This window comes from Rana temporaria, chromosome 4 (assembly GCF_905171775.1).
Source record: "Rana temporaria chromosome 4, aRanTem1.1, whole genome shotgun sequence".
Classification (NCBI taxonomy): domain Eukaryota; kingdom Metazoa; phylum Chordata; class Amphibia; order Anura; family Ranidae; genus Rana; species Rana temporaria.
In genome coordinates this window covers 152,115,574-152,176,521 of record NC_053492.1, presented here as the reverse complement: position 1 = coordinate 152,176,521, position 60,948 = coordinate 152,115,574, and the positions used below count along the sequence as shown (strand labels likewise).

The window sequence follows — 60,948 nt, the reverse complement described above, 5'->3', positions numbered from 1 at the left end:
CGGCGCCCCGGCGTTATGGCCTACCGTGCCGAAGCGTGCGTGCCACATGGAATTCCTGGTTCCGGGACCATGTTGGTCCAGAACATTAGAGCTGTGGTAGGGAGCCCACTGGTTGACTGGATTCCCAATCCTGAAGATCCCAAGCGGTATAGCTGTTTGGTGGGGAGTCCATCTGAGGAGAGCCAATGAGAGGCTGGCGATCCAATAGGGTCTCAACAATCCACCAGGGATGGAGGTATCCGGACACTGAGGCCCCGTACACACGACAGAGGAACTCGACGTGCTTGGCACGTCGAGTTCCTCGTCTCGTTTTGGGATGAAGCCGCCGAGGAGCTCGGCGGGCCGCCTTCTCCTATAGAACAACGCGGCCAACGAGAAAATAGAGAACATGTTCTCTATTTTCTCGTCGAGCTCCTCGGCGGCTCCATCGAGCCAAAACTGTACAGACGACAGAGATTCTCGGCAGAATCCGGGTTTTGACCGAGTTTCTCGGCGAATTCTGCCAGGTCAGTGAGAGAGGCCTGTCCGGGTACTCTATTCCCACTCAAGCAGGAGTGGCGCAAGAAGTGTTACACGTGGGAGCAGGACTGTTTCCCTATTGCTACGCCTGAATTTGCTATTCTCCTTCTTCTTTCAACTCTACCTTCTTCACCACAAGTTTTATTGTTTTTACCCGGCTGGGTAATAAAGAGCACAGCAAAAGATACCTGTTACGGACTTTCCTTTACTTCTGCTATATGCACCATACACCCCTAGGAATTCGGAGAGCCATGAGGTAAATGTGCCACCCAAAACAAACCAGCAGCTCCTCCGGGGTAGTGCTACACTTAGGTAAAAAGAAATTGCTTTAGTTTCTCAGTACATATCCATGTCCAGGCAGCTTCATTCTCATCAGCCCACTGACCCTTCAAAAATTCCACCCAAACCTCATTTAGGATCCTGCCAGAAAGGAGATTAAGTCACCTTACTTCCTGGCAGGATTAGGGAGACTCCTACCTGAAAGGGGGGAAATAAACCTTGCCTACTGGGTAGGGGTGTAACGGATCAAAAAACTCACGGATCGGATTGATCCTCGGATCAGGAGTCACGGATCGGATCATTTTCGGATCAGCAAAAAAAAAAAAAAAAATGATTTATGAAAAAAAGTCGGATTCAAGTCTGGGCTCTAGCTGGACCAATGGCTCTATATGGAAATGTCCACCATTGCCCCCCACTCGTCACTGTAATGTGCACCATTGTCCCCCACTCGTCATCACCATCACTGTTCCAGTCCAACATTGCCCCAGAACCCACACATTTTTTAAGTCCTCCCAATCCTAACAGGTTTCCATTAAATGTGAAATTTATCTAAAAAAGGTTTTTATTTTCCCCTACAGCTTTAGTGACCTAGCTTACATATAATGAATGATGTCCCACGTCATTCAGGCTGCTGGATCCTGTAGAAATCTTCTGTGCAGGGGGTCTGGTCCTCTTTTTGGCACTGAACTTCCAGCTCTGCAGAGGTTAATAGGTTCAGGTCTCTGTGCTGAACACAATAGAAGAAGCTCCCAAGGGGGACAATCCCCACTCTTTAACCCTAAAGCTCTGGGTCAAAAACTCGTCGATCGGACGATCGTGACAGTCTGACCGCTAGACCATGTCCGCAAGGACAGCCGCGACCTCACTGCCACATCTCAGTTCATGTGAGCATTCCATATTACAGTCAAAGTAAGTACTAGGTAAGGGGCGGGCCAGGCGGTAACAGGAGAGCCAGCACCAATCAGTGAGCAGAGACTGGACATCCTATCCAACCAATCACAGCCGATCTGTGATTGGTTGGGGTGGAGCAATATGGCCGCCGCTCCGGAGCAAGGCCGAAGCCGGGGACTTTCCTACGGTCGGGGCTCCGGAGCGCTCTGTGTATCGCGTGGTGTGCCAAACCGACCGGTTCAGATCACGGATCGGTGACGATCCGTTGCACCCCTACTACTGGGTATAGTCTCAATCAAGTGCACAGGAGACAGGGTGATAATGCAGGAGTACAATCAGTAGATAGTTGTCACCCTATAACAGAAAGTACCAAAACCTTGATGGCAGATACCAGGTATTATCTTAATGAAAACTGCAGATTTAAAAAGGTTAAAAACAACTTTTGAAATTATATTAAATCTGTGTTAAAGTGGAGAGAGTGGAGTGGGATTAGAAAACCTGTCATGTGAAGGGAAATTTCCCCAATGGGTGGAGAATGGAGAGGTCCTAGAATCTTTGTCAGCTGAAGGGAAATGTCCCCAATGGGTGGAGAGTAGAGAGTTATTGTCAGTTGAAGGTTAATCTCCCCAATAGGACACAGGTGGCAAAAAAAAAAAAAAACTGACGGGGGTTATAACTCACTCTATCCAAAAAAGTTTTGCCTACAGTTACACATTAACTTTTCCCTACATGTAAGCCTATAATAAATCTTACCTGTAGGTACTGTGAATATCCCCTAAACGTTTCTTTCCCACTGGCTCAAGTGGATGGCATCACTGGCGCATGTGCCGTATGGTGACCCCCATGTGCATGCTTAGGAATGACATGATCGCGGTCCAGCCATTCAAAAGCCCACAGAGCGTGAACCTGGAAGGAAGATCAGGTGAACATGGAAGTACCGGGAGGAGTAACAGTTCAGTGCTGGAGGGCACTGTTTGAACAGTAAGTCTGTCATATTGTTCTAGTATGTGGTGCATGATAGCACATTATGTTATAAACCCGCAGGGCCCCTTTTAAAAGGATGTCTTTTTATCATGTTTTTTACCACTTCAACATGTTAACTTTTATATATGTATTTATTGTTTGGGTTTATCAACTTTATTATGCTTATGAAAAATAAAATAAATTATACTAGTTTAAAAAAGCATCCTTTGTGATCAATTGTTTCTCATACTAAGGCCTCGTACACACAACTGTTTTCTCAGCAAAAAACAGCAAAAAAACTGCTTCTTGCCGAGATTTCCGTTTGTGTGTACGAGGTTTTCAGGTTTCTCGTCAGGAAATCTGGCCAGAATCTCGACGAGAAAAAAAAGAGAACCTGCGCTCTTTTTTCTCATGGAGATTCTTGTCGGCCTGTTTCCCGACGAGAGACCCGAGAGTGTGTATACTTACCTGTCACCGTGGAAACCTGCGCATGCTTGAAATTACTTTGACGCATGCGCGGTAGCTTCCATGGCATAGGTAGGGTAAAGCAAGATGGAGGCGACTGCATAGAATGTGACAAGTGCATGCTCGTCATACGCGATGACGTCACTGTATTCTTTCCTTTCAAGAGAACTGCGGTTCTTTTGAAACAAGAGTCTGTACACTCGGGCGGCAAGAGATTCTTGCCAAGAATCTCGTCAGGGAAAACAACATTTTTTTCCTGACGAGATCCTTGCCCGTGTGTACAGGGCCTTATGCCGCGTACACGTGATTATTTTTCGACATGAAAAAAACATTGTTTTTCAAAAATGACATTTAAATGATTGTGTGTGGGCTTCACATAATTTTTCAGGTTCTGAAAAACGACGTAAAAAAAATCGAACATTATCGTGTGTGGGCTAAAACGACGTAAAAAACCTGCGCATCCTCAGAAGCAAGTTATGAGACGGGAACGCTCGTTCTGGTAAAACTACCGTTCATAATGGAGTAAGCACATTCATCACGCTGTAACAGACAAAAAAGCGCAAATCGTCTTTTACTAACACGGAATCAGCTAAAGCAGCCCAAAGGCGAATGGAACTTCCCCTTTATAGTGCCGTTGTACGTGTTGTACGTCACCGCGCTTTGCTAGATCATTTTTAAAAAATGATGGTGTGTAGGTAACATCGTTTTAATGATGAAGTTGGGAAAACTTCGTTTTTTCTTTCATGCTGAAAAACAACGTTTTCTTTCATGCTGAAAAATAATCGTGTGTAAACCGCATTAGTCCCTGTAGATTTGGTTACCACGTTACGCATTGTGGATCCCTGTCCACTCTAACCATCTATCTAGGGGCTCAGTATACCCTTTTGCCTCTAAACTACTACTACAGCAGATGTGTACATTATATTACCTGTGAACAGCACTATTCTTCCTTTTTTTTATCTATAACACTCGATGGACAGCAGAAAGTGATGACATAACATTTAACCAGCAATCAATACAGTTTGATTAAGGGGAGTAAAATAGGTACCCTTTGTCCCGAAAATGCCTTACCGATCAAGGAAGTCTGATAACTTAAATGTAAGCAAAAGGCTTCCCTAAGCCGGCTGATTATCAGAAATTCTCTGATCGTCTCAAGCTCCTTGTTATAGATCCTCAAGGTCACCTCTAAATTTCCTCCTAGGCAAAGCTCGCCATCTGTTCTGGAAATTTTATAGATAGGCAACTTCTATCCTTCTATTGATTAGTGGTTCCAAATTATTGATAACTACTACGGTAGGGAACAGACACAAAGGATACACTCAGCATCTTTCCATAATACCTGTTCTGTTTATTTTGATGTTTTTTTATACACATGATTACATAGGTATCACATTAATATTACTATTGTACTTGGATAGCAAGGGGCGTAACATAGGCAGGCTAATTCTAATCAGGACTCGAAAGAATACAAATATGTACTACAAACATTATTAGTGCCATGTGCACAATGAGTGCAGTGTGCAATACATACAACATAGAATACAATAATATACAGAATTTACACATTTCCTTTACAATGGTGAAGTGGGTTTGCTGTGAAAATATCACTTTTCACATATCATTTTGGGCAATTTCTAATACAAATGTATATCAGGCCAATCTATAAGACATCTCCAATATGCAAAGGCAGGATCCTGCTGGATGCTTGTCACAGGACATTAGAAAGGAAGATCGGCAGGATCAGGTGAAAGAGGTGAATGATATGAAAAGTCAGTTCACACAGAATTTTTTTATCCATGTTTAGCAGACAATGTCAAGTTCTACTACCCTTAAGAATAATTTACATCACAGGGACTTGGGACACCAGTGGAAAGTTCCCTGTGCTAAATTTCCCAGGTGTGCAATTATAGCTTTAGGCGAATGCTGGATAAACAACATCGTTTAATAAACATTTACAATATAAGGTATTGTCTTTGTAAGCCACACAAATACATAAAACAATATTATTTACTGAAAACAATGATTTACCCAAAGATTTGTCACAGTTTGCTCTGGGAAAGAATATACAAAAATATACACAGAAGAAAAAAAAAGTATGTCCACATAAAGATAATACATTAAATTTGTATTTTCTACAAACAATCATACAATTTTTTTTTAACTTTATGATCAAATAAAAACAAACAAGAAAATTGCAAGATAAATTATAGTTCTAAAAAAGATAAAGTAAAAAAATATGTAGGTGTAAAACTTCAGATTATGAAAAAAAAAAATACTACTTTCTAATAAAAACAAATAAGATACAACATGCTTGAATATCTAGACTACACATTTCTTTTGACTAGGATAACACAACTGACATATGGAATGTAAGTACATTTTGTAAAAGCCCTTAAAGTGGTATTAAACCCAAAAGCAAACAGTTGTTATATTTCAGATTATCAATTTTTAGATGTATGCTGCATTTGTTTTATTTTTTAGTCTTTTGTTTTTATTCCCCTGGTGATCCTGCCAGAAAGTCTGTTGTTTTCCAACAGAACAAGCTGTCCTGCAGATGTAGCAGTTAGAAGGTTGAGACAAACCACCAACGGCAGGGGTGCTTAGAATGATCAGCTTTTATTTATTTATGTAGAACCTTTATCTAAAAAAAAAATTCAATTAATGTGAAGTGGACACATTTTCTGTGTTAGCAGCAGCGAGGTGGCGGGGTATTTTGCAAATGTGCAAATGTGCTGTTATTTTGCACATTTCTTTACAGGTTTATAAATTGATGTTGTCGCCAAGCTTAATTTATTATTTGCGCTGATAGACACTCAGTTTATTACCCAGTATACGAAGGATTAATCAGAGTAAACTTGAATCGAACAAATAATAACTTATAAAGATTAAGGGGCAGATCCACATACACTGGCGCATTATTGCGCCGGGCGTAGCGTATCTAAGATACACTACGCCGATGTAACTTACTTTTTTGGGGTTTGAATCCTCAACGAATTTGCGCCGTAAGTTACGGTGGTGTAGTGTATCTGTTGCGGCGTAAGGGCGCGGAATTCAAATGGAAGTGATGGGGGCGTGTTTTATGTAAATACGTCATGACCCGACGTAAACAACATTTTTTTGAAACTGCGCATGCGCCGTCCGTGGGGGTATCCCAGTGCGCATGCGCTAAATTAACCCGGAACAAGCCAATGCTTACGACGGTGACGTCATTCTATGCAAATTCCTATTCGCGAACGACTTACGCAAACAACGTAAAAAAATTCAAAATTGTACGCGGGAACGACGGCCATACTTAACATTGAGTATTCCTCATAACAACAGCTTTAACTATACGCCGGAAAAAGCCGAACGCAAACAACGGAAAAAAATGCGCCGGGCCGACGTACGTTCATGGATCGCCGTAACTAGCTAGTTTGCATACTCGACGCGGATTTCGACGGGAACGCCACCTAGCGGCCGCCGAAAAATTGCAGCTTAGATCCGACTGGGGAAATAAGACGTACGCCTGTCGGATCGATCCCAGATGCCGTTGTATCTTGTTTTGTGGATACAAAACAAAGATACGACGTGGGAAATTTTAAATTATGCCGGCGTATCAGTAGATACGCCGGCATAATCCTTTTGTGGATCTGCCCCTATACCTTTATTACCAGTAGGTAACCTAGTATTTAATTTAAAGATCCAGAACATCTTACACTTTGAGAACTGCAAGATTTATTAGATTTGCTTTCCTAAATTTAGAAACAGCTACAGTAGTTCTCTTGTCTACATACAAAAGCCCACATTCTCCAAAACATGATGAAACAAATCATATAACTAGTACAGTAAAACCTTTGTTTGAGAGTAACTTGGTTTGAGAGCATTTTGCAAGACAAGCAAAATGTTTTAATACATTTTGCCCTGATATACAAGTGACGTCTTGATGTAAGAGTAGCGTCATGTCACAACTGAGTATAAAAAAGAAGAGAGGAGCCTCTAAGAGTCGGTTCACACTAGGACGACTTCCAGCGCAACTTTCAGAGGCGACTCTGACACGACTTGAACATGAACCACAGGGCGATCTGGGGCGATTTACAACACAACTTGAAGTCGTCTCCAGGACAGGAGACTTTCCAGTGGCCAATCAAACAACAATCAGCTCTGGGAGAGGGAGGGGGAGGGAGAGGTTTGCCTGAGAAATGTATGTTATCTTCCTGGAAAGTCGCTTCAGTTAAGACAGTGATCAGACTTGGATCAGACTTGGAGGCGACTTCCATTGAAATCAATGGGTACAAATCGCCTACAAGTCGGATTGAAGTAGTACAGGAACCTTTTCTGAAGTCGGATCGCCTTGAGTCGTGTGTATTAACACCGCTCCCATTCACTTCCATTGTTTTTCTCTACAGCGCGACTTGGGACGACTTGAGGCGACATGAAGTCGGATCGCAAGTCGCCCCAGTGTAAACCGGCTCTAAGTGTAGCAATATGGTTACATTTAATGAAGGTACAACATTTAGCAACTTATTGCTACACTTAGAGGCGCCTCTCTTCTCTTTTATACCCTGTAAATAAAATGCTTTGATATACAAGTGCTTTGGATTACAAGCATGTTACAAGCATAAACAAATTATGCTCGCAAACCAAGGTTTTACTGTATTATTGTTTCTATAACTCCTAATGGAAACAGTTAGGTTTAATAACATGGACTTAAGCAAACATTATTCTGCATGAAGAATATTCCAGTTTGTATTTGGGACAATCATCATGGCATATCAAAAAAGGACATATGTGATGAGAACATTTTGTGTAATTTCATGATTCTCCTAAGTTAGGAAGTACTGCAACCACCTTAAAATAAAAGTAAAGCAATATTTGATTCAAATTTTTACTACTTAAAAGAGTCCCTCTGAGAGTGTTAAAAACAGTTAAGGCTACAGTTCTCCCCTTCAATCTGAAGCTGTCCCTTGCAGAACCTCTTCGTCGCCACAAAATTCCTTCAGTCTTTTGGGTTGAATGACTTCCAGAATTACTCAACTCTGAAAATTGAGTGCAAGGCGTCATGCCTCAGTCTGGTGTGATGGTTTGGGGGTTTCCGCTTCTCCATGAGGTTCAGTCCACTTCAGAAGTTCTGTCTAACCAATTAAGCGCCGGAAGGTTTTATCACCCCCCCATACCTTCATGATCAGGCCATTTTTGGTACTTAGCACTGCACTATTTTAACTAGTAATTGTTTACTCATGCAACGCTGTACCCAAATTAAATTGACATAATTTTTTTAACACAAATAGAGCTTTGCTTTGGTGCTATTTGATCACCACTGTTTTGTTTATATATATATATATATATATATATATATATATATATATATATATATATATATATATATATATATATAAATAATATAAATAAATAATATATATTTTACTTTCTGGTATAAAACATATCCAACAAAAAAATCGAATTTCTTCATAATGTCTTTAGTAAAAACAAAAACAAAAAAACAAAAGCGCATAAAAAATTAGTTTGTGTGAAAGTTCTACAAACTATGGTATATATACTGGAATTTGTTTTAATACTTGTACTGGCGGTGATCAGCGACTTATAGCAGGACTGTAATATTATGGTGGGAAATCTGACACTAACTGACACAGGGTGGGGACTGACTAAATGACACTGACATCACCAGTGACACTAATACAGTGATCAGTGCTAATACTATACACTGTCACTGTACTAATGACACTGGCTGGGAAAAGGTTACCATCTGAGGGCAATCCAAAGGTTTAAGTGTTACTAAACCCAGAACCTGCATTCATTATATCTGGTCTCCCATAGTACACAGAACATGGAAATGCAATTGTTTTAGTAAATATAAAGTGCTAAATACCCTTTCTCATCAGCAATATTTAGCAGTCTTATGACTTCTATCAGTGTCCAAACGAGCACTGGTTAAAGCTTGTGAAAAGGAGTTTTCATTCCTCTCCGACTATCCTATGAGGCTGTATGACTCATTACCCTCTGTCTGGGCAGTGCTGATTTGCCTATTGCTGATCACTTGCACCCCCCCCCTTCCCTTCCCCTCCCCCAAAAAAGGAAAACTCTCTAGCAATACACATCAAACTGAACATGTGCAGAGTGCCCCCAAGGCTCTGTACTATCAGAAGATGGATTGGAGACTGTGGAAGAAGGGGAGGATCAGAGAAGACAGGATCAAACAGCCTTTTTACACAATGCGCAGAATTAACCCCACAGGTTCCACAGTGAGTATAACAAGCATGCTTTACTGCATATACAGACTAATTTTACTGTTGTGGGTTTAGTAACACTTTAATTATGTGCCTAACAAGAGTAGTATGCTGCTTTTACTAAGCGGTGTGACTGTTTTTACTTTGCGGGGAGAAAAAAACAGCCACATTGCTGTTCTTTGTAGAGAGTCCTGTGTTATTTACCAACCCAGGGCTCTCTTCTGTCATTCGCTTAGCGGACCAGTAATTCCCGGCCATAATTCACTGATCGGCCTGTGCTGTAGCGAATGACAGCACAGCCAGCGGGTGAATGCTCCCTAACGTTGAATCACAAATATATATATGATCCCCTGCAGCGGGCCTGCACTGTAGTAGCAGTAAAGCTACAGGAGGTGGCCCGGGAACCGGTTAAGGGCTTGCTGACCCACTTTTAATAATAAAAAAGAAAACGGTGCAGACAGAAAATCGGTTCCCTATGCAGGGGTTTCCACCATCAACACAAATATAAACAACTTCAGCCTTGTGGCTCTCTCTAGCAGCGCCACTTCTCAGACCTGTTACCTTGGTCCTCCAGACCATCAAACACAGCACCTCAGTGCTCCTGTAGATGCTCTGTACCTTGGTTCTCTTCCAGCTTTTTGCTGCTCTGTAACTGTCTGCTCCTGCACTGTGCAAACATACAAGCTCTGGCTGCCCCATCCAGCCTCTTTGAGTTCCGTGGATGGATTGGGGTCCTCCTTACCCCAATGCAGAGAACTACTTTCTCCCGGTTGGCACCCTGAACTGTTGTCAGGTCCTAGATTATAAAAGCTGTGAACACCTGCACACTCAGCTTCCTACTTACTGGCAAGACCCGGCAGTGGCGTATCTAGGGTATGGCAGCCATGGCAAATGCCATGGGCGCCATGGGGGCAGCAAAAAGCTACCCCCCGCACGAAAAAAAAACACCGGTCCTACTGTGGCAGCCTCCCGCACCAATGTAGCTCCCTGCATGGCGGCCGGCCTGCTGAAGTGTGGCGCCGACACAGCAATTGCTAATATTGCTACTTGGCCTGGGAAGGGGGGTGTCAGGTGCCCCCATGACGGCCAATGACTGGCCATTAATGGCACAGTGGCTGCGTTTGATTGGCACAGTGGCTGCAATTGTTTTTTTTTTTCAGTTTGTTTGCCCCCCCCCCCCCTAAAACTTTCAGCACCAGCTGCCAATGGTCCCCAGTGTGCCTCTCTGTCCTCGTCGCACTGTGTCCCTCTCTGTCCCTGGTTATCTGAAAGGTTTCAAATGTTTTGACAGGGGCGCAGTTTCAGTGCTTGCCATAGGTGCCATTTTCACTACATACGCCTCTGAGACCCGGACACTAGGTTAGTGACTCCTTACCTTCCAAAGCACTTCTCCGAGCTCAAGCACCGATTTGGAAATTAGTAAACCAGGAGAAAGATAAAAAAAAAAAACACTTTGCTCAGAACTGACATTCTGGAGCCCCACACTCTGCATTTGGACAAACCCTGTGTCACTTTCTTCTATGTTTTCACAGTGACAATTTTGTTTAAAGAGTTTTTTATATCTAGTAAGAAATGTCCACACTGGGCTTGTTGCTTTGTTATTAAAATAAACACAATCCTCAATGCTTACCATTCTTAGTAAGAAATGTATAATGTAAAGGGTATGGAGGACAAGAGTAGGTTAGTGGTTTGCAAAGTGTTGGACTTTTGCCACTGATTGTACTCATTTTGTATACACTGAATGCATGGATTCAATTATTGAACACTGATTGTATTGCAAAGTTAAATATTCTCTGTCAAAAAAAAAAGGGGTGTGCAACAGAGAACCCTCATAGCATGATTTTGAGGGTCATGAATTTGAAGTGACAAGCATTTCAGCCTATGGAACATTTATTCGTTTTTATTTCATGGGTCTCACTTAGATACTGTTATGGTGGGACTGTTAGTTGGTTTCACTTTTGGAAACTTGCAAATATTCATTCATTTGAACTTCGCCTGCATCTTCTTGACTAAAACCACTAGAATCTGTTGAGAGTTGTTTTACATTCTGAGGATTTTTTCGCTTGCAAAGCCTAAGTAGCCATGATTTGTAACCATGTCCTATAAACACATACAACAGAGGATCCAGGCAGGTGTTCAGTACGGCTAAACATAACGATGCCACAACAGTCGTTTGGAGGACCTTGTGTAAGCTGCATTCATCTGAGTGGTGGACTAAATAATGGAGATGGACAGTTCTCTGGATGTGGTATGGGAGAAAACAGACACAGCAAACAAGCAGAACTAAGATAATCCTAGTGACCTGTTTTCTGATACTTCTTTTCTCCATAGGCAAAGACTTGATGTGTCTGATCAGTAACACATTACTAATTACAATTATCAGCAAAGGAAGAATAAATCCAACAATTAGAGCATAATAGTTCATGTACATTATTCTTTTCCATGCCTGTACTAGAGCAGGCTCAAAGCACCTTGTTAATCCGTCACGGTGAACAGTACCTAAAAGCAGGAAGGGAGAAGTGCTAGCACAGGTAAAAACCCATACGCAAGCACAGGTGATGGTTATTTTTTTCTTAGTAACTGTTCCAGGATATGCTACTGAGATGTACCGAAACACACTCAGGCAGGCCAAGAAGAAGATGCTGGAGTACATGCTGAAATAGAAGGAGAATGATACAACCCGGCAGAGGAAGTCCCCAAATATCCAGACTGCCCCCTTCAGATAGTAGATTATTTTAAGAGGCAGGAAGATTAGGAATATTAAGTCAGCTATGGCGAGATTTAGTAAACAGATAGTAGAGGTGCCTTTCTTTTTTCTGATCGTGTAAAAGACATATACAGCTGCTCCGTTAAACAGAAGTCCAACAAGAAAAACTATGATATAAATGGAGATGTACACCGGGTGCTTGAAATCATCTTCAGGAGGGCAAGGATGATTGGTATTGCTCTGGTTGCCATCATCGATGTCCATCTAAAATAGGATAAATTATAATGAAGTTTTGTTCAATATGCAAATACCATGAAAATGCTACATAATTACAGTTCATACAGTGTTGTGCTATCCAGATAAAGTACTAGTGCATCAATACTTCAATCAAATGAAAACAGATTAAGTGTTTAAAACAAACATACAAACATGATTCATGCAAATAAAATAGATTCATTAATATCCAAGGAAAATTCATATAGAAAAAGTGCACAGTGTAAAGCAATCCATCAATATCTATGCAGTGCAGATAGTCCACTCTCAAGCCCCTTACCGACAGGTAAAACCTCAAAGACGGAGGTCTGGCTGCACTCTTAGGCCTCGTACACACCATCGAACATGTCCGATGAAAACGGTCCGCGGACCGTTTTCATCGGACATGTCCGCTCAGAGATTTCGGTCTGATGGCTGTACACACCATCAAACCGAAATCCCCGCGGACAGACAGCGCGGTGACGTGGTGGTGACGCCGCCACATCACCAAACAGGAAGTAAAATACTTCCACGCATGCGTCGAATCCATTCGACCCATGCGGGAGATATCTGTCCGCTGGTTAGGTGTACTAACCAGCGGACATGTCGGACGGACGGGTTTCCAGCCGACAAGTTTTAAAGCATGCTTTAAAACTTGTCTGCTGGAAAAACCTGTCTGCTAGCCTGTACACACGGTCAGATCAGTCCGCTGAAATGGGAGTTTCCAAAATAACCAAGGCAGTCCACAGATGGAGCTCAGAAAGGGATAAATGCAAAGGAGGACTCATAGTGTAGCAGTATAACATACCAGCATTTATTAAGAGAAAAAAACTACTCACAAAAGGTAAAAAATAGCATGCACAATCAGCACCCTGGCGGCGTGACTACGTCACTGCTGTAGCTCCACCCAGGGGCGCAACACATTTTTATTTATATTTGTTAACCATATGTACAGTATGTGGATATATAGTGAGTGCAGCTATCACTGTTTTAGTTTTTTAGCTCCTGAGATTATAGTAGTTCTGACACTTAGGGCAACTATTTTAGTTTTTTGGGTTAATACAGTGTAACTAGCACTACAGAATGACAGGTCACAGCAATAAGCTGGACCAATGTGGGCGAGCTCAAAGGGAGGAAGAGGACAGTCTCCCTGCTGTTTTTTGTCTTGCAGGTCTGCGAGCCATCCGCGGGCAGCAACAGCCGCGTGATTGGCCGTCGGGAGGAGCCGCTGATTGGTCGAATTACCGCCGAGCCTCCCGTGCTGGGAGGCTATATAAGGAACCAAGCGCGGCGGCTTTTCAGTCAGCTCCAGTCAGAGGAGCAGCGCTGCACGGCTTCTGTCATGAAGCGGCGTGCAACAGGAGACCGTGAGGCACTCTTATGCCGGCTGCTAGAGAAAGCAGAAGGCATGGGAGGTGAGGAGTGGCTGCGCCAGTGTTTGGAAGAGGAGAATGTTCCAGCTTCCCCTGCGCCCACTCCCTCACTGCCAATGACGGACTCCGCTGCCTCCGGGAGCGGGACTAGAAAGCAGCCTATGAGGAAGAAAAAAGGCAAGAGTGCAGCTGCCTCCCCTCAGCCAGCAGGTCCGAGGAAGGCTGGCAGGCCTGTAGCAAAGGGTGCACCTCGGAAGAGGGGGTGCAGCGCTTCTTCCCCATCAGCTGTGGAGGCGAGTGAGCAGTCAATGGAAGATGGGAAAGGTATGTTACCTGCAGTGTCACAGTTTGCTGTGTTAGTGGACTCCTTATCCAATGTTTTAAATCAGTTCAAAGGGGCACATGCTAGTGGTGCTGGGGAATCTACACAGAGGGCACAGGTGTCTGGTGCAGGTAATTCTATACAATATGTGATTGGTGAATCCTCAGGGGCACAAATGAATATTGGTGCTGAGCAGAGCCCGCAGCTGCGGGGTAACACAGCTAAAAGTTATCAGTGTGCACAGGTGTCTGGTGCTGATTATGGTTTGCAGCCTGACAGAGAGGTTATGGATAATTATGAGATGCATTGTACAGATGACATTAGTGCCGTGTGGCAGGATTGGTGTATGCCTGCCAGTCAGGATACCAAAAAATTGGTGTCAGTTAAAGGTGTCAACCATCCTAACCTGGTTTATCCCGCGGTCCCTCTCAGGTTGTCAGCTGCAACGGTTGGCGAGTCCTCATTTAAGGAACCTCTTCCGTGCGTTCTGTCCCCGCTAGGTTTCCATCTGCCTAAAGCGGTTAAAGACAAGATCTGGAAGGGTGAGTTTCTGGATTTATTGTCACTACTACCCGCTTCCAAAGAATTCTTAGCTAAATCAGATAAGCAATCTGGTGACAGGTCGGAGGAGGATAGGAGCAGGGCTATTCCAAAAACATTTCAGAACTGGCTGCAAGCATTTTGCATCTATGCTGCAGTGATGGGTGAACGGTTTCCGGAAAAATGTTCCGGTCTTTTCCAGCATGTCGACATAATAGACGAAGCTTTTCGTCATTTTGGCGGATCAGCTTGGTTCACGTACGATGAGAACTTCCGTCAGAAGCTGGCAGTCCACCCTTCACTTCATTGGGGGTCAAAGGATGTGGGCTTGTGGCTCAACCTGATGTTGACCACTAAACCACAGTTCGCGGCTAGGCCGTTATCCAACCCGGCGCAGACTACCCTGCGTAAAGGTTTTTGCTTCGCCTTTAATGAAGGCCAGTGCAAATATCTGGCGAATTGCAGGTATAGACATGAGTGCTCTTACTGCAACGGTACACACCCAGCATGTAGGTGTTTTCGCAAGTCGACACCAGTGAGCCTAATAAGAATGCGCCCGTGGTTAGAGCTTTACCCAGACCACAGGAGGGCGGCTCTCTTAATTAACGGTTTCAGGGATGGGTTTTTAGTGCCTTCCTTCCAAGGGTCAGGCTGTAAAATGTTTTCTAATTTACTTTCGGTTCGCACGCATGAGAGTGTGGTGCAAGAGAAAATTGCCAAGGAATTGGCAGATGGCAGGATTGCCGGCCCCTTCTCGGTCCCCCCATTTTCTAATTTCCGTTTGTCCCCGCTAGGGATAGTCCCTAAGAAGGAAGCTGGTACTTACAGAATGATTCACCATCTATCGTACCCTCCAAAATCCTTGTTGAATGACGAGGTGGCGGATGTTGTTGCCCCAGTTTGCTACTCATCTTTTGACGAAGCCCTGGTCATGCTACGACAAATGGGACAGGGTTCCTTGATGGCGAAAGCGGATATCAAGTCGGCTTTTCGCCTTCTCCCGGTACATCCGCAAGGGTTTAATTCACTAGGTTTTCATTTCCAAGGCGAATATTTCTTTGACAAGTGCATGCCCATGGGGTTCTCCCTATCCTGTTTCTATTTCAAGGTTTTCTCCACCTTCCTACACTGGGTCTTGTCCAAGAAATTCCCCCATGGGGCTTCCCTCCACTATTTGGATGATTACCTTTTCATCGGGACTAAGGGAACTGACGAATGCTTGGAGGCCTTGCAGGCGTTCTGTGAAATTTGCAAGGATTTTGGTGTGCCCCTGGCACACGAGAAGACTTGTTTTCCGGCCACGTCAATAGAATTCCTGGGCATAATGATAGATTCCGTGAACATGGAGTTTAGGCTACCTGATCAGAAATTACAAAAGATGAGGTTATTGATTGATTCTTCCCTGTCTAGGAAGAAAGTTCTTCTGAAAGAAGCCCAGTCTCTCCTGGGGCTGTTTGCCTTTGCAGCCAGAGTCATTCCTATGGCCAGAGTGTTCTCCCGCAGATTTTCCTTGTCCATTCGAGGGTTGAGTAATCCACATGCGCATATCCGTTTGTCCAAAAGCATTAAAGAGCATCTTAGGATTTGGGATGCCTTTTTAAGCAATTTCAATGGTGCCACAGTGTGGCAACAGGATTTTGAAACAAGCAGTCAGTTAGAATTTTTTTCCGACGGAGACTCTTTACCAAAATCGGTGTTGCGGGGTGTCAGACTGACACCCCACAACAACGATTGGCGCGATGCGCGCCCCCAATATGACGTCCACTCAGGATATTGAAACCACTTTGCTGCCGTCATTTTGAAATAGGGCGGGCAGCAAGTGGTTAAGGATTCTCCACAGAAATGTATACAGATAGAGGAAGAGCTTTGGTGGTTGCTAAAGCAGAAAGTGACTCAAAGTCTGACCAAAGAACATAGACACAGTAACTAAAAACTTAACAAACAATACAAGTCTTCCCCACATAATTCAGAATTAAAAAGGCAGTTCCTCTTTAAAGCGGTTGTATAGTCCCAGAAATGTTTTTTTTTGTGTCACCTGTAAGGCAAAAGGCATAATGAGCTAATATGCTAGTACGCATACTAGCTCATTATGAAATACTTACCTTAGAACGAGGCATCGGTAACTTAGCTGGTCCACGCCGAGATACAGTAGCTGACATGTTGTCTCGGCGTGTCTTCCAGGTATCACGGCTCCAGCGCTGTAAGTGGCTGGAGCCGCAATGTCATATGCGTGAGGGAGACTTCTTTCCGGCAAGGTCTGGCGTCTGCATGCACCGCTGCAGTCAGCGGCTCATTGCAAGGGGAATATCTCCTAAACCATAAAGGTTTAGGAGATATTTTTTTACCTACAGGTAAGCCTTATTCTAGGCTTATCTGTAGGTAAAAGTACAAAAAAAGACTATACAACCACTTTAAAATAATCAATTAATAAAAGTCAAGCAGAGTTGTTTCACAGTAGGTAATATCAAATTAGTGCCTGTTCCAGAACAGGCAAGGTTTGGGTGGTTTGGGCATTAGGGAAGGGAAGGGGGGTTGCAGGTGCGGTTGTGATCGTATTGGGGGGAGGGGGGGTAGGTTTATGGGCATTGGGTGTAAAGGGAGGTGTTCTTCTAGCAGGAATAAGGTAACAGCAGGAGGGCATGGTGTTAACATTGGGAAAGGCATGCACAGGCATGGATCAATCACTGATCCAGAACAAGCTTGCAGCTAATAAAGTTGGAACTCTTGCTATATAGATTCAGCGGTGCAGCAGACGCTCTCATCTTAGTCTGCTCACCCCAGGGATAGTGAGAGCAGGACGCTCTCAAACGAGTCGGCTCTCCCCAGGGATAGTGCAGCCAGGCAGGGTCCTCCCAGCTTTCAGGTGCTGCAGACACAGATCAAAAAAACAGGACTAAGACCCCCCCCCCACACCCCCCTAGCCAATTGATCTAGGGTTGCACCGATCGCCGTTAAGGGGTCAGGAAGGAATTTTTTACCCCGATCGCTGCAGATTGGCACAGCACGCCTGGGGTTTTTCGCCTTCCTCTGGACCAATCGGGGAGAGAAGACTCAACGAGTGACGGCTCACTTGGACAGTCTTCCACCCATCACGTCCGGCGTCTCGCGGCTCTTCTCGCATCCGCGCCAGACCAGGCCTCATTCACGGCCGCCGCAATTAGGAAAGACTGACGACAATGTGACTGGCGACAATGGCTAATCTGCGATACTCTGCGGACTCTATTCGGGGTCTGAGACAATTCGCAACAGCATTACCAGCCGTCACCAAAAAGGCCTTAAAAATAGAGCAATTTTTGAGATTCGATCGACGATCGACCATCAAAAATGTAAACTATTTAACCCAGCTCAAGCACATATCATGTGCTTTGATCAACACAAGATCGGCAGTAAAACACCGATTAGAAATCCACGATTTCTTACTACAAAACGATCTAGACTGCCTCTTTATTACAGAAAGCTGGCTCTCAGACGACTGCAACACCATTCTCGGAGAATTGGTGCCAGAAAACTATCGCATTATAACGGAAAACAGAATAGGGCAAAGAGGAGGAGGCCTGGCGGTGATCCACAAGAATCACATTACAATCACTAAGCCAGCCCTTCAAAATCCTCTTCCATTCATGGAAACCCTTACTCTTCAACTTCAAACTTCCCCCCAGGAGACTGTTCACATTCTCCTCTGCTATAGGCCACCTGGGCCAAAATCACAGTTTTTGCCATCTTTAACAGAGTTTATATCCACTTATACCCTTAACAGCAAACACCTTTTGCTGCTCGGGGACTTCAATCTGTGGGCCAACTCCGCACAGGATCCCATTGCGGACGCCTGCATCGATCACCTGGAGGGATTAGGGCTACAGCAACTTATATGCGGGCCAACACATGCTTCAGGTCAAACACTCGACCTAATTTTCAGACAAAATCTGAAAATAAGCATTTTAGAAAATGAACCATTGCCATGGACAGACCACCATGCAATCAATTTCATAATCTCCAAAATTCCCCCAGTGATAAAAGCACCCAAGCCGGTGACAATACACTGGGCTAGATCTCAGAAGAAGCTCCATTCGGAACTCTTTAAATCTACCTTGGGAAACAGAATCAAAACAATCCATCCACATCAAACAGCCGCAGATACACTGGATGCCATAAACGCAGCCCTGCTACAGTCAGCCGATTTATTAGCACCGAAACGCAAAGCCTGCATCCGAAAAAGAAAGTCTGGCTGGTTCAACAACCAGCTGTCGCTTCTGAAGCAAGAGCGCAGAAGGGCGGAAGCCGCCTGGAAAAGAAGCCCTGCAGAGGATAACCTCATCATCTACAAGGCAATAACAACACGATATCATAAAGAAATCTTCAAAGCCAAGAAACATCATTTTTCTATGGCGATTAACAGCGCCCTAAACCGCCCCCGCGAACTCTTCAAGATGGTCACCCAGACCATGAATCCAGGATGTCTTGAAGTCCCCAACTCAGACACCCAAGAGTTCTGTAATGAACTATCGGATTTCTTCATCAACAAAATTGAAAGAATCCGGGAAAGCATCTTGCAAAACAATACCCCCCTCAACCCCACCGTCAATCAACCACAAAACACCCACAGAAACGCTCTACAATCAACAAAGTTCACTCTGGAACCGATCTCCATCGATACCACAAAAAATATCATTGGTGCTTTGCGGAACAGCACATCGCCCAATGATATCATTCCCACCAAACTGCTGAAGGAATGTGCCGACATCCTGGCACCACCCATCACACAGCTTATAAACCAGTCATTTAAGGAAGGCACAGTGCCATCCCTGTTGAAAGAGGGCACAATCCAGCCCATCTTGAAAAAACCTAACCTGGATCCCAAGGACCCAACTCACCGCCGTACCATAACAGGCCTAAATGTTCTCTCCAAGATAATGGAGAAAGTAGTGGTACAACAGCTGCAACAGCATCTAGATACCCACAATCTACTGGATCCATTACAATCAGGCTTCCGTCCCGGACACGGGACAGAAACGGCCTTACTCAAAATATGGGACGATGCCCTCGAGGCCGCAGACGAAGGAGAATCTTGTCTCCTGGTTCTGCTGGACCTAAGCGCAGCCTTTGACACGGTAGACCACAAACTGTTACTGATGCGACTAGCCAAGGTAGCAGAAGTCGCAGAAGGTGATTTACCATGGTTTTCTTCCTTTCTTGAAAACCGATCACAAACAGTTAAATTGGGTTCTTTCACGTCGGAAAAGCGCACGGTGTCATGTGGAGTCCCCCAAGGATCCCCCCTGTCACCGGTGCTTTTCAACATCTATCTTCGCCCTCTCTTTGATATTATCAGTAGCCAAGAACTACTCTATCACTCTTATGCAGACGATACGCAACTGTATTTTCGCATCTGCAACAAAAAGGATCATCATCCCAGTTTAGAGAAATGTCTCTCTTTGATAGAAAACTGGATGACAAAGAGTTATCTTAAACTCAACAGTTCAAAAACAGAACTCCTTATGTTTCACGCCAGCCGAAAGAGTCAACTGGCAACAACCTGGACACCCCCGCCCATTCTGGGCCAAATCATCACCCCTAGCTCCAAAGTCAAAAGTCTCGGGGTCATCTTCGACACCTTCATGACAATGGACGCACAAATAGGGTCAGTAGTCAGCGGAGCGCACCATCTGTTGCGCCTACTACGCAGACTTATTCCATTTATCCCCAAAGAAGACGTAGCAGTCGTGGTGGGAACAATCGTGAATTCCAGACTGGACTATGCTAACGCCCTGTACCTCGGACTCCCAAAGTACCAAATCTCCCGTCTGCAAGTCGTTCAGAATACGGCCGCCAGACTGGTGACTGGGAAAAAAAAATGGGAATCAATCTCACCTTCGTTGAGAACCCTTCACTGGCTGCTAGTAAAAGACAGAATTGCATTTAAAGCACTCTGCCTGACACATAAGTGCATCCATGGGAAGGCTCCGCAATATCTTTGCGACAAGATAGAACCTCACAATTCGAATCGCGTTCTGCGATCCACCGACCAAAATCTGGTCAGGGTACCAAAAACCAAATACAAGTCCAAAGGAGAAAGAAGGTTTGCTTTTCAGGGTCCTAGACTATGGAACGCTTTACCAACCAGCATTCGGTTGGAGGAAAACCACCTGACTTTCAGAAGACGGATCAAAACTCTGCTCTTTTGATGTCATGAGACACGAACAACTAGCGCCCAGAAGCGATTCAGTTCGCATGCGCCGCGCTTTATAAGTTTTTCATTCATTCATTCACAGGCTTGGTAAGAGAGGGAGTACTGGTGCAGTTGAGAAGAGTGGCATACAGCTGTTATATTGAGGGGTGTATGTGCAGACAATGTTTTGGTGCTTTGTGATGAGATGAAGGTGCTATGAGATGAAGGTGGTACTGGAAGAGCACCAGTGAGAGCAAACATAAAGGTGCAGTGGGGTGGGGAGTTGAGAGCAGGAATAGTTAGAGAGTAGAGATGCAGTTTAGATGAGGGGGCACGGCGCCATGGAGGGAGAACAGGCATGGAGGGGGGACAGTGAGAAAAATACAGGGGTGCAGTTGTCAGAGGAGGGTTCAGGCACCGTAGTGAGAGCAAGGGGGGATAGGCGTGTAGGGAAAATGTAAGGTGTGCAGGTGTGGTGTTGAGGGTTGGGGTAGTTTACATGGATAGGATGGTGTTGGGAGCTAGTGGTGGGGGTGCTGTCAGGAGTGGGGTGGAGGGAATGGAGTGTGCATGAAGGTACTGGGTGAGAGTTGGTAGGTAGTTGTACATGTGCACTGGTGAAAACTGTAGGGGTGTGCACAGGCACGATGGTTATATAGGGGTACCCCTCAGGTGAGCTGGAAGCATGCACAGATGCAGTGCTGGAAGACAAAGTGAAGGTGTGGTGGGTAGTGAGAGAATAGGGGTATAAGCAAAGACTAATAAATTGGATATAACCGTGATCATATATATATAATAACAATAGAGTGAACTAATACACAATTATTATATTAAATAGTGTCTCTGTGTCATAGGTAGACTCTATGACGTGAAGTCCCAATATAAAGTGGATAATAGGTAGGTAATTGAATCTTCTTTTTTGCTGTGATCTTGCTTAAGTGAAAATAAAGTGCCACCACCACACTTGAATCTTCTTTACACCAAAAATGTGCTGAAGAAAATGGATGCGTTTACCAGCACATTTTGGGTGTAAAAAAGATTCAAGTGTGGTGGTGGCACTTTATTTTCACTTAAGCAAGATCACAGCAAAAAAGAAGATTCAATTACCTACTTATTATCCACTTTATATTGGGTTGGGACTTCATGTCATAGAGTCTACCTATGACACAGAGACACTATTTAATATAATAATTGTGTATTAGTTCACTCTATTGTTATTATATATATATATGATCACGGTTATATCCAATTTATTAGTTTATCACTTGTGGTCTAGCGCCCTCTACCTATCTTTTCAACGATTGCAATCAGTATTGTATATGAGGAGCAGCTTTTTGTAATTTTAAGTTTTGTATTTTGTTTGGCGCTGAATTGCTGAATTTCACTTTTTTCTTATAAGCAAAGATGATTGTAAAAGAATCCAGGATGCAGGTGTACATGGTGGCGAGGAAAGTGGAAAGCAGGAATGTAGTATGATGATAGAAGGGGATATACAGGCACAATAAGTGGTGAGAGGAAGGAGACTACAGGTACAGCAGGTGCTTAGAGAATGGGGTGTAGGTGTGGTGAGTAGTGAGAGAAGCTGCAGGTACGGTTCTGTCTTGACAGTGCAGGCACGGTGGGTTATGAGAAAATGGGGTGCGGACACAGTGGCTGCTGGCCCATTGCATGCTGAAAGAAGAAGGTCTGGACTCTTGGTGGATTTAAAAACAAGTGGGGATCTAATGCAGTCAGTGCTGACAGGGGGTGCAGGATCCGTGTGTGGTGAGAGAAGAGGGGCAGCAGAGAAGTGTTGGGTGATAGTAGGGGGTAGGCTGACATTGCAGGAGGGTGGCTGGGTGATATAGCAGGGGGACACCACCAGCTACCCTGAATATTGATAGGAAGCTGTCTCCCCACACAGGACCTGCCCTTTTCTCTGCTCACACTGCAGGATATTCTGAATGAAAGGATGACATACTGTCCAAGCTTCTCTGCTGCCGTTTCAGCCCTATATTATACTATACTATACTGTGTAACCTGTCAGGACTTCACAGACGGCTCAAAATTTGTCCGGTTCAGCAGGAACAGCCAAATTTCAATTACTCTATGGCCTGGCTGGTTGTACTAAAATCGATCTATTGATCGACTTCAGAACAACCAGTATGTTGGGTATTTTTCTTACCACCACTGCCCGCGACTATAGCTGGCAGCAATAATCATTGTATTCTGACGGCAAGGAAACCTCTCGCTGTTAGAATACACCTGACTGTGTTGATGGGGAAATCAAGCAAATTTCTTTCCCTCAACCCACCTTGGGGGTAAGAAGGTAAAAAAATTGCATAATGTATGACCGGCTTTAGACAGCAGGCTGAGGAGGAGACAATTCACAGCAAATGGGTTTAGAGGAAAGCTGACATTGGGCTCAGGAGTAAACTTCTGCCTCTGTGCTCTTCTCAGCCTCCCACATCATCTCCTCATGCAAGCAAGTGGCTGGGGAAGTACAGGATCTCTTGGGGCTGGTAGGGGAGAGCGAGGTGGCTACAAGCAGGGGTTTTACTGGAATTTTCTTACTACTGAATTGGCAAATAGAGAGGAGGGGCGAGGGGGGAAGCGGCAGGCTGATAAACTCAACTCTCTGTCACTCTGCACTATCCTCCTGTTAGCATGCTTCTCTTTACAGCATGAACACTGTAGCTCATGTAGTTTGTAACACCAGTTTTTTTTTTGTTATCCAGCAGTAATAGGCTCGAACTGAACAGCCGTAGTTGCAGCCTAAAAGCTATAGGTAAGTTTACTTAAGACTGTCCACCTGCCAGCACTGCCCAAAATCTGGGTCAGACAACTACAACTTATATGCTACATGGTTTTGCAATCACTTATGTCAGGACATTTTTTCAAGGTCTTCTCTTTGCTTTGTTACGTCAACACGTTTCACAGAATATACCACTTTTCAGGACAAGATGGTGGTGGAATCATATAATGTAATGGTGCCATTGTGAACAGACAGATGCACTTACTAGGCCAGAGGCACAGGCTATTCCAGCCATTGAGGATATATAGGGGAACCCAGCTAAATTTTTTATGTTTAATTGTTGGGCTATGCTCCTATATTGGGCTATGCTGTATAGAGCCTTGGCATCACTGGAAATGGTCCTAATAGCTGACCTCTGGGGAATATAAGGTGCGTCTTGAGGTGCTCAACATTAAGGCCATATGGGGTTACCTCTACCATCCCTCCTAGTTTTAAACACTCCTGTCTGTGGTCCACCTTTATGTGTTGGTCCACGATGTGGTTTCTGCAACCCATGTCCGCCTGAGACACTTTGTACATGGTCGGTATACCTAACATTATATGATCCCACCACCGTTTTGTCCTGAAGAAGCTGTATATTGCATGAAACACATGAAAGCAACAATATGGGGAGGGAGCCTTGATAGAATTTCGTCACATAAGCGATTGCAAAACAATGCAACATATCAGGGGGTTGAACCTGATTTTTGGCAGTGCTGATAAGTCGACTCCCTTTTTCAGCTTGTATGTATTTTTGTATAATTATTTTAAAGATAGTTAACAAAATTGTATGATTTTATATCATAACATGTGTGCCCAATGAATTACCATTTAGGTAATTTTTGTCCGTGGAATAACACCTATTGGTGGTTACTGCGGTATTTGTTCATATACTGTACATGTTTAACAACTTGCCGAGCATGCTATAGCCGAATGATGGCTATAGCGCAGCCGGCTAATTCTGGGATGCTGTCACATGCGGAATGCAGGCGGCGCGCTCTGCCGTCACTGCTGATCACAGATTAAGGTAAAGAGTCAATCAGCGACTCTTTATCACATGATCAGCTGTGTCCAATCACAGCTGATCATGGATGTAAACAGAAGCCAGTTATCGACACACCTTCCCTCATGCTGACAGCTTGAGGAGAGGAGAAGAGAGCCAATAACCAGCTTGTGTAAAAGGGACATGTACAGTGATAATAAGGGCACTGATTATCAGTGCAGTCCCAACAGTACCCACCAGTGCTGCCAATCAGTGCCCATCAGTGTCTCCTCATCAGTGTCGCCTACCAGTGCCACCTACCAGTGGTCATCAGTGCCATCTATCAGTGCCAATCATTGCGGCCCATCAGTGCAGCCTTATCAGTGCCCATCAGTGCAGACTATCAGTGCCCATCAGTGCAGCCTCATCAGCGCATATCAGTGTTTTTACATTTTTATAACAAACCATGAAAACATTTTATTTATTTTTTCCAAATTTTCAGGATATTTTTAGGTTTTAAATTTTTTGAGGAAAGGCAAAGCATGTAGCTGCTGACTTTTAATTGAACCCATTCACATAGCTCCCAACTGTCTTGGATTTTGAGGGACTGTCCCTGATTTGGCACAAAGTCCCTCTGTCCCTCTTTCATCCTCATTTGTCCCTCATTTTGCACTATTCATCTATCAAAACGTGTTTCCCGGTGCTAAGCCTTTCATCCAATTTCTAAATCACTGCATTTGTAAATCTCAATAGTAGGGATGAGCTTTGTGTCGATGATGTTCGATCGTTCGTCGAATTACAAACGTTATGGGCCATTCACGCCAAATTCGAGTGGCGTGTCTCGGGCCATAATTCACTGCGGCAATCGCAGAGCATTGCTGGCTGATGATTGGCCAAGCACTATGACCCGCATGCTTTGGCCAATCACAGCGCGCAAAAAGCAGAGAGCCATAATTGGCCAAAGCCAGGGTGGCTTTGGCCAATTATGGCTCAGGGGGTTTAGTATACGCCCCACACTATAAAAGGCCACCTGGAAGTCGGCCTTGTGTAGTGTGTTGCGGTGGGTAAGAGAGAGACAGAGAGAGAGAGTGTCATTTTTTTGAGTTAAATAGAGCAGGCAGGCTAGTCAGTTAGGCCGCGTACACACGGTCGGTCAAAACCGATGAGAATGGACCGAAGTTCAGTTTCATCGGTCCAAACCGACCGTGTGTACGGCCCATCGGTCTTTGGTCCTTCGGACCAAAATTTTAAAACTTGCTTTAAAATCGAACCGATGGACCGCTGACCGATCGGTCCAAACCGATGGTTAGTACACAAAAGCATCGGTTCAAAACCCGCGCATGCTCAGAATCAAGTTGACGCATGCTTGGAAGCATTGAACTTCGTTTTTTTCAGCACGTTGTGTGTTTTACGTCACCGCGTTCTGACCCGATCGGATTTTGAACTGATGGTGTGTACACACATCAGACCATCAGGCCATTTCAGCGGTGAACCGATGAAAACGGTCCATCGAACCATTCTCATCGGATGAACCGGTCGTGTGTACGCGGCCTTAGAGTTACAGGGCCAGATTCACGTAGGGTGGCGTAAATGTAAGCGGGCGTAGCGTATCGTATTTACGCTACGCCGCCGCAACTTAGAGAGGCAAGTGCAGTATTCACAAAGCACTTGCGTCTAAAGTTACAGCGGCGTAGCGTAAATGTGCCGGTGTAAGTGCGCCTAAATCAAATGCGGAAGAGGTCGGCGTGTTTTATGCAAACTAATCATGACCCCACGTAAATGACGTTTCGAACGAACGGCACATGCGCGCGCATGCTCAGTATCACGTAGAATTTTCAAATTAAATTACGCCCGCTCAATGCTTAGTCGATGTGAACGTAACCTACGCACAGCCCCATTCACGGACGACTTACGCAAACGACGTAAAATACGACGCTGTTCGTACATTTCCGACATACATACCTAACATGACTTACCCCTGCTTTATGAGGGGTAACTTTACGCCGGCGTATGTCTTACGTAAACGACGTATCTTGATACGCAGGGCGCACGTACGTTCGGGAATCGGCGTATCTAGCTAATTAGCATATTTGACGCGGAAATATACGGAAGCGCCACCTAGCGGCCAGCGTAAATATGCACCCTAAGATACAACGGCGTAGGAGACTTACGCCGCTCGTATCTAGGCAACTGTGAGGTGTATCTGATTCTATGAATCAGGCGCCGAGTTGCGACGGGCCGCACTCAGAGTTACGACGGCGTATCTGGAGATACGCCATCGTAACTCCTATGTGAATCTGGACCACAGTGTGTAGAGGATATATATGCATCCCAGGTGTTGTATATATATTTATAAACTGTATTGAGTTTAGATAGACCCGCTCTTCCTAATATACTGACAGGCAGGCAGATGATTGTGCTAGCTGCAATATTTTCACTTGGTGTACTGTGTCCTCTGCACAGTGTGCACCTAAAGCCATGTGAATACAATTGCTGTTGTTCTCATATTAATACCACAGGCAGTGGCTGATCAGCAAGTATTTTCACTTGGTGTACTGTGTCCTCTGCACAGTGTGCACCTAAAGCTATGTTAATACATTTGCTGGTGTTTTCATATTAATACCACAGGCAGGGATCTGCAAGTATTTTCACTTGGTGTACTGTGTCCTCTGCACAGTGTGCACCTAAAGCCACGTGAATACAATTGCTGTTGTTGTCTTATTAATATCACAGGCAGTGACTGATCAGCAAGTATTGTCAGTATTTGTGCAGCTACATCTCCCTGCAGGCCATTAGTATGTCTGGAAAAACAACAAGGAGAGGCAGAGAGTCACGAGCCGATAAAAGAGGGCAAGTAGGCTCTGCGTCTACAGGCAACAGTGCTGCTGGTCGTGGACACGGTGCATCCTCATCAGCACGTGGCCGTGGGACACACTCGTCCTTTTTTTAGGCAGCTGGCCGTGTTGAGCCACAACATGCCGAACACTTGGTTCAGTGGTTGACCAAGCCGTCCTCATCCTCCTCAACCTCTCTCACCGAGGCTCAGGGTACTAAGGCCCAATTTTTCTGCCCCTGTTTAACAGGGGTGTGTAATTAAAATTTTTGATGCAATACTTTGCAGCAGGGCTCATTAGTGCGCTCCAACTAGAGTATCTGTGAGGGGTTGCTGTGTTGTGGAACCAGTGCCTAAGGCCCAATTTGTCTGCCCCTGTTCAACAGGAGCATGCAATTACAATTCTAGATCTAATATTTCACAGCAGGGCCCATTCCTGCGCCCACCAAGAGTAACTGTTAGGACTTACAGTGTTGTGGCACCAGCGCCAGCACCAAAGGCCCAATTTTTCTACCGCTGTTCAACAATGGCATGTAATTACAATTCTTGATATAATAGTTCACAGCAGGGCGTTCCAGCACCCACCAAGACCAACTGTGAGGGCTTACAGTGTTGTGGCAACACCAACACCTAGGGCCCAAATTTCTGCAGAGTATATACGGCAGGCCCCTTCTTTCAAACATCCAACTTACAAACGACTCCTACTTGCAAACGGAAGGAGACAACAGGAAGTGAGAGGAAATCTACCCCTAGGAAGGGAAATTCTCTTCTGTAATGCCGCGTACACACAATTTTTCATTTTTCGGGTTGTAAAAAACAACGTTTTTCAGCCTCTAGAAAAAACAACGTTTTTTTCAACTTCATCATTAAAACGGCGTTGCCTACACACGATAGTGAAAAAAAATGCTCTAGCAAAGCACGGTGACATACAACACGTACAACAACACTATAAAGGGGAAGTTCCATGCGGATGACGCCACCCTTGGGGCTGCTTTTGCTGATTTTGTGTTTGAAAAAGACGATCCGCGCTTTTCTGTCTAGTACAGCGTGATGAATGTGCTTACTCCATTACGAATGGTAGTTTTAGCAGAACGAGCGCTCCCGAGCGCTCCCGTCTCATAACTTGCTTCTGAGCATGCGCGGGTTTTTCACTTCGTTAAAGCCCACACACGATCATTTTTTACAACCCGAAAAACGACATTGTTTAAAACGTTGTTAAAAAATACAACATGTTCGAAAACATTTTTGTCGTTTTTCAGAACCCGAAAAATGCTCTGAAGCACACACACGATCATTTTAAATGACATTTTTAAAAAAAATACGTTTTTTACAACCCGAAAAATGATCGTGTGTACGCGGCATAAGAGGTGTCTCCTGTCCACTGATGCTTTATCACCAATCCTTGTTTCACTAAAAAAACACATTTTCAAAAAAAAATTAGTCATTGGGACAGAAAGTGAATTTCAATCTTCTGAACAAATGCACACAGACAGCAAAACAAATGTTACAGGGGTCATAACCCTTCTCTATGTTTTCCAAAAAGCTTAAAAATAGATTTTTTTGGCTGGAGCTACACTTTAAAAAAGTACCAGTTCAAAATTACAAACAGATTCTACTTAACAACAAACCTACAGTCCCTGTCTTGTTTGCACCACCTGTCTACTGCTGTTCAAAGTATATAGGGCCAAAGGGGCTGGTCATGACCTGGGGGGAGGGGGGGAAACCCATGCTATTTTTCCTCAATGATTTTCATCTATATTGCAGGGACCAGACATTACATTAAAGCCGCAAGCAGTTTTAAATTACTTTTTTCCTTTAGTAATTTCATTTTGTGCAGGGACAGTTCTAAACACGTGCCACTTCACAGGTATACTATAGACACCCAGCAGGTACGATATTTAACCTTTAACTTCCCGCCCGGTCAATAGGAAATTGACGTTCGGGAAGTGGTTGTAAAATCCTGACTGGACGTCTATTGACGTCCTGCAGGATTTCATGCCAGTGCGCGCCCGTGGGGGCACGCAGCGCGGCGATCGGTGATGCAGGGTGTCAGTCTGACACCCTGCATCTCCGATCTCGGTAAAGAGCCTCCGGCGGAGGCTCTTTACCACGTGATCAGCCGTGTCCAATCACGGCTGATCACAATGTAAACAGGAAGAGCCGTTGACCGGCTCTTCCTCACTCGCGTCTGACAGACGCGAGTAGAGGAGAGCCAATCGGCGGCTCTCCTGACAGAGGGGGGTTCACGCTGATTGTTTTATCAGCACAGCCCCCCCCTCGGATCCCCACACTGGACCACCAGGGAGTGCCCCCCAGTGCTCAATAGAGCACAAATAGATATAAAAAAATATATATATATATTTTTTTTTAATGCAATCGATGCCAATCAGTGCCCACAAATGGGCACTGACTGGCAACATGGGCACTGACTGTGCCCAGCAATGCCATCAGTACCACCCCTCAGTGTCACCCAGTTTCCATCAGTGCCACCCAGTGTCCATCAGTGCCACCTCTTAGTGCCCATCTATGCCCAGTGCCCACCTATCAGTGCCCATCTTTGCCACCCAAAAGTGCCCATCAGTGCCACCCATCAGTGCCGCCAAAGAGTGCCCAGTGCGCCTATGAGTGCCCATCAGTGCCGCCTATGAGTTTCCATCAGTGCCGCCTATGAGTGCCCATAAGTGCCGCCTATGAGTGCCCATCAATGCCGCCTATAAGTGCCCATTAGTGCAGCATACCAGCGCCGCCTATCAGTGCCCACCAGTGCCACCTCATCGGTGCCCACCAGTGCCACCTCATCGGTGCCCATAATTGAAGAAGAAAACTTACTTATTTACAAAAAAAATAACAGAAAACAAATAAAAACATAATTTTTTTCAAAAATTTCGGTATTTTTTTAGTTGTTGCGCATAAAAAAAAATCGCAGAGGTGATCATATACCACCAAAAGAAAGCTCTATTTGTGGGAACAAAATGATAAAAATTTCATTTGGGTACAGTGTAGCACGACCGCGCAATTGTCATTCAAATTGCGACAGTGCTGAAAGCTGAAAATTGGCTTGGGCGGGAAGGTGCGTAAGTGCATGGTATGGAAGTGGTTAAAGGAATTTTTACATTTATTTTTTTCACTTTAAGCATCATTAAAAATCACTGCTCCCGAAAAAACATCTTTTTCTATTGATACATGTTCCCTGGGGCAAGACCCGGGTCCTCCAACCCGTTTTACGACAATAACTTGCATATTAGCCTTTAAAATTAGCACTTTTGATTTAGAACGTTCGAATCCCATAGACTTCACAGGGTTCTAAAGTTTGCGCAAACGATCGGTCTGTTCGAAGGTTCTGGTGCGAACCGAAGGGGGGGGGGGGTTGCTCGGCTCATTCCTAATCTGGAGAGAGTGCATACTCTCGCTGGAATTTTACACAGTGGGTCCCATGGACCCGATGTCTGACAGCACCCGCTGATTGTTCCGCACACTGACAGAATGGCAGTCTGCCTATGTAAACAAGGCAGATTGCCATCCTGTCAGTACATAAGACATGGACCCTGTGTTTCTGCAAAGTAGGAACATGGATTAATGCCTTTCACTAGTAAAAGAACCTCCCACACTACACTGAAACATCAGCTAGGCACACAATTAACCCTTTGATCGCCCCCTGATGTTAACCCCTTCCCAGCCAGTGTCATTGGTATAGTGACAGTGCATATTTTTAGCACTGGTCCCCAAAAAAGTGTATAGAGTAGGGATGAGCCGAGCAGTGGCGTAACCAGAGTTATGGGCGCCCGGGGCGGAATTTTTTTTTTCGCCCCCCCCCCTTATATAAACATCCACGTTTATATGTGCGTAAACGTGGGGGACTTAAACATTTTGGAGCTTTTTTTAAATGTATTTATTTGTTTTTCACTCTTTTTTTACACTTGATGTCATTGTTATTACATAGGGGGATAGAAATACCCCTATATAATAGCACAGGTACACTGACAGGTCCTCTTAATGGAGACATTAGGGGTCTCTAGGACCCCTAATGTCACCTGGGGACCCCAAAAGAAGCTGAAGAAGCACAGATCTGCTTCTTCTCTCTGGCTATAGCAGCCAGATGACTGACAGGTGAATGCGGATGTAATACACATCACTTCTGCATTCACAGCCTGGAGGGAGATCAGCAAGGAGGAAGATGCTGGTCTCCCTCCCATCTTACCTCCTGACACCCTCCCGAGCCGGTCCCGGGCCGCAGATGGGGCAGCGGATCCCGGGATTGAAGGTGAGGGGTCAGGAGGGGGGGCGGGGGCAGTACTGGAGGGGGGTAGGGGGGCACGCAGCCAGCACATATACACAATTGGCAGGCTATAGAGCCGCTGATCGTGTATATGTGAAAGTTCAACCGGTAATGGCACTGACCCCCGACACCTACACTGACCCCGACACCGACCTACACACCTACACTGACCCTGACACCTACACTGACCTACACACCTACACTGACCTACACATCTACACTGACCCTGACACCTACACTGACCCTGACACCGACCTACACTGACCCTGATACCTACACTGACCCTGACACCTACACTGACCCTGACACCGACCTACACTGACCCTGACACCTACACTGACCCTGACACCTACACTGACCCTGACCCTGACACCGACCTACACTGACCCTGACACCGACCTACACTGACCCTGACACCGACCTACACTGACCCTGACACCTACACTGACACCGACCTACACACCTACACTGACCCTGACACCTACACTGACCTACACACCTACACTGACCTACACATCTACACTGACCCTGACACCTACACTGACCCTGACACCTACACTGACCTACACACCTACACTGACCTACACATCTACACTGACCCTGACACCTACACTGACCCTGACACCGACCTACACTGACCTACACTGACCCTGATACCTACACTGACCCTGACACCGACCTACACTGACCCTGACACCTACACTGACCTACACACCTACACTGACCCTGACACCTACACTGACCCTGACACCGACCTACACACCTACACTGACCCTGACACCTACACTGACCTACACACCTACACTGACCCTGACACCTACACTGACCCTGACACCGACCTACACTGACCCTGACACCTACACTGACCCTGACACCTACACTGACCCTGACACCGACCTACACACCTACACTGACCCTGACACCTACACTGACCTACACAGACCTACACACCTACACTGTATAAATGGTATTCAGGTCCACCATCAAGATTCAAGGTAACGTGACACAAAGAAACATCCAACCAGCATTAGTTCAATAGGTAAAGAGGGATACCTGCTGCAACAACTGTTGAATCAACATGAATAGCCTGCGATACCCAATGTAATGGGGGTAAATACGTTACCACCTCATTGGTTGTTGTTTAGGAAGCAGGTCCCTCCATGTAGTGGGATGGGGTGAAAGCAGGTCGGATGTGCACGTCACGGACTGGCATCTCAGTGCAGACGTCCCAATGGCAGTCTCAGTATGACTGCATCGCCATGATGTCGCTCGTTCTGAGCACAGGACAGTTTTCTGGCTAGAGGATCGGGCCGGCTTAGTCTGCTTGGTATCCTGTCGGTGCAGAAAGTTGGATCTCTATCCTCAGTATCTGCGGGGATAGAATCTGACACGATCCAGCATGGACAGACCGTTCCGTCCTCCGCCTCCACACCAGCTTCCGGGGTCACGTGGTCACGCTAGTTGGTGACATCAAAGCGTTTCGCTGCCTCACACACAGACTCACCTGCAAGACTCTCCACTGCACTGCGTGCTCGCTCGCATTAGTGACTTTGATATGACTTTGTATTGATTATAAAAAAAGTGACACGGACGCCGGGATTTCGCCCCCCCCGATTTTTCGCCCGGTGCTACAGCCCCCCCTGCCCCCCCCCGCTACGCCAGTGGAGCCGAGCACCCCCCGTTCGGTTCGCACCAGAACCTTCGAATGGACCGACCGTTCGCGTAAACATTTAGAACCCCATTGATGTCTATGGGACTTTCGAATTCAAAACGAACGTTCGAATTCAAAAGCGCAAATTTTAAAGCCTAATATGCAAGTTATTGTCGTAAAACGTGTTTGAGAACCCGGGTCTTGCCCCAGGGAACATGTATCATTAGAAAAAAAAGTTTTATATGTTTGAATATGTTTTATAGCAGAAATTTGTAGGGTTGTTTGTTTATGGCGCAAAAAATAAAAACCGCAGAAGTGATCAAATACCACCGAAAAAAAGCTTTATTTGTTGAAAAAAAAAGGACAAAAATGTTATTTGGGTACAATGTTGCACGACCGCCGAATTGTCAGTTAAAATAATGCAGTGCTGTATCGCAAAAAATTACCTAGTCAGGAAATCTTCAGGAGGTGAAGTGGTTAAAAATAATAATTTTACATTATGTTTTAAAAAAAAAATGTACTTGAGTTCCTATGCCAACTCATACAGCTATCATTTTGAGAAAATAGCTTCTATGAAATGTTAGTTGCAGTTAAGATTTGTTAATTATAGCCTCTCTAAGTAAGCCCTTGGGATTTTTTTCTCAGGAAGTTTTTCTTCAAACAAAATAGCATTTAATTGCAGGAGTGACCTGTTAAAATTGTGCACATATTTTGTACCTGTTATGCTTTTATAAGATACACAGTATAATATCTTGTGACTAATAAGTAATTAAATTGCCCATTTTATCTGCAAACTACGAGGAACAATACTGCACCTCCAGTATGACAAAAAAGTAAACATTGGAATAATATACCATGGTTGCAATAGATCAGTATACACAAAGTAAATACTTTATTTTATGCAGATTTTAGGAGTTGAATCCCTCACTTCATCATTTCTCTTTGTAAGCAGCAGTAGGGAGATTAGCATTGTCCTCTTTATGGTCATTATGAAGTCATCCAAAACTAAATTCTCTACATGCAAAACGAGGGTAAGAGCCCCTGTAATGACTTTGCAAGTAGGTGGAAATAAAAATCAGAACTCCCAAAATGTAACTCTCAGTAGCTGGAGCAACATGCTTTGAAAACACGATTCTAACTTGAGTCACAAAAATGCTAAAATGACCATCTAACGTAAATTGCATAAATATAACATAATAATAAAAGATGCAGTGATGAAGGAAAAAAAAAAAAAAATCAGCAGGTAAACATTATTAATTGAAAAACTGCATTACAAGAACAGTATTATATAGAAGCAGTTTCGCAGTAATGCTTTTAATAAATTACAGACTTACTTGTGCCCTCTTGTGGAAGTAATGCTCTGTCTTCTATCGTTCACTAGAAAGACCTGTTTAAAAATTAAAAAACATTTTTTTTGGTCAATGATACATTAAAAAAATACCTAAAGAAGTTCTTAAAAGAAATGCTGAAATAGAACCTCCTAAACTGTGTGGTTCCTTGGAAAGTATTCCACAAGCGGCAGTGCTTTAGCTGAAATGTTCCTTAAAATGTTTGGAGGAAGAGCAAAACAAGTATGAGGAAATCGCTTATTAATATATTTATATATCTATCTATCATAAGAGTCCACATATGGCAACTTCCTCTTTGGGGAGGAAATTACTTAAATTCCTTGTATACGATACCACAATTTTTTTTATCTTATTTTAAAGTCTGTATCTATAAAGGGTTATGGGAAAAAAATAGTGAGGGCACATCATGTTCTTTAACAGGAAAAAAAAAGTTAAAGACAAAACCCAGAAGTGAACATTTCTTTGGAACTTCAAGAAATAAATAAAATCATTCAGAGAACCGCAACATAAAAAATGTGCTCTCAAATGACTTAAATCAAGTTAAATATAATTTCCCCAGATGTCTTTTATTATTCTCATTCCATTTGTTGTAATAGGGACTTAACCCTTCCTGAGACCTCAATGTTTATCCTGAATATAACAAAGGCAATCTTTCCAGACAATCTCAGATAGCTGAACTCACCAAACACTTGGCATCCATATATATCTTTCCTGGTGCCTCCATGGCAGCATACTAGTGATAGAACTCCGCCTCGACTCCTCCTTCAGGACTAGTGAATAGAATAAATTAAAGGCATAGTCCCTCCCCCAACATTCTCCTTTTTTTCCTCATACCTTCTTGTGCTGGTGAAGAGTAGATGTATGTCCATACCTCTGCAGTCGGCAGCGTCCGCCGGGTTTAGCCTTTCCCGTGCGCAGTCCCTGTTCTTGGGCCGCTCTTAGCACTAATAAGTCTGGGAACCCCTCTGTGGATCTGTTGGGGTCATTTCGCAGAGTTTCCGCACTGAAACGCAAACTGCCAGAAGCATTTGATGAATGACATGTGAGTCGCAGAAGGATCAGCGCAGCTACCCCAGGCCAGTAATTTTTTTCTTATCCATCATTATACTTAGCCATTGTGTTTGTTTCTCTCACTCTCTCTCTCTCTCTCTCTCCATTACTTTTGCTGCAAATACCTGTACTGTGTACCCCTGCAGATTTGTAATCTGCTATGCTCCCTGTTGCGATGAGCGTCCCTGTCAGACTGGGGGTCTGGTCTGCGTCAGGGGGGGGGGGGCCGCGGGTCCCCCGCATGCTCAGGTGTCCCTTAGGTCTATGTGGCGGGGATGTGCGGTGCGGATCGCCACCCCCGTCGCCGCCGCAGCTGTCAGGTCCGGTCGGATGGAGTCCCGGCGCTCTGATACAGGACTTCCTGTGTCACGGGCGTCGGGGCTTCTGCGCATGCATGGCACATGCGCGGTGGCTGGGGAGGACGCGGCGGCCATCTTGGATACTGGAAGGAGGGTTAGTCTGCCCTTCCTCTCCAGTTTATGGCTGGGGGAGGTACCTATATGAAAACCTCCCCCTCTGGTCGCTATTTAGGGAGCCTATGAGCAGGGCTATGGCTGCCAGAGACAGTCAGAAGCTAAGCCCTGCTAGGTGCTCCAGCCCACGCCCTGTGGTAGGTGTTTTACAAAAAAAAAAAAAGGTGTCAGTTTGCCTGCATCTATCCGTAAGTTACGGACAGGTGCCTTTTCTGTTTTCTTCAATCCTTAGTCTCTATATCCTTTTTATTTCGCAGCTGATCCTCCTGCAAAAGCTCTTCAATGAGTCATTAGCCGCGTAACAAAGATCCTCACACTTCCATTAGGTATGGACCAACAATGCGTGAGTATAAAAAATAAAAAAAAAAAGTGCGCTCACTGTTTCTAATGTGAGTTCCTTGCATCGTAGCCCTGCCCACTCCAAGAGGACCAGAAAATCATTGAGAAGCCGTGACAATGACAGCCCACCCCGCAGATCTCATTCTTCACGACACCGGTCCCGCTCATCAAGCCGAAGGTCCCGGTCTCCTCGCCAAAGGTCACAAAGATCAAGATCTAGGGGACATGAGCGTTCCCCATCTTCTAGAAGCCATAGAAAGAAGAGGTGCTGGACATGCGGGGCTACGCCACTACCGGACAGGGTAGTTTGTAAGGACTGTTTTTCGGACTATGCGTCCAACCGCGAGAGAGAAAATCAGCGTGCGGTAGATCTGCTGGATAAAGCTATGAGGGACTCCTTCTCCAAGCTCTTGGCTTCGGCCCCTGCTCAGCCAGCCTCGCAGATATCACAGGTTCAGGATGTGGAACCTAATCTCCCGGGTCCCTCAGCAGTCAATATGCCTCTACCACCGCCTGATCGGTCAGAGACTCATCACCTGGAGGCGACTCAGAGTACTCGGCAGAGGAGTCAGAGCCTTCGGGTTTTAGCCTTTCCTTGGTAAGCCCGTTTATCCAGGCAGTCAAGTCGGCAATCGCCTGGAAAGAGGTAGAAGATCCTCCCCAAGAGGCTACAAGCTACTTTCCTTTTCTCAAAAGGAAGCAGATTCTCTTCCCGCTGATGGGGGAAATTAGCTAAGTCATCCTGAATGAATGGGCAAAGCCTGATAAGAAGCTCTCATTGAGTCGATTCAGCAAATTGTATCCCTTGCCCGAGTCTAGAACACAGTCTCTAAACTCCATGCCAGTAGTGGATGCATCGGTGGTGCAACTCGCCAAAAATGTAACCTTACCAATGGAGGATTCCGCTTCCTTCAAGGACCCCCTAGACAGGCGAATTGACTTGGAACTGAAGAGGAACTACTTAGCCGCAGGCGCAGCATGTAAGCCAGCTATCGCCCTCACGTCAGTCTCTAATGCCATAAGGTCATGGACAGATAACATTGAAACTGCTCTGCATCAGAACGTTCCCACGGAAGACATAATTAAAGCCTTGGAAAAACTCAGGCTGTCGGCAGATTTTGTTGGAGTGGCAGCCATTTACACAATTAGGTGCTCGGCAAGATCCATGCTGCACTCAGTAATGGCGAAAAGAGCCTTATGGCTGAAACCTTGGACGGCTGAACTTTCTTTCAAACAGAACTGGTGCAAAATCCCATTTGATGGAAAGGCTGTATTCGGAGACAAGATGGATAGGGCAATCTCCAGGCTGTCAGGAGGGAAGTCTGGTATGCTTCCACAGGACAGGAGAACACGAAGATTCAGAGGCGGTCCCTCTAGGTTCTGCCGCTCGGATCCAAGGGACTTTAGACATTCGGGACAATTCAGAGACAACAAAAGACCTTGGAGAGGCACTCAGCAATCCTTCTTGAACAGGAAGATGAAAGCCCTTCCGGCTCCTCAGGAGCAAAAACAGTCTTTTTGATGCCAAATTATCCCAGGCACTCCCGGTGGGAGCCAGGCTAAAACATTTTGCCTCGGTCTGGGCCACCCACTGCCAGGACCCCTGGGTTCTGTCCACAATTTAATGGGGGCACTCCTGGAATTTTTCTCAAACTCCACCTCGAAGCTCGTTCAAGAGAACAGAAATTCCATCCTCTCCACTGAAGGCTCAAGCTCTGGAAGATTTTCTAGTGTCACTCCAGCTTCAGGGAGCAGCAATTCCAGTTCCCTTGGCGGAGCGATTCACAGGTTTTTACTCCACCTTATTCCTTGTGCCCAAAAGGACGGGCGGGTGGAGGCCTGTGATAGACCTGAAGAAGCTCAATCAGTATATTCACACCGAAAGCTTCAAGATGGAGTCCCTGCAGACGATAATTCAGGCAGTCCAGCCGTTAGATTGGATGATCTCAGTCGATCTCAAAGATGCATACCTACATGTTCCAATCCAGCCTGCATTGCAGAAATACCTAAGATTTGCGGTGGGTCAGACTCACCTGTGCACCTCTCCCAGGGTATTCATCAAGATTCTATTATCTGCCCTGGCTCCCCTGAGAGAGAAGGGCTTGAGGATATATCACTATCTGGACGACATTCTACTCCTTGCATGCAGTCCGGATCAGTTGGTATGTCATCGGGACATTCTTCTGCAGACACTAAGAGAGCTAGGGTGGTTAGTCAACCTAAGCAAAAGCCAACTTATACCAATGCAACAAATGGTCTACATGGGTGCAGCATTCAACACCCAGGAGGGGACAGTGTCATTACCACCGCCAAAGATGGAGATTGTCATCCAGAAAATGACCAGAGTCATCCAGGGCCCGTTTCTGACGGCCTCACAATGCCTGAGCCTCATTGGCACTATGTCTTCCTGCATCCCCATGGTCCCGTGGGCCCATTGGCACTTGAGGTTCTTCCAGACTGGTTTCTTGGCGCAGTGGAGGAAACATCGACTGTCCCAGACGATCCTGCTAACGGGAGTGATGTGCAGGAGTCTTCAATGGTGGACAGCTCCAGAGAACCTTTCCAAGCCTCGTCACTTGGGATCCCTTCGCTGGATCACAATTACGTCCGATGCAAGCGGACAGGGCTGGGGAGCCCATTGCGGGGAATCCAGAGTACAGGGGAGATGGTCATGCTCCACCCAGGGCATAGTATCCAACATCTTAGAGATGAGGGCAGCCTTTCTGGCGCTGACTTCCTTGGCATCCCAAATCAAGGGCCAGAGGATCCTGCTACGCCTAGACAACAGGGCAGCTGTTGCTTATCTACAGAGGCAGGGAGGCACACGCAGCAGGTCACTCCTCAAGGAGGTAGAGCCAATCATGCTTTGGGCAGAGAAGAACCTCCTGGACCTCCGAGCGGTATATCTGCCAGGCAGGTTGAATACGGAAGCAGACACATTGTCCAGGAACTTCTCGGACAACAACGAGTGGACTCTCCACCCCCGGGTGTTCCATCATATTGCCAGCTCCTGGGATCCCCCACAGGTAGACCTGTTCGCCTCCCCGGAGAACGCCAAGCTGGACAGATTCTTCTCCCGGTTTCCGCATCCGCAAGCCGAAGCAGTGGATGCTCTGACATGCCCCTGGAGGTTCACCACGGCATATGCCTTCCCTCCTCGGTCATTGATATTCAAGTTCCTCCTGAAGCTCCTCAGGGAATCGGTTCAGGTGGTGGTGATACTTCCGTACTGGCCAAGGAGGCCTTGGTTTCCGCTTGCCATGCGTCTCAGTGTGAGCCCGCCAGTCAAGATTCCTCCGTTCCCTCAACTTCTGCTGCAGGGCAAACTGCTTCATCCAAACCCTCAGAGATTGGACCTTCGAGTCTGGAAGTTGAAAGGCGAAGGTTTGAGTCCCTAGGGTGTTCTTCAGGAGTCATCTCAACCCTCCTAAAAGCCAGGAAGCCTACAACGAATGTTGTGTATTCGAAGATCTGGGACAAGTTCCTGTCTTATGCAGCCGATAACGGCTTTGATCCAAACCTTCCCTCTACAAACCATGTGTTAGGTTTCCTACAGACGGGACTTGAGCTGGGTCTTAGTCTGAGCTCCCTCAAAGTTCAGGTAGCAGCGATCTCAGCCGCAACAAGTAGAAGATGGGCAGAGGATCCTTTACTAATCACCTTTTTTAAAGGCGTCTTGAAGATCCGCCAACCTGCTGGACGATCCTTTCCTAAGTGGGATCTGTCTCTGGTCCTCAAAGCTCTGTCGATTCGTCCGTTTGCTCCAGTGGAACAAATAACATTGTGGAACCTGACATTGAAAACAACTTTTCTGCTAGCCATTACTTCTGGAAGAAGGATCTCAGAACTCCACTCCTTAGGAATTGGGGACGACCACATCTCCTTTTTCCCTGACAGAGTGGAACTTCGCCCACTTAGGGGGTTCACGCCGAAAGTCGCTACTCCAAGCCACCTGTTGGAACCCTGGGCTCTACCGATATTTGCAGATACAGATGCAGAATCCTGCCACGAACTGGATGTATCCAGAACGCTTAGGGCCTACCTAGAGGCCACCAGTTCCTTCAGGAACTCGGAGAGGCTTTTCATCATACCTTTTGGTAAACACAGGGGCAAAGAAGCTTCCATCAGGACTCTGGCATCTTGGGTTGTAAAGTTGATACAGAAATCCTACAGGGTGAAGAATATGGAGCCTCCATCCCGAGTGAATGCTCATTCTACTAGAGCAGTCTCAACTTCCTGAGCAGCAAGGGCTAATGTATCGCTGGAGACAGTGTGCAGGGCAGCCACCTGGTCGTCTCATAACACGTTCCTTAGGCACTACCATATTGACCCAGGAGCTCTTACAACGGTGGAGTTCGGAAGAAGGGCAGTTCAGGCTGCTATGTCCTCTTCTAATTAAAACATTCATTATTAAGCATTATCCCACCCGTGTCAGCTAATTATTTATCACTAGTATGCTGCCATGGAGGCACCAGGAAAATGGAAAATTGTATCATACTTACCAGTAATTTTCCTTTCCTGGTGCCTATCCATGGCAGCATACGCTCCCACCCTCGGTATTCTATATTACGGAGAATGTTGGGGGAGGGACTATGCCTTTAATTTATTCTATTCACTAGTCCTGAAGGAGGAGTCGAGGCGGAGCTCTATCACTAGTATGCTGCCATGGATAGGCACCAGGAATACTGGTAAGTATGATACAATTTTCCGTTTTATGTACACTAGACTGTACTCCCTCCGGAATAATGGAAGCCCTTATTGGATCAGTAGCAAAAATCCTATGTGTTTTCAGGAGCTCTATGTCCCCTTGGTAGTAATAGCAAACTCTCAACTGTATGAAGAAGCTCTATGCCCCCTAAGTGAAAATAGCAAGGTCTCAACTGTTTGTAGCAGCTCCGTGTCCCCTTAGTGAAAACAGCAAAGTCCCAACTGTATGCAGGAACAGTGTGTCCCCTTGGTAGAAATAGCAAAGTCCCAGACTGTATTCAGAAAATACCAGCCCACCTGGCTGCCTTAACAAGTGTCACAGACCAATAATTTAGGTTAGCTGTGACAGTGTCCCAAAGAAAGCTTGATGAATATTGCATCTGGCAGCCTTCTACCATTTAGGGCCTGGGGGTACTCATACTGTCCCTTGAATCCTGCTGCCTTGGTTGAGACTGCTGTTCAGAAATCAGAACTTCTACTGGACAAATCTTCCCAAGCTAAACAGGCTGTCTCTTGGGTGAGACTGAAGGGTAGTGAAGATCCCACTCTCCAGCTTCCTCTTCTTGCTTCCTCAGCTCCAGGCTGGAGGCAGAGCCATAATGTACCATGGCCAGAAACCATAGAAGGGTCAATAAAGGGGCTTTTGGCTAAGCCAGCCCTCTCACTATAGAAAGCAGCCATGTTGTAAATGTAAAGAAACTACTGTACGGAGAGGATATGGTAAACTCACACACTACATTGAAACAGAGCTTTACTTTTATAAACTGTGGCAGTGACATCTATTTTTCCACCCCACCCCAATGTTTCACAGTTCTTCTCTTTTTTTTTTTTACTTAATGTTTTATTGGGTTTTATATTGCACATACATGATAAACAACAACAGAACAAACAAACACAGCACATTTCTCACCCAAGTAAAAATGTTTTTACCATATTAAACTGTAACTATTTCTACTCCACCTCCCCCCAACTACACTATACCCCCCCTCACTATTTTACCCTCCCCATTAAACCCCCTTCAACCTCACTTATTCTCTTAACCCCAAATTCTTTATTAGGACTATTACTTGTAGCAGTAATAAATTAGATTATTAGTTTTTTTTAGCTGTATTTTTATTTTATTTTTTTGCGAGTGTCCTAATTTTGGGTGCTTTTTTTTTTTTTACTTTGGCTTATGATTGAGTTAATGAACAGTCACTTTTATTTATTGCTGCAAAGACTTCTGTTTCAAGCTGTGGTGTTTTGAGGTTTTTCATTGTGTTTGAGGTTTTTTCGGGGGGGGGAGGGAGCTATGAGGGGAAAAAATGAAGTGAGTGTATGTGGACAAATTAAGTAAAGTAAACGTGACACTAAACTCTGGTTTAAGAAAATAATATTAAATTCAAGTATTTTTTTACATAGTATAGTACTATATAGTACTCAAAAAAGTACCTTCTGTTTCTCTCGGCTTCCTCCTAATCTCCCAATTTTTTTTGCTGCTGATCCAACTTCCTGCTAGGATAGCTACAGGAAGGCATAGGCGTGCGCAAGGGGTGTGACAGGTGTGCCTGGGCACACCCTAATCCTGGGGTTGGCAGCCTGTCAATGGTGGACAGTAGGGATGAGCCGAACATCCCTCCGTTTGGTTCGCACCAGAACCTTTGAACGGACCGAACGTTCGCGCAAACATTTAGAACCCCATTGACGTCAATGGGACTTGAACGTTCGAATTCAAAAGTGCTCATTTTAAAGCCTAATATGCAAGTTATTGTCGGAAAACGGGTTTGGGGACTCGGGTCTTGCCCCAGGGAACATGTATCAATGGAAAAAAAAAGTTTTAAAAACGGTTGTTTTTTCTGGAGCAGCGATTTTAATGATGCTTAAAGTGAAAAAAATAAATGAAAAATTCCTTTAAATATCGTACCTGTTGGGTGTCTATAGTAGTGGCACGTGTTTAGAACTGTCCCTGCACAACATGAGATTACTATAAGAAAAAAGTAATTTAAGAATTCTTGCGGCTTTAATGTAATGTTTGGTCCCTGCAATATGGATGAAAATCACTGAGAAAAATAGCATGGGTTTCCCCGCCCCCCTCCCCCAGGTCATTACAAGCCCCTTTGGCCCTATATACTTTGAACAGCAGTATCAGGGGGTGCAAACAAGACAGGGACTGCAGGTTTGTTGTTAAGTAGAATCTCTTTGTTATTTTGAACTGGTACTTTTTTAAAGTGTAGCTCCAGCCAAAAAATAATTTTTTTAAGCTTTATGGAAAACATAGAGAGGGGTTATCACCCCTGTAACATTTGTTTTGCTGTCTGTGTGCATATGTTCAGAAGATTGCACCTCACTTTCTGTCCCAATAACAAATTATTTTTTGAGAATTTTTTTTTTTTTTTGTGAAACAAGGATTGTGATAAAGCATCAGTGGACAGGAGACACCTTTTACAGAAGAGAATTTCCCTTCCTAGGGGTAGATTTCCTCTCACTTCCTGTTGTCTCCTTCCGTTTGTAAGTTGGATGTTTGAAAGTAGGGGCCTGCCGTATATACTCTGCATAAATTTGGGCCCTAGGTGTTGGTGTTGCCACAACACTGTAAGCCCTCACAGTAAGGCTTGGTGGGCGCTGGAACGCCCTGCTGTGAAATATTAGATCAAGAATTGTAATTTCATGCCCCTGTTGAACAGGGACAGGAAAATTGGGCCTTAGGCACTGGTGCTGGTGCCACAACACTGCAACCCCTCACAGATACTCTAGTTGGAGTGCAGCAATGAGCCCGCTGCAAAGTATTGCATCAAAAATTGTAATTACACGCCCCTGTTAAACAGGGCAGAAAAATTGGGCCTTAGGCACTGGTGCTGGTGCCACAACACTGCAACCCCTCACAGATACTCTAGTTGGAGCACAGCAATGAGCCCGCTGCAAAGTATTGCATCAAAAATTGTAATTACACGCCCCTGTTAAACAGGGGCAGAAAAATTGGGCCTTAGCCACTGGTGGCAGTGCCCAGAACCCAACAATGTTCTTACAAGCTATCAGCAAGATCATTGAGGAGGAAAAGGATATTCACTCAGCATAACAGGATAGTCACTCAGCATCAGCATAGGCAGTCTTGAAGGGATCTGACATTTCAACAAAAAAATACTCAGTTACATCAGCATCAGGTGCTTGGAAGCTGGTGGTGATCCAAGCCTGATTCATTTTTATGAAGGTCAGTCGATCGACCGAGTCGGTGGAGAGGCGCACCCTGTGATCGGTTACAAAGCCTCCAGCAGCACTGAATGTGCAATCTGAAAGAACGCTGGATACAGGACAAGCCAGTAGCTCAATTGTGTACTGTGCAAGCTCTGGCCAGTGATCCATCCTCAAGACCCAGTTAGCCAAAGTATTTTCGGTGGGAAAGGTGTCCAAGTCTGATCTTGCCCCTAGGTATTCCCGAACCATGTAAAACAGACGGCCACCTTCTCCACTGCTCCTTCTGTGACTGACCGAAGCCTCAGCAACACGTTGTCCAGGACCAGAATTTTGTAACCCCCCAGTCTCTGGGAACTTGTTGCACAGACCTTTCTGAAAGGCCTCCTGAAGATGTTTCATCTTCTGCTCCCTCTGCGCCAGCAAGATAAGGTCCGCAACCTTATTCTTGTAAAGTGGATCTAGGAGAGTTGCCAGCCAGTAATGATCCCTCTCCTTGATAGCACGATTACAAGGATCCTTGCGCAGGCTTTGCAGGATCAGGGAGGCCATGCAGCGTAGGTTTGCTGAGGCATTCAGTGTGGAGTCCTCTGGGTCACTGAGGACGACATGATCCACAGCCACCTCATCCCAGTCACGTACAAGTCCATGGGTTCCTCGGGACTGTAATTGATCCCTTGAAGACTGCTGCTGATGCTGAGTGCTAGGCTCCACCTCCATGCTGACACAATCCTCCTCCTCCCTCCTCCTCGTCCTCTTCCTGTGTGATAGGCGGGCAAGCAGGAAAACTGTCTGGATAAAGGGGGCCTTGAGAGGTAAGGAAGTCCTCCTCTTCCTCCCTCTGTTCTGCCTCAAGGGCCCTGTCCATTATTCCACACAGCGTGTGCTCCAACATGTGAATAAGAGGGACAGTCTCTGAACATACTGAACTCAGCCAAATCTATCCGCTTGAATCCATCCCAACGGATTGATCCGCTGGTCTGTACAGACTCACCGGATCAATCCGTCCGAATGGATCTCCCGCATGCGTCGTAATGATTCGACGCATGCGTGGAATTCATTATATGACAGCGTCGCGCACGTCGCCGTGTCATCATCGCGGCGACGGCGCGACACGTCATCGCGATGGGATTTCGGCGCGGATTTCGATCCTATGGTGAGTACACTCCATCGGATCCAAATCCGCGGAAATCCTCGAGAGGATTTATCCGCGGAAACGGTCCGTTGGACCGTATCCGCGGATAAATCCTCTCGTATGTACTAGGCCTTAGACAGATCTCTAACCACCACCGCAACACACTACACAAGGCCGATCTGCAGGCGGCCTTTTATAGTGTGGGACGTGTACTAAATCCCCTGAGCCATAATTGGCCAAAGCCACCCTGGCTTTGACCAATTATGGCTCTCCATTTTTTGCACGCTGTGATTGGCCAAGCATGCGAGTCATAGTGCATGCTTGGCCAATTATCAGCCAGCAATGCCGCAGTGAATTATGGGCCATGACGCGCTACTCGAATTTGGCGCGAACGGCCCGTAATGTTCGTATTTCGACGAACGATTGAACGTACAATGTTCGAGTCGAACATGGAATCGCCTCGAACGCGAAGCTCATCCCTAGTGGGCAGGTGACAGGTCAACCACAATCCTTCCTTGCTGACCCTCAGAACCTGGACAGGAGAGGTGGTGGGGGTGGAATTTAATGGAACCGACTGCAGCAGATGAAAGTAGGCTTCTCCTCCTCTCCCCTTTGTCAAAATTCAGCTGCCACAGGAGGAAAATATAGGGGATAGGTACTAATATATGCCACCCCCACCACCCCTCCTTTCCCTGTTCCTCTTCCTTCTGTTGCCTGGTTCCCCCATGCTCTCCCTTGCTCCCCCTTCCTCCCATTGTTTCAGGATGGAGAGTGGGGAAGAGGCCGGCAAATATATCAAAAGAATATGTGCTGGAGCTTTGAGGTGCACACCCTAATGCAATAGGCTGTCGCTGAAAGTAAGAACATACCCAGCCTCTCATTCTCGATAAACTAAAGACTGTGGAATGTGTATTGTGCATAAAGCAGTGCAGATGTGCACAGCTTGTTCCAAACAAAAGGATGTGTGGGTAAAAAGCAGAAGTTCAGGAGCTCACGGAAGACATTACACGGAGGCAGAAAAAGACAGTAAGTAAAGTATGATTTCATAATAAAAATAAATATATATATATATATATATATATATATATATATATATATATATATATACACACACACACAGTAAAACCTTGGTTTGAGAGTAACTGTGTTTGAGAGTGTTTTGCAAGTTTTTTTTGCAAGACTTGATATACAAGCTATATCTTGATATAAGTGTAGCGGGGTCATCCTGTCAGAGTCTAATGACAGGCCTGAATTCCCGCTGGAACGTTATCCACGCTTGTAAATATGTAAGATACCTTTAAGGAGTTATGCATTGTGGGACTGCAAGTAGCGGGAGATATGGACTCCATTGACTCTTAGGAGAAACATACTACACTTCCCACAATGCCCTGCATTATTGGAACACGTGACACCTCTGCACAGACTTATGGGGGAGGTTACTTAAGGAAAGGGAGGGGCTTATCTGGCTCTCTCGGGACCTGCATCTTCTCCTCTGCGGAGCTGTGGAGGACAGCACAGCCGTGCTGCTAGGCCTGAAGCCTGGGTCTAACTCCTCCGAGAGATCAACCATCCAGAAGGAAGCAAGACCACAGTACCCAGCTCGTGTTCCAGGAGACCGGAAAGGCCACCCAGCTGACGACTGAAACAGTGGAGAGCCTGATGCCGGAAACCTTGTGCTGTGGAGTAGTGATCTACCAACGCGCCTTTTGAGAAGAACTCAGGCGGATCGGGCCTGTCGGGTGAGAGAGCACATGCTCAACTTACCACTCTCTCTTTAGACAGTCAACCTAGTGCCACCCTACAAGCCGGAGACACGTGTTTGGCCTCTAGCTGAAACTTTGAGGCCCTCCAACTTGATAGTTGTTATACAGAAGTGACTGACGCTAACGAGCAATCAGTTCACCAACGTTGCTGTTCAGGATACTTTTTTACGTTTGATTAACTTCCTCTTATCATTTACCACTTGTGGATTATAAACCTAACGTGCACCAACCGGCCACAACATGGACTTTAGTCTCGAGACGTTCTTTAGCTGTTCTGCAGGACTGCCCGCTAGAGGGAGCTCGCGAGCATAGACTGCCTACATTAGTTTAACTGAATGGTACCATTCCTTAGCTTAGATGCTTTCATTATTATTATTTACTGATTCCCACAAGGGCCCTTGCAGAATCATATTGTGTCATTGCATAACTGTTGTCTACTTGTGATTTAAACCCATGTCTGCTTTCTCTAGTCTACATAGAGTAAACCCATTCTCTTTGGTTTAAATATATTGACTGTGTGAAGTGTATTTTTCTCACCTGGAGGGACCATCCATAAAAGCAGGTAATACTGTTGTTACACTGTCATTGCATGTTGTGTGCCTGCTATTGTGACCCCAGCCAAGCAGAGGTCACAATACACCCATCTGATGTGTCAAGGGAGGGTTCCAGACAGTTAAATAGGGGTGAGCCAAGCAAAAGACAGTAGATCCCAAATCAATCAGCAGCTCCTGAGGGGGTAGCGCTACATAAGAGTAGCGTCATGTCACAACTGAGTATAAAAAAAGAAGAGAGGCACCTCTAAGTGTAGCAATATGGTTACATTTAATGAAGGTACAACATTTAGAAACTCACATGGTTGATGATTAAAACAGGCACATCCAATTATGGAGGCATCCAGGGTAAAGCTGTCCACATAGACCATTCTTCTCACTACCATTGATGTCGTCCCTTCCACGCTGTGCTCCAAGAGCGGTTCAAGCCTCGCTTTCAGATCGCTCTACTGCAGGGTAGTCTTCCCGGTCACAATTGCAGACTGACAGCGGTGTGAGCCTGTGGTGAGGACGACGGTCTATGTGGATCGCTTTACCCCGGATGCCTGCATACATAGATGTGCCTTTTTTAATCATCAACCATGTAAATTGCTCAATGCTGTACCTTCATTAAATGTAACCATTTTGCTACACTTAGAGGTGCCCCTTTTCTCTTTTATACTCTGTAGCTCCTGCTAGATTTTTCTTCCCATCGGAAATTCTGATCGTGTGTACAGGGCATAATGAGTTGATGGATTGTTGGGTTCTCTTGCTCTTTCCAGTGGTTACCTGCCCTTAACTGGACCCAACAATTTGCTGATACACCAGTAGAGATAAAATGGGCGTTATTTAGGCAAGAATAAGCCCCGTTAGGGAAGTGCTGATTAAATAGCTGCATTTAGAAATCTCTGTGCTGCTAAGACACCTAGCTCCTAGGCAAGAGGTAACTTGCAATGCTTTGGGCCTCCCCTGTCAAGCCTATGCCCACATTCTGATTGGGTCCTAATCATGTGATCGCTATGACAGTCAATCACAGCAATCACATGTGTTTGTTTACAACCCTTTCACACTGTGTGCGGTGACTGTTTTTTCCCCTCACCAAATCAATGGCAGTTACCATTGGCCATTACCACAAGGGCACATAGAAAACATAGAAAACAATCTATGAGCCCCTTACACACCACAATTCTGGTGTGGTGTGAGGTGTTGCCCGGTGTAGACAATGTACTGGAGCTCACCTGATTTCAGCACTGTTCTCTGCACTGTGGCTCCACTGTAGTTGATAGACATAAATGAAACGTCTCTGACATTTCTACAGAGTTGAGATAAAACAGCATCTTGTGTTGTTACAACGCAAGGCACTGCTCTGCGGCGCTGGCACAGAACATATACCAATCTGCATGCCTAAATTGATTGTTAGCTTGCAGGCATTTGTGAATGAGCCCTAATTGTGTCTTCCACAGTGATTGGCACATTGATAGCTGCAGCTAAAACTGTCCACAGACAAATTACAATTTGGCTGGTTTAGCAAGCACTGACTACATTTCATTCAGTGTGTGGCCATCGGTGTTTGGCAGAAGTTTATCACTAGTTCAACTTCTTTTAAAGGAACTTGCTGCAAAACTTTGTAGTTCGGCGGCTGCAGCCCCTGATCAGTGAATTCTGTCTGCTTTGGGTCAGAATACAATATTCTGGTGGGGGAGATTCCTCAAATTTCCTTGTTTGCGTGGATGGAGGAATCTATACGTTCTTTTTCATTCAGCAGGTTGAATTAAATGAACCATTTATGGCCAGCTCTACAGGCTGCATCTGTTAAAAGGACAAAACATTCAGCATTTGTGGTGGAGATTTTGAAATATTATATGTATAACACTGAGCTTTAAAGGACTCTAATTCAATTATAATGCCCCATTGGATAAATGCATATGCATGTATGTATATGTTTTTACAGGACTTTATATATTTTGTAAGTATCATGTTGAGATATGGACCGATATTTAGATTTTAAAAATACTTTTTCTCCTCGTTCTCAAAAGCTGTTGAATGTTTTAGGCAGGTGATAATTAAGTTACTCTTTTGTTGTCGTATCAGACGTTGTGTCACCACTTGGGTGGGGGGACATTTGACAGGCTAATATGAGAACTGGTTGGGCTGTGGATCAAAGGGGTTGCTTATTAAATCGTAAACGTGTACTAGACCGAGAAGCACCGGAAGTTTAAGACCTGATAACATTTAGGAGGCTTCAAGGGTAACGAATCAGATGTGAGCAACTCTGGACTAATGACAAGGTCCAAGGGGGGTTGGAACCTGGATGGGGGGGGGGGAGTAGGGGCATGGGGGGTATAAAGCAGTCTAGAAAGCCACCATTGTGCTCTCTAAGGTTAATGATACACCTGATATACGGATAGCTCTTGTATGTCCATTATAACGATATTTCTATTTGTATTATTTTGTATCATTAGTACCATCTTTGTTTTAAGGTTGTATCATTTATCATCATCGTTATCATTTGTTTTTAATTATTTTATAGAGAGAAGGTTTTAATCACTTATTGTATGTATCATTAAGCGTGTAAGTGAGGTAGGTCTAAAGATCTCCACGTCACAATAAACAAATAACGAATGAGAAAAACTGTTAAAGTGACTTCAGGAGAATTCAACATCCAACATTTCTGGATGTATTATTCCTGCTGTGTGCTGGTGTTCCTTTTGCCAGGCCCTTTTCTTGGGCAATCAACATCTAACTTGACACATTCCATGATTAAGGTAACTGAGTTGCCCATGAAGATACTATTGCTGTGCGTGCTCATGACATTCATTAGAACAAATCGACTAAGTTGTTTGGATAAGCTGCAAAACGTCTTCAGCATTACAGAACATTACAGAAGTCCAGCTGAATGTGACTCACCACTACTTGTTTAGTTAACATATGTTAGGTAAGTCAGTCATACAGAAGAGTGATTGTCAGGTTAACTGATACATACTGACACTGCAGATCACAGAGGAAAGGGGATATGAAAAAGAGAAGCATTGCTATTTTTTGTATAGAAATTGATGGGAACCTTCAGCTGGTAAAGAGAAGTTAATGGGTGGACCCCATGATTTCCGTGGTAGCAGCAGAGCAGACAATTGTAATCTTAGCATCCCTGTTACACTCAAGCTCAAAATTATGATGGTATTAATTTTATTTGAAGCTTAATTGTAGCCATTGTTGGACAGTGTGGGGAAGAGTTAACATTTCCCTCTCTCAGGTTTTCATTTCTGTCCATAAAGAGATTTTTCCTCCATTGAACACCAGAAGTAAGAAATGAGGGGAGCAGTTGTCAATTGGACAGGAAAACATACACATTAATAAAATTATTGTTAGTAATTATAATTCTTACCCCATCTATTAACAATATTGTTGTGTCGGCAGGTGCAACCTGGCCGTCATCCAGTTGGTGGCGCTGTGCCACTGTACAGATGAAGCGTAGTCTTAAAGTGGTATTAAACCCAAAATCTAACATGTAATATATGACAGCTTACCAAACATTATATGTGGTGGCTGCATTAGTATATATTTTTTTGTTTTATTTTCCTCACTTGGAGGTCTGGCCAGTAACACACTTCGGGCCAGATTCATAAAGACTTACGACGGGCGTATCAGTAGATACGCCGTTGTAAGTCCGAATCCGCGCCGTCGCAACTTTAATCGTATGCTCAAACTGAGATACGCTTAAATGTTGCTAAGATACGGCCGGTGTAAGTTTCCTACGCCGTCGTATCTTAACTGCATATTTACGCTGGCCGCTAGGGGAGTGTACGCTGATTTACGCCTAGAATATGTAAATCAGCGAGATACGCCTATTCACGAATGTACGCCCGGCCGTCGCAGTAAAGATACGCCATTTACGTAAGGGGTTTTTTTTAGGCGTAAAGATAAACCACCAAAAAGATGGCGCAGCCAATGTTAAGTATGGACGTCGTTTGCGTAACTCGTCCGTGAATGGGGCTGGCCGTAATTTACGTTCACGTCGAAAGCATTGACGATTTGCCGACGTCATTTGGAGCATGCGCACTGGGATACGTCCACGGACGGCGCATGTGCCGTTCGTTAGAAACGTCAAATACGTGGGGTCACTAGTATTTTGCATAGAACACGTCTCCAACCAGCCTATTTTGAATTAGGCGGGCTTACGCCGGCGCTTACACTGCGCCGCCGTAAGTTACAGCGCAACTTCTTTGTGAATACAGGACCTGCTGCTCTAACTTACGGCGGCGTAGTGTATCTGAGATACGCTACGCCCGCCGAAATCTATCTGAATCTAGCCCTTCCTGTATTAGACTGCCCCCACTCTGGATGAAGGAGTACAGGGACAGCATTGTACAACTGAATGTACAACTGGATTTTGATACACCAACAAATTGAACCCAAATTCACACTACAGTTAGTTACACAAGTAGTTACAGCAACAGTTTTTTTTTTTCTTTTGGGATAAAGTTTTTTATATGAATAAAGAAACCTGATTATTGTACGCATCCCTGTCAATGATAAATGGTTTGTCTCTACACTCTAAACAGCTACATTTGTAGGACAGCTTTTTCTTTTGAAAAACAGGCTTACTGGCAGTATTACCAGGTGAAAATAAAGCCTAAATATGCAAACTAATACAACCATCACATATAAGAATTGGTACGCTGCAAAAAAAAATTTGTTTGCTTTTGGGTTTAATACTACTTTTAGAGGAAAATTGTTACTTTATAGACTCTGTAGTTGTCACTGGGGTTGTAGTTGCCTGATTGGACACTGCTATTTCTGCTGACCCCTAGCTGTCATCTTAGTGTGGGACTTATATATAAATTAAGGTGCTCGCGCCATTTGGGCACCCCTGGAGCGAATGGATAGGTGAGGAACAGAGACCCCACTTGGACAGGTTTAGTTATCAGTGCAGGGAAAGGTTCCTGCGTGAGTAGGGTCAGTGCAGAGCCACCACTTGTTCTCCAAGGGCATTCTGTCATCTAGACCAGAAATTCGGGAGTCTCTTTAACAACTTGGAAAGCTACTTTACACTGCAGTTTCCCACCCCTCCGGCAAAAGCTGTTCTCTGGTAAAACAGGCTAAGTCTGAAACAATATAGCTTCAAAACGATGCCATTGCTACATAATCTGCGATGCAATACTGTGCCATTTCTGAGTAATATACTGCTGCAGTACTGTGCGACTGACAAATAATCTGCAGCTGCAATACTGTGCCTTTGCTGTATAGATATGTTATATTACAACTGTGTGAACATCCTATTGATTGTTAAAGTATTACTAAACCCACAACAGTAAAATCGGTGTGTGTATGCAGTAAAGCATGAGAAAATGTATTTAGCTGTTTATATTTACTAAAGCTATTGCATTTCCATGTTCTGTGTACTGTGGGAGACCAGATATAGTGAATGCAAGGTCCTTGGTTAAAGTGTTACTAAACAAACCGTGCATAAAAAACTTAAGGTGACCAGATTTTTAAAATTAAATCTGGGGACATACTTTTTTTTACTAGTAATGGCGGCAATCAGCGACTCAATGCTCACTACCGCCGCCACCCACCCCACAGTCTGTCAAGTCTTACTCTCTGGGCCCCTGGCTACTACTGGGTGGGGAGCAGAGGAAGATCACTCCGCCAGGGAAGGGAAGGAGATCAGCAGGCAGGCGGCTGGCCGGGACTTGAGCCAGGGCAGAAGAACATGCGAGCAGAGCTGAATGGGCATGCATCCAAAACTGAAGAAATATTTCCTCCACTCTGACCGCACGTGATCATCAGAAAGGGGCACAGATAATGCAAAAAAATACACCCCCCCCCCCAAGCCAGTAGAAGCGGCGGAGCGGGGGTGTGTAATTCAGATTTATTTTTTATTTTTTTATTCTGCACTGACTGTCTTTGAAATTGCCCCTAGCCCCTGTTCAAATCCGATCTGTGGACAAAACCGGAGACAGACTTGGTCCGGGGACAGTGACCTCAAACCGGGGACTGTCCCCAGAAACAGGGGATGCAGTGGTCACCGTACTATCTGCAAATACCTCTATTAACCCCTATTATAATATACAAGATATTATGCCACATCCTGTGTGTGTGATCTCTCCCAGGTTGAATACCACAGCTCTTGTGCCCGCGTACATTTGTGTCCTGGGTCTACAACAGGCATATTGCTAATTTATTGTACATTTAATTATACTGTGTGTACAGGAAGATTTATCATAATAAGGACAGAAACATAGCCAATAAGGTGTTGTCCATTAATAAAATTATTTATGTATTTGTTTAGCTAGCTACAACTTTTAGTTTTTGCAGTTTATTCAATGTGGGGCAACACAACAGTTCTTGCAGAAAATGCAGTGACAAACATCAATTACACGGCAACACTACATTACACTAGGCATAAAATATTGATAAATCATCATTTAACATTAACACTGTCTACCAGGGGTGGGCGGTTCGCAAGGGGCACAGGGGCGCCGCCCCCAAGCCCATGGCATCGCCCCCCCCAGCTTACACCATCTGTTTGGCCATGCACTGTGCAGCACACTGGACCAGTAGGTTTCTACCAGGTCCGTCACCCCATCACAGGCATGTGACCACATTCTAGGCCCCAATTGGCCAATTTTATATTATCCTCGGGGTGCAGAGCACTGTGCCCCAAGTCCTCCCACCCTGCGATGCCAGCGAATCGGCATCGGCTTCTGGCTTCCCGGCCAATTAGAACCCCGAAAAAAGACCAGGTGAAGACAGAAGCAGCGACATCGGATGGTCCAGGGGAGCTTTGCGGAGTGCAGACCTATAGGGGGCTGTCTGCGCCCCCCAAAATCCTCCAGCACCAGACATCACTGCTGTCTACTCTACAGAGTACTGCAACACCTGTTATGGCTGCTAATGGGTTAAAGGATTTTGTAATACAACTGGTTAGGATGCATTACACCATGGCAAATTACAGGTTCTCAGTGCAGTAAAGAGGGTGGGTATTGGTGCTCAGTGGGATGATCAGGGTGGCAGTGAGGTAGAAAGGGGTGTATCGGTTCACATTGGGGAGAAGGGGGGCATCGGTGCTTAGTGTGGGGGTGAGAAGGTTTGGTTCTCAGCCTCTGGTTCTCAAACCTTCACTTATGTGGTTGGGAATCCCCAGCCATGTAAGCAAAGGAGCCAGAGATTGTTAAAAAAACAGCATGGTGTCACCCAACCCCAATTCATCCCAGGCCTTTAAGGTGTAGTATGAATTGTAGGGAGGACATCATGCAAACACCAAGGAAAAAAAACATGTGTCCCACCAAAAAAACACACCAGACCCTTATCTGAGCATGCAGTCTGGCAGGCCAGTAAATGGGACACGCGTGGGTCTCCCTCCCCCCGAACCATGCCAGACCACATACCCTGTTTGTATTTATATATGGTCAATTACATAAGATCACACCCCTTTGTTTAAATCAGCTGTCATCAATTGGGATTACAGCTGATATAAACAATGGGACCAACTGCATATTGGAGTTTGGTGAGCATCAGGCATTATGACTGATGTTGATCTACATTGCTGGAAGACATGGTTGACAGTGAATATACATTGTGGGGTTTTTCTTTAAACTAAAGGACTTGTCAAAAACTGTTTTTTTATTTACATTTTACATTTTCTTCTGTGGAAGACTAGGGGTACTATGTATCCCTTGCTCATTCACATACTGTAGGGGCAGGGCCATATCTAGGGGCCTCCTTATTATTGAAGGGAGCTTCCAGATTCTGATAGGCCACCTACCCGCAGACCCCCACAACCAGGGTTGTGGGAAAGAGTCTTTTTTGCTCATCAACGTCGGGTGCATATTGACAAAAAGTGGCTGGAAATAAGCTGCAGAAGATTAACAGCACAGAGTTGATTTATGCAAAAAAACAAACAAGCCATTTATGCTTGTTTATTTTAGTTTATGGCATATTGTTCTTTAGCAAACCTACATTTTGTCCAGGTTCGTTTTAGATTTACCACTGTGGGCTGCTGTTAAATTTACTCATGCCGTGAGATCCCCTCACTGTATTGGTTAAGGTTTAACTAAAGGCAATTTCATTTAATTTTGGAAAGATTAAGTGAGGGTTATAACCCCTGTTATTTTTTTGCCATCTGTGTACCATAGGGGAGATTTCCCTTTACGTCTTGTTCCATAGCCAAAACAGGAAGTGGGAAGAATTCCCTCCAAAGTGAGGGAATCCCGGTGTGTCACCAGAAATAATTTCCTTATTGGAAGGTTACCTCTCTATTACTATTCTGGTGTCAACCCAAAATTTAGGATTTTCATTTACTTTCACTTTAGATGAAAACGGTTAACAGGGAAAACAAATCTCCTTAACGGGGGCACAGACAGCAATAAAAACAGACAGGTGTTCTAATCCCTCGTCACTCTATCCAAAACAACAACAACAAAAAAGTATTTCCTGTGATCCATCAATCTGGTCCCCTTAAGCTGGTAAAGTGATTCTAAACCAATTTTCTTTTCTTTAAAATAACATTTTAAATTGACCTGCTCTGTTCAATGGTTTTGCACAGAGCAGCCCTTAAATTCCTCTTCTGGGGACCCCTACCGGCATTAATCTTTCACTGACCTTAGCCCACCAGGGGTTTCACTAAAATTTAAAAAAAGAACATGGAGCAATGAGAAATGTTGCTTTTTTCTCTCTAGATTGTGAGTGCAGACCTGGTAAATCAGCAGTGCTGCTTAAAGGTGCCATATCCTCCTTTTACTCTCCTAACTGGATGGTATATGGAAAAAATCAACTTCAGAATCTACATTTCTAATTCTAATGCCCCGTACACACCATCACTTTATGTGATGAAAAAAAACGACATTTTCTGTGAAGTAAAAAATGACCTTTTTGAAACTTCAATTTTCAAAGACGAAGTTGCCTACACACCAGGCCCGGACTGGCCATAGGGCAGACCGGGCATATGCCCGGTGGGCTGCTATGGCTTGGGCCGGGGCCTCCCGCTCTGTGGCTTGTTGATGTCCATGCCGCACAGCAGGAGGTAAGCGGCGACCGCGGCCTGGACAGGGCTAACACAGGCCTGCGGCCGCTGCTCACCTCCTGCTGTGCGGCGGCGATGCCTGTATCTTCTCCGGCGAATGGGCTGAGCTGTGTGTCTCTCTCACACACACAGATCAGCCTCAGAGCCGACAGGAACAGTTCCGTTCTCTGCTCTCCAGTCTCCACTCAGATGGACTGCTCCTCCTCCTCCCGCCCCTCTGCTTCTGTGTCTGCCACGCCCACCCACTCGGGGAGAAGTGAGAGAAGCAGACAGCATGTGCCTCCTTTCCTGGGGTGAGTAAGATCACCCTCTATCCTGCCTCCTAGTAATTTAATACACCTCCAAGGCATGTTTAAATGTGTGTATTTTGTAATGTTGCCATTTGTGACACGTGAAAAAAAACTGCTCTCTGCTGAGAGAATTTTTTTTGTTAGCTTTCCATTGGTACATCTGCTTCAGTTCAGTGCCCAGCTACCCATGTTTTTTTCCAACAAAATCCTGAAACAGGCCAGAAGAACAGGTATTTTCTCTCCCTTTAGACTTCACTGGGGTTTGGCACTAAGCTCAGGGTTCTGAGTTCCCACCTGGCTCAAAGTGAATCCTTATCTCTAGTGCTCACAAAAATTGTTCAGTGGTTAGATAATGAGACATGTCTCCCAACATGTTAGATTGGGGTCTGTTTACTTTCACATTCTGATATTAATGACATTCATAATAGGTCTCTGTGGGGCACTGTCACAAAAATAATTAAATGCTTATAGCAGTTGTAGAGTCAGCCTGGAACATGGCTAATAAGGGGTTAATTTGGGAGGGCAGGTACCTCCCCCTAAACCAGACTATTAAAGACAGCAGAGCTCACAAATAGGAGGGAGGCTTTCAGTAGCTGCTAGGAAGTCATAGGGCTTATTGTGGGCAAACATTGAGAGGCATAGAGCTATTTACTTTCTCTAGGAACTTATTGACTGTTTTATATTATTGCTTGATTGCGGAGTGTCATACTACATTAACGAAGCCCGCATTTCAGCTCGCATATCGCACTGCAAACTGACAGTTCGGACATGAACCGGATCACACGAGCCGATTCCGGTGCGGACCAAAAAAAGTGTCCTGTGCGTGTTTGGTCCAAATTCGATCCAATATCAGCCACAGTATCTGTATGGCTGAAATTGCATTGCAAAGACATTGCATGTGATTTGCACTGCAGTGCGAATCACATGCGATAGCGCACTAGTGTGAACCTGGCCCAAATCAGGGTTCTCAGAACACCACTTTACATGAGATCCCCCCTTAAGGCACGGTTCATACTAGTGTGCTGTGCAATATCGCATGTGATTCGCAATGCAAATCACATGCAATGTCCATGCATTGCGATTTCAGCCATACAGATAGTATGGCTGAAATCGCACCGCATTCAGACCAAACACGCACAGGACACTTTTTTGGTCCGCACCAGAATCGGATCGCATGGGTGTTCACACCTATGTGATCCGGTTCATGTCCGAACTGTCAGTTCGCAGTATGATATGCAAGCTGAAATGGAGGCGCTGTTAATGTAGTATGACACTCCCCAGCAGTTCACATATGGCAGTGTGAACTGCCGTGCAAGTCGGGTGCGATGCGGAAACCCGCAGTGGATTAGCAGCTTACAGTAAGTGGAAATTCTGCAGACTCTAAGGGTTGTCTGTGCGGACTCTGATGTAAGGGGGGTGGTGTGTGGACTCTGATGTAAAGGGGGGTCTGTGCAGGCTCTGATGTAAGGGGGGGGTCAATACGGACTCTGATGTAAGGGGGCTCTGTGCAGGCTCTGATGTAAGGGTGGGTCTGTGCGGACTCTGATGTACGGGGGCAGGAGGAGCTGAAGAAGTGCACAGTGAGCAGAGAGTAAAAGGGGGCACTGTGATTACAGAGAAAAGGGGGAATAATTGCAGGGGCATTGTAATATAAAGGGGCCTACCTGTAATCATTACAGTGCCACTTTACAGTGCTGTCCCCATTATATCACAGTTTCCCCGCACATTACAGTGTGGAGGACACCAGAAACCCCCTGGGAATGCCTACCGAAATCAAACCCCCCCCCCCCCGTTCCTGGGAAAAATGGGCTGCTCAGTCTTAAATGCCCGGGCCTATTTTTTGTCCCAGTCCGGGCCTGCTACACACCATAGTTTTTCTCACAATGTTCTAGCAAAGCGAGGTTACGTTCCACCACGTTTTTCCATTGAAGCTCGCTTCATAACTACCGTATTTATTGGGGTATAGCGCGCTCCCGTGTATAGCGCGCACCCCTAAAGTTCCCCCGAAATTCCTGTGGAAAAAAGATTTTTGTATTTACAGTTTTGGTGTCTTGCGCGGCGTCCATCGGCGGTCTCGTCGGGTCCGGCGTCCGTCTGCGGCTTCGGGTGTCCTCTTCGTCGGGTCCGGCGTCCTTCTGCGGCGTCCTCCCCGCTCGTTTCCCGCGCCGAGTTTGAATACTGCGCCGGGATATACCGAGTGCAGTACACACACTGTATAGTCGGGCAGGCTCGGCTACTCTCGCACTCACGTCCTGTACGTCCAGGACGTCAGCGTGTGAGGAGCCGAGACTGCCCGACTATACACGAGTGTACTGCGCTCGGTATATGCCTGGCGCAGTATTCAAACTCGGTGCGGGAAAGCGGGTATCGGCGTATATCGCGCACCCACGATTTTTCCCTGATTTTCAGGGCAAAAAAGTGCGCGGTATACGCCGATAAATACGGTAGCTTCTGGGCATGCGCGGGTGTAAAAACGTCTTTTTAAACAACGTTTTTTGCTACACACGGTCAATTTCTGTGAAGTAAAAAATTACGTTTTGAAAAACGACACATAAAATTGAAGCATGCTTCAATTTTTTTGGGTCGTTTTTTACAAGACATAAAACAACTTTTTCCCCCACACACGGTCAATTAAAGTGACGTTTTTAAAAACGTCGTTTTTTTTTATTGCATAAAGTGATGGTGTGTACGGGGCATAACCCTGTTCAAGGAGAAACTGAATTTTCTTTGAGGCTGGGTTCACACCTATGCAAATCAGATGTGGCTTTCCCCACCTCCAATTCACATAGAAAGAGATTGTGACCAGCTTCTCTATGGAGCCGGTTCACACATCTCCGGAGTGTCTCTGGTGCGATTTTCACAGGAGTCCTGTGCGCCTTTTGGTACGTTTCAGGTCCAAGTTCAGCCCAAAGTGTGGGCTGAAATCTGAACTGAAACTGTGACTAGAGACGCACCGGACTCCTGCTGTGAGCTGCGGCGTGTTATAGTGTGAACACAGCCTAAACATAATCAGTGAAAAGGGAAGGAAATAAACATTTTAAATAACAGCTTGTGTAACACACAGTCTGAACTCACAGTGATCAGGGCTTTAGAATCGGATGTGAATTTTAAAGAAATACAGAAAAAAAGATTCTGACATTGCTGAAATTTGGTATCAGCCAAATAATTTTTTGGCGTGTCCACTTTACACTGCTACATAGTAGCAAAAAAAAATATTACTTTTTAAAATGATCTGTTTTGTCTGTGGAGCTGCCTTCAACTTTAAGAAGACACTACAGTATGCAACGAGTGCAAATGTGCTATGTGTAAAAAGCAATAAAAAAGCAGTAATAATTAGATTTGACTTTTTTTGGAATTAGTTAATTAAAACATGAGTTCCAATTGTAGGATTAGGTTGTTACACTTTGGAAATTGTCATGGGTCTTTGCATGACCTTAAAGTGATTGTAAAGGCTTGTTTTTGTTTTGTTTTTTAATAAAAAATGTTGAACATTTTTTTTCACAATGCTTTTTTTTTTTTTTTTTTTAATCAACCCTGTTGGTGGGCTTCGGTGAGATATTAGGGGTCCCCTGACACCTCCACTTTGAGACAGAGAAAGGACTGAGGACACAGATTCCCCAGGCCCTTTCTCAGTAGCCTCAACATTGAAAATGAATGCACAGAAGACAGAGGCTCCTGTTCATTCAGAAACTGAAACACAATTTATCAAATGACACAGGAGCGAGTGGTAGCAATTGTTTACTGTGCCCAATTAAGAAAAGAAAGGGGCTGGTAAATTACATGTTTACCGACCCCTTCCTCTGCTCTCCATCCTGACAGATCCCCCATAGCAGCCAGCGGGAGAAGAGAGAAGGAAAGCCAGCTGTGGGGGGACAGGGGCAGAGAAGGACATAGGGGGCAGAGGAG

General features: G+C 45.1%; 1 protein-coding gene across 1 annotated transcript; it reads right to left on the bottom strand.

Annotated features, from left to right (window-relative positions):
- Positions 1–10,940: 10,940 nt before the first annotated feature.
- Positions 10,941–34,959, bottom strand: LOC120936675 (cysteinyl leukotriene receptor 2-like). The gene is made up of 3 exons (XM_040349210.1): positions 34,694–34,959; positions 34,551–34,603; positions 10,941–12,312 (listed from the first exon to the last, which is right to left on the bottom strand). Exon 3 carries the CDS (start codon positions 12,310–12,312, stop codon positions 11,284–11,286), a length of 1,029 nt encoding a protein of 342 aa, XP_040205144.1. The 5' UTR covers positions 34,551–34,603; positions 34,694–34,959; the 3' UTR covers positions 10,941–11,283.
- Positions 34,960–60,948: the final 25,989 nt, after the last annotated feature.

Coding starts and splice junctions, on each gene's coding strand:
- LOC120936675 (XM_040349210.1), bottom strand. CDS start 12,312: ATGGACATCGATGATGGCAACCAGAGCAATACCAATCATCCTTGCCCT.